The sequence below is a fragment of the Lycium barbarum genome, chromosome 12 (genome assembly GCF_019175385.1).
Source record: "Lycium barbarum isolate Lr01 chromosome 12, ASM1917538v2, whole genome shotgun sequence".
NCBI lineage: Eukaryota > Viridiplantae > Streptophyta > Magnoliopsida > Solanales > Solanaceae > Lycium > Lycium barbarum.
The window spans coordinates 12,636,876-12,708,964 of NC_083348.1; the positions used below are offsets into that span (position 1 = coordinate 12,636,876).

The window sequence follows — 72,089 nt, forward strand, 5'->3', positions numbered from 1 at the left end:
ACATTACATTTACCATATGGATTATTTGCCCATGTATTCGCATTAATCACAAAAGGGTGCTAACAATATAACTGGAGTAATATCAGGGGAAGAATCAGGATCCGGTCGTTCGACTAATGCCTGGATATGATGCTGGGATCCACTTGGACTGGGCGTTCTTCGGTCTCTACCACTGCTTACCCGCATCTGTGGCCCTGGCCTTGGAGAACGTGCCGATGATGAAGAGCCAGTCACCACTCCCGTAGTCCGAACCTCACCCTTACCACGTAACGATGGACAATTACACTTTAAATGGCTTGGCCGAGCACAGGCATAACAAACATCCGTGCCCCAGCGACACGGTCCCCAATGTAACCTGCGACACTGAGTACATCGCAGTACCGAGGATCTCTTCTAGCCAGAATCACTCCAAATCCGAGGACTAGAAACTTTGAGACTCTGGGGTGACCTTGAATAAGTAGGTCCATCAAATCCGGGTCTAGGAAACTGCAGAGGAACACCTCTAAACTCATGACCAGCCCCTAAAGAATTAGCTCCCTTTGTCCAACCTCTGTTATCGTAGTCCGCATCCTTCCGCTGAGCCTGAGCGGCTACCAACTGAGTTAATAAGAGAATAACCTGTCTCATCTCTTGGCCCACGGTACCCTGCGAAGGGACGGGGGGTGCTGGAGCTAAGGTCGAGGTTTCCCTCCAATCCTACAAAGTGGGCGAAGTATGGGAAAACCGAGGTGGGGCCTTATCCTGGGGTTCGCCCTCCTCCATATCTATAGACGGCTCTCGATCAAGCCCTTCTTCAACTGCCATCTTGCCCTTCCGGGCCGCTGCAGCTTTTCCTTTCATCAGCTTTGCTGAAATTATAACGCACCGTTAGGGGAGGAATAATCTTACAACACAGCTCTATCGCACGATCTATTAAGAAGAATGACGGTCATCTTTCCTAAATGCCCGGTAGCCTTTTGTTTATAGATGTGGAGCACAACACACCAATAAACAAGACTCTACTAGACACGGCTCGTAGACACTTCCTAGGACGAACTGCTCTGATACCACTTCTGTCACGAACCAGCTGGGGGCCGCGACGGGTACCCGGGGTTAACCACCGAACACCGTTCGTGCTATCATTTCCTTAACCCATTTAACAATCATTCATCGATTCCTTGTTCACTTAAAAAAAGGATCTGGTCTTCATTACAAAATATAATGCTCTAACACAAGAACATATTTCAATATACTCATACACATACATACTATCCACGTCATGGAACCACATAACCCACATCGAGTATCTACGAGCCTCTATTGGATGACATATACCAATATACACAAAAGGATCAACCGAATAGCACCTCCGGAATAGTGGAGTGCTCCTGTAAATCTGTAGATGGCTCCTACGGATCTGCAGCGTCTCCCTGTCTACCTGTGGGAGTTTACCATTCTTATCGCTTGCTCGCTTCCCTTATGATGCACTCGTATATACCTTCAAGAGAGTTCATGCCGTCGTTAGTTAAGCAATTATAAAAACGGGCTTCCATTTCTAGGGAAAATTGGGCAGCATCTCCTTTGTTTCTATTACGTTTCTCATATTCTATTTCAGTCCCCAAACATTCACTACAATAATCATAATATAGAAACCAAAAATCATTGCTTATACACATTTAGCAAAATCCACCAATTTCCTCCAATTTCTCCACATTTAGTGGTTTTAGCCTATCATCATATCTCCTCATACGTCACACTTGTCCCATGGTCTAAACGTTACTTATAATGTATTCATGGTCACAACATATCAACATTCATGATTTCCATCCAACTACCATTCAATTGTGACACTACTCATCCTTTTAAAAACTCATTTTCCATGCTTTTCTACAATCCAAGCATCTTAGCCTTCCAATACCTTAAGAAACATAGTAAAATCATGAAACATACCTTAGATGATGGTGGAACGAGCTTTGAATGGAATTATTCCTCTTGCACCAAAGTTTCACTTCGCCTCCTTAGGGTTTTCTTGAAGAAGATGAATCCTACTTGAGTTTCATATGCTTTGCTCCATGTATTTTATGTTATTGATCATCAATTTCCCTTGAATTTTTCTTATGGATGAATGTTAGATTATTCTCTAGAGGGTTCTTGAAGTGAAGAGTGGAAATGAAATGAAAATAAAATGGAAAGGGTCCCTTATATTTAAAATTGAAATATGGTCGAGGGACTTTATACGGATCAACATACGGTCCTTATAATTTTTACTGACCGTATGTTAGACCGTATGTTTGGTTCAGTGAGCTATATTGTGCTGGGCCAAATCCACGGTTGGACATACAGTCCGTGGATTTTATACGGCCAATATGTCTGGCCATATGTTTGCCCAGTTTTTCGAGACTTGTTCTCGTCGGCTCGTTTGATCTCCGATTCTTATGGAACCTTCTTAGTACTTTATTAACACCTCAATACCAATATTAGGGACGTTATAACATGTCTCTAACCATCATTATGCCATCACAGAATCGTTACCCATTATTTTCATCTGATACACAACATATGGTTTGATTTTCCTTACTAACTTTCTTTCCTCATCTCGGATGTCCTTGAGAATCTTAATTAGGGCCATTTACACCCTTATTGCTTTCCAAAACATCGCATATATTTATGTCCTTCACTCACCCACTCACTGTACATGTACGGAGGATTTCCAAGGTGTAACATCAATGAGCTTGCCCCAAAGCGAGGCACGGGCAAGCCATAGACCGCGCTCGGTGAGCCTGGGGGTCCAAAATGCCTCATGCTATAAATTCAACACTTAACTCAAAATTTCATTTATCAGACATTCCAACTACGTTCTAAAGCCCTAAGCATCCGTTTTCCTCCTCTCCTCATCTTCGTACGTCAAGGTAAGATCGCTCTAACGATTCCTAAGTAATTCTAACATTAATTCATGAATTGTAACATTATTCTTCAACCAAAACATAGGATTTCCAAGGTAAATCCTTCCCAAGCGATTCAAAGCTAGAGTTTTGGTATTCTTCTTCAGAGAAGCAGTTTAGTTTGTTGGATTTGAGCGTTTATAGGTATGTAAGGTTTCTATCTATGTGTGGGAACATCTTTGATCTTTCCCACACCACGTTGTTCCATGATTATGTAAGAGTTTACTAACTAGGGTTTTTAGACACGTTCATGATAACCCTTAGTTATCAAAAGTGTCAGGGGAGCTCGCTGAGCTCACCCCAAAGCGAGGCAAGGCCTCACCTTCGGCCGCACTCAGTGAGGTAGGGGTCCAAAAGTGGAAAAAATTCAAGAAAATTGTCTAAGTGTAAAGTGGACAAGGGAGCTCAATGAGCTTGCCCCAAAGTGAGACACGGGCAAGCCATAGACCGCGCTCGGTGAGCCTGGGGGTCCAAAATGCCCCATGCTATAAATTCAACACTTAACTCAAAGTTTCATTTATCAGACATTCCAACTTCGTTCTAAAGCCCTAAGCAGCTGTTTTCCTCCTCTCCTCATTTTCCCACGTCAAGGTAAGACCGCTCTAACGATTCTTAAGTAATTCTAACATTAATTCATGAATTGTAACATTATTCTTCAACCAAAACATAGGATTTCAAAGGTAAATCCTTCCCAAGCGATTCAAAGCTAGAGTTTTTGTATTCTTCTTCAGAGAAGCAGTTTAGTTCATTGGATTTAAGCGTTTATAGGTATGTAAGGTTTGTATCTACGTGTGGGAACATCTTTGATCTTTCCCACGCCACGTTCTTCCATGATTATGTAAGAGTTACTAACTAGGGTTTTTAGACACGTTCTAAATAACCCTAAGTTCATGAACCATGATTTACCATGTTTGAATTATAAATTATTCATGTTATTCCTAATCTTCCATTTTGATTATTGGGAATCCACCCGTAATTCATGAAAACCCATACTTTGTGCAAGTTATGAAAAATTATGTTTATTTTCATGGAAATTCTACGTTTCCCCATGTTTTCATGCAAGTTATATTATGTAATTATATTCATGTGATGTTATACTTACAATCCATGGTTACAAGTCATGTTTATGAAAAACCATGGGCTCAGATGCCACCTATATTCCTGTTCATGTTTTTGGGAGTTGCACAGATTATCGAGAAGGCTCAGATAGCCTGAAACTACGTTTGCCACCGTAGGATAAGGATCGCTCCACCCAGTTAGGACGATTCCTTTATGTTTTCCCTATTGAGGGATTTTGGATCCATTCATGTCATGATCATGTCTTATACCTCGGCAAGGTACAAGATAGCTTAGCTGATCGGGCAGAGATCAGATGTCACGTGTTAATGTGATGGTTACATGTCAGTTATACTAATACTCTCTCACAGATATTTTTACTCATGTTAATATATATATTCATGTCAGATACTCATGTTCAAGACCAAGTTTCAGTTTCAGTTTCAGCTTTTGTCATTGTTATTTCATGTGCCATGCTTATTCTTTCAGTTGCTTTACATACCAGTACATTCAATGTGCTGATGTCCCCTTTCTGTTGCCCAGAGGCCTGCATTTCATGATACAGGTACGGATTTACAGGACGACGCATTTGCTTAGTAGGACTTTACACTTATCAGCATGTTGATGGCCCCCATCTTTTTTGGGGTTTAGTAATTATTTACTTTATGTTAGTTAATCATTTATGTTTAGCAGTTCAGAATCATGTTAGAGGTTTCATAGACTAGTCAGTCAGTCATGTTAGGTTAGATAATCAGACTCGTTTAGCTATCTTTTGGCTCAGCATTTATGACGATCCACATTCATGTTTTAAACAAGTATTTTTATTTGATATTTTGAAATCTCATGTTTATTAAGGCTCATCATGTTTTATGTCATATTCCGCTCATGTTATGCCTCATGATGATTCAGCAAGGTATGTGATTCACTCAGTCACATGCAGTAAGGCACCGAGTGTCGTGTTATGCCCAGGCCATGATTCGGGGCGTGACAATAGTATTTTTATCTCCATCCTTAAACCAATTCATCATTTCCTTCTTCTTCCAGAATTCCTCATCTAAAAGTAGATATCTATTAAGATCAGCCTGAGCCTTATGAAGCCTTTCCCTGTTAGTAGGGGTAGGTTGTAATTCAAACTGAATTTCATGTACCTTAATCACCTCTTCTAAAGTCTTAATCTCCTGAAAAATGTTCCCAAAAGTGACTTTACTCCAAATTGCCAATGCAATCTTCATCTTCTTTAACTTGTGATGAAACAAATTGAAAGGGTTTGCCCTGAAGTCTACCTTCCAATGTTGTTTTACAGTATCAACAAATGTTTCATGCTTTGCCCAGAAATTGAGAAATTTGAAAGATCTTCTAAAACTTTCGACTTCTCCATTATAAGTGATTAATAAAGGGGAATGATTTGATCATAGTATAATCAGATGAGTCACTTCCAAACCAGCATACTTATCTTGAAGAGCTTGGTTACCCAAGCATCTGTCATTCCATTAAGTATACTTGCCTCCTTTAAAGCCCAAGTCAAATACAGAACAATTATGAATACAAGCATTCAAATCTTGTACTACATTCAAAGTCATTGGTAATCCACCATCCTTTTCCTCTTCAGAAGTGATGACATTAAAGTCCCCACGAATCATCCATGGCCCTTGATTTGTTGCAGCCTGATCTTCCAGAGCCTCCTATAACTCCATTCTCTCTGTCTGAGTGCATTTTGCATAAACTATTGAAATCAACATCTCTTCTGTCTATCCTTGAACTTTTAAGTTGAGTGTTAGTAGTTGAGGATGATCAACCACAATTGCTACTTTAAACATGTCATCTGCAAAGGCCCAAATCTTATTTGTACAATTCACAAAATCATGTTGCAAACCAATTCTTCTTCTATACTCCTCTATTCTGTGTGCATCCTGAAAAGATTTTAGTAAACCAGTAAAACCAAATTGATATTTGGATACATCTTGATTAGCCTTCTATAATCTTCCATTGTATTCACAGACCTGATATTCCAAATTATAGCATTTATAGTGCAAAATTAGGCTTCTGCACAGTTCTTCTAGTTTGAACTCCACCACTTGATGATACAATATGTTTTTTTTTTACCTCTCCCAATTGCTTTATCCACCTGCTTAGGAGAAAGATCTCCAGCTCTGGCCATTGCTTGCATGTTTTGCTCAATTGAGTGTTTATCAAGATCCTGCTCCCTTATCAATCCTGTTTTTGATTTTTCATGTTGAGTGTTTATCACCTTCAATGTTGTGCTTGTCTCCTTTTCCTTCCTTTTATTATTTGAACTAGTACTTGCCATGTTTGGAGTTTTATCCCCATCTTGTGTGCTATTTTCTGCTGCTTGTACAGGACTTTTATAATTGTCATGTACCTTATTCCCTATGCTCTTTGCTGAAGATTGACTCTTTGCTGACGATTGTAAAGGACTGTCTTGTACCTTATTCCCTGCTAATTGTTGATTCTCCATTTGTTCCTCATTGTTTAGACTATTATTGCTTACTTTCTCTGTTGTCCACTTTTGTTTAGGGTTTATACCAGCTGAACTGACTTCTTCTTCTTCCCCCATTATCTGAATCTTTGTATTGCTTTTACTTGATGATTATGTTGAATGATCATGCTTTTGTGATTTTGCACCGGCTCCTGGGCTTTTCTTCTTACTTGTTTCTTCATGTTTATTCTTATTGCTTTGTTTTTTCTCTAAACATCTTTCCTGCTGTTGAATCTCCAACTGATCATCAATCTTTTTTGTGACAAGTTCCTCACCTTTCTCTTCTTGCACTCCTTCCTCTTCAGTTGTCAGCAACTCAAGGCATTGTGAGTTTGTACCATATTATTGTCTTCTTGTGATTCTTCGCCCTCCTTTATTTCTCCAAAAATGACACCCCTAGAATCCTTGATGTATTTGTTTTTTCTTCTCTGCATCCACTCCTGCTTTGCCTGGTTGTATCCTCTTGTCTTCCCCCCATAATTATTTCTTCTTTTCTCTAGGACATTATTTTTTTCATTGTCTTCTTTTTTATTATCTTTCCTCAATGAATCCCTATATTTTTTTTCTAATTCTGGATGCAAAGCCCTGCACTCTATCTTAGAGTGACCTTGTAATTTACAATGCTTGCAATATTTAGGAATCTGGATGCAAAGCCCTGCACTCTATCTTAGAGTGACCTTGTAATTTACAATGCTTGCAATATTTAGGAAGAAAATCATAATTAATTGGTACCAATTTTTCCTCAATTTTTCCTGTCTCTTCATCCCTTTTGGAAATATGTATCCTATGTGGATGTGCTTCCATTAAATCAATCTCCACTTTAACCTTTGCACAACTTGGCCTTGTTTTATTAGCAGTAGCAAGATCAATTACTAATGGTTTTCCAACTGTAGATGCTAAGGAGAAGACTCTGTTCATAAGGTCCATGTAAGCATCTAGTGTGTTTGTCAATCCAAATGACATGACAAGAAATTCGAAGTGGCCATAATGGGTTCTGAAAGAAGTCTTCGGAATATCAACTTCCTTAACTTGTAACTGATGGTATCCTGATTTGAGTTCAATCTTGAACTAACACTGCGCACCCTAAAGTTGGTCAAACAAATCATCTATTCTGGGAAGAGGGCATCTGTTCTTAACGGTGACTTTGTTAAACTAGTAGTAGTCAATACACATGCATAAGGAGCCATCTTTCTTTCGAACAAATAAGACCGGCGCACCCCAAGGTGAGACACTAGGCCTAATAAATCCCTTGTCAAGGAAAGATCTTTCAACTGGGCTTTTAGCTCTTTTAACTCTACTGGAGCCATTCTGAATGGCGGAATAGATATCAGCTCAGTGCGGGGAAGTAGGTCACTTCCAAAGTCTATCTCCTTATCGGGAGGAACTTCGGGAAGATCTTCTGGAAAGACTTCTGAAAACTAATTAACGACTTGTACGGACTGAATAGTTGGGTCTGGGTATCTATATCCCTGACTCGAACTAAGTGGTAGATATACCCCTTGGAAACCATCTTTCTGTCTTTAAGGTATGAAATAAATCTACTCCTGGGTACTACTGAATTACCCTTCCATTCTATGAATGGTTCATTAGGAAATTCAAATCTTACAATTTTGGTTCTATGACCCACTGTGGCATAACATGAAGCTAAGCAATCCATACTCATGATTAAATCAAAGTCTACCATCCCTAATTCTGCTAAGTCGGCTATGGTTTTGCGGTGACAGATTGAAATTGGGAAACCCCTATAAATACGTCTAGTTATAACTGACTCCCCAACTGGTGTGGAACTTCAAAGGGTTCATGTAATTTTTTTGATTCTATCCCAAATTTCTTAACAATAAATGGGATTACATAAGATAAGGTGGATCCTAAGTCAATAAGGGCATAAATGCTGTAAGTGTGCCTATGACAATGTCTACATATGCCTCTGTATCCTGACGACCTGCTAAAGCATACAAACGGTTTCGACCTCCGCCTGCATTACCAAACTTAGTTGCACCATGCCCTAACTGGGCTTGAGAATTCTGAGGAGCTGCTGAATTTGTGGAGCTAGCCAAATTACCTCTGGTACTTTGTCTCACCGAAGGACAGTCTCTTTGAAAATGGCCCCGCAGACCACACCCATAGCATATATCCATACCTATACGACACTCCCCCAGGTGCCTCTTACCACACTTGCCGCAAACCGGGTTATCATAAGTCTACTGAGCCCACACTAGCCTCAGAATAGAAGTAAGTTGGCCTGAAATTCTGTCTGTTCTAATCATTCCTGAACTTTGGGACTGGGACACTGGCTGCAGATGGAGCAGGTCCTAATGATCTGTTCTTGAAGAATTTTCTGCCTCCACCTCCCTCATGACTGAAATTACCTATAGACTTAGCTCTTTTATTAAATTCCCTATCCTTCTCTATCTGAAGAGCTTCTTTTTCCTTCATTCGGTCCTCAAGGCCCTAAACAAAAGCAGCTATCTTAGTGATAGTCATCATCCAATTCTGAGCAGTAATATTTGCATCACCATACAAGTCGGGTATAAGACCCAACACAAATCTCATGAATATGGCCCTCATGTCAGGAAGCATATACTGAGAAAACTTAGACAAGGAGACAAACTTGAGATAGTACTCATTCACACTCATACCATTCTGTCCGAGTCTTTTAAATTAGTGGGCCTTTACCTCTCTAACCTCAATCGACTAGAACTGGTCAATGAAAGCATCAAAAAAATCATCTCAAGTTTCTGGAGATGCATCTTCCCTACGAGACTGCTCCCATGTCTCATACCAAATATGAGTAACATCCTGCGGCTGATAAGCTTCCAACTCTGCTACCTCTGTCTTAGTAGCATGCATAACACGAAAGACTTTCTGAAGACTGTCGATGAAGTTCTGGGGATCTTCTCCCTTAATAGACCCTGTGAACATTGGAGGCTTCATGTTCAGAAACTTCTTGGTCCTAGAACTATCCTGCCCTTGACTAGCACCTATGCTAGGATCCGTTTCCTGACGTTGTGCCTGATTAGAAACAATTTGGGTGAGCAGCAGGATAGCTCCCCTAACATCCATGTCAGAACCATCGGGCTGCAGAGTAGCGATGGAACGGACCTCTATAGGCCTCTCTCTAGCTGGGGGTTCAGTATCTGATCCAACTCTCTAAGTCTGAGGCTCCACTTTTGGAGTAATGTTAGCGATAGACCTTTGGCTGGTAGCTATAGTCCTCTTGGTATACTTTTGTTTTCGCTGGCATTGTATGAAATACGTAATACGCACGAGTTAGGAGAATTCCTGAAAGCATAGCCCTGACTGCACGATTTAGAGTATGAAAGAAGTGAGAAAATCCTAGATGTCTTGGTGGTCGACTATTTATATGTGTGGCGCGCACACACATATAAAATAGACCCCACTGGACATGATTTCATAGACTCCCTAAGACACTTGAACCTAGAGCTCTGATACCAAGCTTTATCACAATCCGAACCATGTCCTGAACGTAACACGACACTCGGTGCCTTGCTGCATATGACCGAATGAACCACATGGCTTGCTACTTCAACATAGAGCATGTGCTGATGCGGAATACAATGTCAAACATAGATAGTATGAATAAAACATGATACCTCATAGTAATACAGAAAATACTATTTAGACATGATGCGGAAATAGTCTAAAAATATAATAATAAATACTGTGCCAATGCTGGCTATACGACTCTGAACATCTAACATAACATAACTGAATAGTCTATCAAACCTCTGACATGACTCTGACTACTAAGCTGTTTATCGGGACAAGGCCCCTGACATACCTTTACTGCATGACTGAAATAAACATAAATAGAGATAACACCTAGAATAGAATGGGGCTCACCCAAAAGCTGATATGCGCTAGTCCTAACGTACTGATCTGTCCTCCTATAAATCTGCATCGTGAAATGCAGGTCCCCGAGCAAATAAATGGATGTCAGTACACTTCAATTGTGCTGGTATGTAAAGCAATATGTATGTGTGTGTATATATATAACATGGGTAAGATATTTTAAGTGGGAGAGCCTTAGTATAACCGACATGTAACCACCATGTAATTACGTGACATCTGATCTCTGCCTGACCAGCTAAGCCATCATGTACCTTATCGGGGTACAAGACATGAACATGAACATGCGTGGATTCAATAATCTGCAATGAGTAAACATGAAGGTATCGTCCTAACTGGGCGAAGCGATCTTTATCTTATGCTGACAAACGTAGTTTCGGGCTATCTAAGCCTTTTCGGTAATTTGTACTACTCCCAAAACACGAACATGGATACAGTTGGCTTAGAAGCACATGAATTTCATAAACATGACTTGTAACATGGTTTATAATTATAGTTTAACATGAACATAGAAACATAATATAACTTGCCTGAAAATATGTAGACATGTAGGATTTTCATGAAAATAAGCATAATTGTTCATATCTTGCATGTAAGAACCCATGGAATGCAATGCATGTGTTTTCATGGATTACAGACAGATTCTCAATTACCAAAATGGAATATCAAGAATACAATAACGAATTATTAATACAAACATGGTATATCAGGGTACATGAGCTTAGGGTTATCATAAACATGTCTAGAACCCTATTTTGGATGACCTTCGTATAATTATGAAAGAATATGGCGTGCGGAAGAACAATGATATTCCCAGATGTTGATAGAAACCCTACATACCTGTAACGCTCTAAAACTTGTTAAAAGGTCTGAACTTGAAGGAGAAATCCAAAAGCTTTAGCATTGAATCCTTTATATGGGTTTTCTTGAAAACCCTAGGTTAGGAATGATGAACTCTTATTTAATATTCATGAATATATGTTAGAATTCACTTGAGCTGCTTAGAATAGGCTTATCTTGATGTATTCTAATGGTGGGAAGAGAAGAACATTGTGCTAGGGCTTAGGAATGTGAAAAGTGAAAATAAAAACTGAAGTCCGAATTTATACTTTTTACTGAAGCGGGAGCCTTGGCGTAACTGGTAAAGTTGCTGTCATGTGACCAGGAGGTCACGGGTTCGAGCCGTGGAAACAGCCTCTTGCAGAAATGCAAGGTAAGGCTGCGTACAATAGACCTTTGTGGTCCGGCCCTTCGCCGGACCCCGCGCATAGCGGGAGCTTAGTGCACCGGGCACTGAAGCGGGAAAAGTATGGGCATAAAGTACGGCCCGTACATTGTGGGGGTACCTCATTATGCCAATTTCTAGAAAACAAGATTTTTGGCATGAAAGTACGGGGCAAAAGTACGACCCGTACATCTTACCCATACCTGAAATTGTCAAATTCCAGTGACTTTTGATTTTTCCTTGCAATGTAGGACCTAAAAGTACGACCCGTACAATTGACGTAATATGTACATTGTTCCAAGCAAATTTCCAATTCCAACACTTACCGTCTTTATTTCTAAGTCTCATTTACCTTCTTGCTTAGTTTCTCAAGGAGCCTGGTTTTTTTAGAACATAGGAAATAGCCCAATCCTAACAATTGCTAATTCAGTTGTTTCTAACTTCCTTTAGTAGAACTGATTCTTCATACTTGATGCATTTTTCTAGATCTCCTTTCCTTCTTGTGGTTGTTTTCAGATTTATGACTTATCTTCTTTTCCTTCTTTGTGCACGTGATTTGTCTGTCTAATTGATTTCTTTCCTTTCTTCGACTTCCTGGATATTTGTTTCCTTCCTTTGGATCTATGATTGAGATCTTCTTCCTTTCATTGACTTCATTGATGTGAGGAGTCGACCTTCGTTATTTATCTTCTTTGATGGGTTGTAGTATGTTTTTTCCTTCTTAAAAGATAACCGAGCTGACTGTCCTTTGTGTTGGTGATCTATTTTTCGTGTAAAATATACACAGTTAGATAAAACCCTAACATCACTTGTGAAAAATTAAACCTCAGGATATTATGCTAGAGTTTCGTATATACGGAGTTTTCAAGTTCCAATACATTGTTTTGGAGTCTTTCCATGTTTAACTAGGGGTATTTTTTTGTCTAAATTTTATTTTTGCATTAAAAATGATTATTTTTCAGTTGCTTTTCAAATGACGTCTAACCTTTAAATATCGGTTTAAAAGGTCAATTCAACTTTTACAAATATTGTCAGCAAGCTTAACAAAATTTAACAATTAATGCCTCCTAAAAGCCCCAATACAGGAACATTTGGGAATTGTGTTCTAAATGATTACTTCTCCATTTCAATTTGTTTGTCTGATTTTGACATGACACAAAATTTAAGAAAGTAAAGAAGACTTTTGAATATTTTATCTTAAACTAAAGATATGTGAAATCTACCAAAATGTCCTTTAATCTTGTGGTCTTAAACATGCCATGTGGAAAGTTGGAATTAAAGAATTACCAAAAAATGAAAAAAAACATTCTTTTTTAAACGGGTCAAAAAGAAAAGTAAGACAAATAAATTGAAACGGAGGGAGTATTTTTCTTCACCACGTATGCTTGCTGATCAATGAAAAAATTCTCACGAGAAAGTTGAAGGAAGATGAAGTTGTTGAGGTTGAAAAACATGCCTAGCCTTAAAGAGTCCACTCAGATTGTTTTGACAACCCAATGTTACGGGCCTAATTTCACTGGGCAACATAGGACAAATTTGATAGCCTTTATACAACTCAAAGGCTTCAGTCCTTAACGCACACAACAACACAATGAGTGCTCAAGATTGGCTTAGAAAGCAAGTAAATAGGGAACACAAGATGTTGGAGGCAAAAGCCCTTTTCTATATTTCTCAAAGTGCTAGATTACAAGATAGATCTGCCCAAGGGGCTTATGTTCGAAATATATACTAGCCTTCACAACTAAAGGCTGAAATATACAAGGGAAGGGCTTTCAAAGCGCCTAGACTAAAGGAGAAAGGCCAGTCAACTATTTCCCGAAACGGCAGGATAGTTTTCAGCCCCTTGTGGGCTGTCGCTTTCATTTGGCAGAAAATCAACACACCATGCACCAACTGCTTCCCATGCCCTTCAAGATGCATTAAATGATCTCCATGCTTGTCTAAGACTCTATCCAAAGGTGGCAGCTTATTGGGACCAAATACTTGGCTTGTAGATGCTTGATTTGAACTTTCCCCTTGATCTAAAGGTGGTAAAATCAATAGAGACGAGGGCTGGTCACTACAGCCTCCCCTAACTGATTTGTCGACAACTGCGGCACCACACAACTGCAAATACTCGTGAACTTGATCCCTGAACTGACCTAAATCTTCACATTTCTCCGATGATGCCTCCTCCGGTGACTGTCCCTGCTAATGGACAATGAATTGGACACTTCAATTGCCCCAACATTTACCTCAGATCATTTGATGATCAATAATGGACTCAATTTTCTTTTCCATAGTTGAAGGTGTCAAAAAATCCTCGCACGGTTAGATTGACCCCGTTTCACATCTTCCTTGTCCTTATAAAATGACTTCTATTGACTTGCATGAAAGACTGGATAAATCCTCACGTGATGAGGCATATCCAGCCGATTGGAGATCTTGTCTACCTTGATAAAAATTTCAAAAGGACCCTCATATCACTAAATCAAATTTTAACTGACACTCTTTTATGACTTGAACTACCGAGAATTGAGCTTGACCATGACCTTGTCTTAAATTCTATAATTGATTGGACGACATTTTTGATCAACAAATTTCTTTATCTTATGGTCAGCCTTGTCAAGAAATGATTTGACCATATCAACTTGTTCCTTCAAAGCCTTTGCCATATGATAGGCTCGGGAATTCCTCATTCCGCAAGAACAGGCAAAGATTGTAGCGTGTTGGGTTGCTGCCTAATTACTAACTGAAAGAGAATCTTCGCTATTGCCTTGCTCCATTGTAAATTATAAGAGAATTAGGCTGAATCAAGCAGCTTAGCTCATTCCTTTTGATTCGCACTAACAAAGTGCTGCAAGTAGCTCTCGAGTAGTGCATTGATCCTCTTCGTTTGGCCATCGGTTTGAGAATGAAAGCTCGTTAAGAAATGTAATTCTGACCCCAACAAGCTAAATAGCTCTTTCCAAAATGCACTGGTACATCGACGATCTCGATCATTAATAATGTGCCTCGGCACACTCCAATGCTTCACGTCCCTTAGAAATAAATGTGCTGCCTCCTTGGCTTTATAACTAGTCGTTGTGGCTATAAAAGTTGCATACTTTGAAAACCTATCAACAACTATCATGATGGTGCCAAAGCCTTCTAAATTAGGCAAGCAAGTAATGAAGTCCACAGTGACGTTGTCCCGGGTCTCTCCGCCACGAGTAAAGGCTCAAGCAAGACTTCGGAGTGCCTCATTCTCTACCTTGTCTTGTTGACAAACAAGGCAGGTACTAACATACACTTCAATATCATCCCGTAAACGAGGCCAATAATATGATTATTCCATCAATGCCAACCTATAGTTCTGCCCTAGATGACCCAACCAAGCAGTGTTATGCCCCCCTTTGATCAATGTGCGCCTAAGGTTCCCCTATTTTGGCACATATACACGTCTGCTGGTAGTGTAGAAAACACCATCATCTGCTCAAAACTTATTCATCTTTCCTTGACTGGCCAAGACAAGAAAATGATTGGCCACCGGGTCATGTTGCATGCCTTATTTGGTTGCATCAATAGCACCAGTGCTCGTCGTGCTAACGGTAGTCACCAACATTGCATTGCCACTCAAAACATCATCCACGACATTGGCCTTCCCCAGTTTGTACTCCAAGGTGTAATCAATTCAGCCAAGAAGTCATGTCACCGAGATTTCTTAGATGACAACTTCTTTTGGAAATGAAAATAGCTTGTCGCCACGTTATCCGCCTTAACAATGAAATGAGCCCCAAGAAAATAACGAGGCCATGTCCTTAGACAATGGACCACGACCGTCATCTCTACCACAACCGTCATCTCTTTCTCTTGGACAGTGTATCAACGCTCCACGTCATTTAACTTTCGGCTTTCAAAAGATATGAGGTGGCCCTCTTACATTAGGACGTCACCTAAAGCAAAATCATAGGCGTCAGTGTGAACCTCAAAGACTTTGGTGAAGTCGGGGAGAGCCAAAATAGGCTCATTTGTGATTGCCTCCTTAAGACCCCCGAACGCCTCTTGGCATAAAGCTGTCCACTCCCAATCGCAACTCATTTTCAACAAGTCGGTGAGTGGAGCAGCAAAAGAGAAATAGCGAAGAATGAAACGCCGGTAATAGTTGGTAAGGACAAGAAACGACCAAAGTTCGGTTACTTTTGTTGGAGCCTTCTAATCCAAATAGCTACTATCTTGTCATTATCCGTACATATCTTTCCTTAGTTGATTGTATGAACAACGAACTTTATTTGTGGCTGGGCAAAAATATACTTATCCCTCTTGACACATAACTTGTCTCCCTAAACACTTGAAACACTTGACGAAAGTGCTCCATATGCTCCTCTAAATAGTTGCTATAAACCACAATGTTGTCAAGATAAATGACCAAAAACTGATCCAAAAATAGATAAAACAGTTTGTTCATCAATGTACAAAAGGTTGCGGGAGCGTTGGTTAAGCAGAACGGCATCACCAACCATTCAAATGCTCCATAGCATGTCACATAAGTTGTCTTTGATTTGTTGCCCTCGGCTAAGCAGACTTGATATTAACCCTTACTCAAATCAGTTTTGGTAAACACATTGTCCTGCCCTAAATGATCAAACACATCAGCAATCAAAGGGATGTGATATTTGCTCTTCACCATGACTTTGTTGAGAGCCCAGTAATCAATACACAAATGCAGTGTCCCGTTCCTTTTTTCGGAACAAAACAGGGGCTTCAAATAGTGCTTTAGACGGACAAATATTCCTGATTCAAGAAGCTTCTTGAGCCGCTTCCTTAACTCGTCTAGCCTTGGGAGTGCCAAGAGATAAAGAGACATGGCAGGATGATTTTCCCTCGGGACTAACTCAATCTGATGGTCAACTTCCCTACGCAGAGACAACCGCTTGGGAAGCTCTTTCAGCATCACGCCCTATTCTCTTCAAGACTCATTGAGTACATGGGGCAATGTAACACCTCAAACCTTTAACTTAAGCTGACCATGATTCTAGACTTAGAAAATTAGATAAAAATGTGGGAATTGAAAATTTCTCTTCCGCTGGCAGATGGGAATTTATGCCCCAGAATACGGACTGTATTTCAATATACGACCCATAGTTTGAAGTCATAATTTGGCGTCAAGAAAAACCACTATGCATTCTGGAATTTGTCTTGTGAATTTTTATATTGTTAAATACGAACCGTATTTTGGAATACGGCCCGCAAATTGTGATCGTATTTAAGGAGGAAAATAAAGCAGTGGTTCGGTTTGAAATATGTTAAATTACGGTCCAGGTTTATGGATCGTCATTTAAAATATGGACTGTATTTTGGTCTGTATTTCCCAACTCACACCAAAACCTATAAATACCAGCCTTCAGTTATTTTATTTCAATTTTCATAATTCAAAGCCCTAGAAACGAAGTGTTCTTTTCCCAACAAACCAAAACAACAAGGTAATTCATTCCAAGCTCTTCCAAATCGATTCTATCATGTATTCTCTTAATCTAATCATGAAACCATGTTCTTAACATAGGGTTTTCAAGAAAACCCAATTAAAGAGCATAAAGAGCAAAACCTTGGAATTCTTTTTCGAAGACCAGATTATTATTCATGTTTGGGAGAAATTCCAGGTATGTTAAGCATAGTATTTACATAAGGAACATTGTTTAATCATCCTCATACCTCAATAATCATAATTCCCAGTAATCCAGCAAGTTCATGATTTTGCCCTAGTTCTTGATTTTCATAACTTAGGGTTAGAACTCAGTTTTTTTATTATGTTCATACTTGTTTATGCATGCTATGGACCCTGGCTTAATCTAAAAGACTTGTAATTCAATCTACGAGTCTCAGAATGCAGTCTAAGTCATCAGTCATGATAAAGAGTTAGTAGTCAGTTTTACACTTGTTGCTTCATGTTTGATTGGGCCCCAGACTGTAGTTATGATTCTTATGCATATGTAATTATTTTGGGCCCAAGGCCATAGCTTTGAGATCTCATTATTTATTGGGCCCGAGGCCATAGTTACATGATATTTTGCATAGGTGGTTTCTATATAGATAGACTCATGATATGAGTATTCAGTTTCATTAAGATTTATTATTCACATATCCCTTATCATTGCTTTAGTTGCTTATCAAACTTGTACAATTCAACTGTACTAACGTCCTTATGCATGGGCCTGCACTTCACGGTGCAGAGTCTGACTTTCAGGAGGATACAACAACCGCTTAGCTTCCAGCACTTTGAGTACATCAGCTAGTTGGTGAGCCCCTCTCATTCAAGGCTTCCCGTCTATTTCCAGGTTTCGAGTATTGGTTAGTTCATTAGTATTTGAGGCATGTCAGGGTCTTGTCATGACTTATTTATTCTTATAGTATTTTGATCATAGAGGTTTCATAGACACAGTCTTTAGTCAATTAGGTTGGTTTTGCCTCACAACATTTATTTATGCATCCTCTGTTATATTTGAGTTAGAGTATTCTCTTGGTTCATTTTATATCTTGCATGCTTTCATGATACAACTGTTAGACTCAGCAGTCATGGGTTCGCTCGGTCATATACAGTCAGGCACCGAGTGCCATGTCACGCCCAGGCCATGGTTTGGGGCGTGACAAGCAAGGCTTCCATCTCTTGGGAGCCTTTGTTTTCAACAATCTCCATAACTATCGCATAAAAGGTAGGATCTTCTTTCTTGAAGCCTTTTATCAACTGCATTACTGACAAATGCATACCCGTTTGGGGTACACGAATAAATGTCACATCACAAGAGCCACATGGATCACGAATAATAAATTGGTTGAGATGTGGCGAAATAAACGCGTTGATCATATACCAAAGTCTAGCCTCAAAACAATATCAAACATGTCTATTGGGGCGACGGTGAAATCTATGAACCCTTGCCCAGCTCCTAAGGAAGGATGCACCTTAGAAGCAAAGCCATTCACATTGGTAGGGAGATAATTGACGATCATCAACAAAGTGTTTTTAGGAATATAAGCAAGGCTGAGTTCCTTAGTTGTTTCTTCCGTAACAAAACTGTGGGTCGCATCAGTGTCCACCATGATGCATACTGGTTTTCCTTTCAATTCCTTCTCCACAAACGGTGAATCTCGTGGCCTCACTTACGACGGTTGGGCCAAAACAGCAGCATCGGTCATGTGATTGAACAAGCCTACTATTTTGTTCTTACCTTGCTCAGCTTTATCCGATTTTGTGCCTATTTGCTCACCGATTTGAACACCAGCTTGTGTGCCTGCTTTTGTTGGTAGCAAACGTTGCCCATAAAATTCTCAATGAAGGGCAATTTCAATAGCTGTGATTTGTCTCTTCGCAAAGATAGCAGTCGTTATTATGTGTGAATGTCTTCTTCTTATATTTGTAGTTCTTACGAAATTGAGAAGTAGAACTCCGGTTGTGATCTTGATCTCCTTTGAACTCACGACTTTTGGCAGGAACAAACTTGCCTCTGTCCTATCTCTACAATCTACCTTGGAAGAAACCTATTTCCCTATGTTGCCCTTTGCCTTGGCATTGTTAGTACGAAAATTACTCAAGGACTCAACCACCACAATAGCCTCGCCCACATCTTTGACTTGACGTTGCTGCAGCTCTTGTTTGTCCCAATTTTGGAGACCATCAAATAAATAAAATAGCAAGTCCTCACTGGTCAAATTTTGGATCTGAAGAGTGAGCTTTGTTAACTCTTTCACATATTCATGGGTGGAGAATGTTTGTTTGAGCTCCCTCAATATTCGACGAGTCTCATGAACAACATTTTCAGGGTAAAACTCCCACTTTAACTCCTCTTTGAACTGCTCCCAATCAGTGATGGAACACGTTCCCTTCTCCATATCCACCTTCTTTCTACACTACACAACATGGCAACATCACCTATTTATATGGTTGTCGTCCGGATCTTGGTAGATTCGTCAACAATGTTGACATGCTCGAAGTAAGCATCTATTTTCCTAATGAAATTCTCCACATCTTAAGCGTTCCTTCAAACACTGAACTCTTTAGGTTTGGGAATCTCAATGCCAGTCTCTTGTACGTAGATTGGACCAGTACCGCCAGTGAGATTGGCCACCTCCGCCTGTTGCTTTAAGAAATAAAACCCCCCGTGCAAAGAGGACAGCGTCTCCGTGAGCTTGAGTTCAAGGTTGGTCATCGACTCCTTGCTCTCCTCACTCAGCTCATTGATGTTTTCGTTAACATTATCTAGCCCTTTAAGGGCCACGTTCTCAAGATAACTAAAGTTGTCTTCCATTAGTTCAAAACATTGACTCAAAGCCACCAAACCAGCCTCTGTGTGGATGACCCTCTAAAGCTGGCTCAAGGCAGAACCTTCGCTAACATCACCCAAGAGATGTGGCTAGAACGGAAACCCATCAATTGGAATAGCGGGTTTACCTCTCACCTTGATTTTGTTACAAGTTTTCCTCTATATCATCTTCTTTAGGGGAACCATCTCCTCCATGGTGCTCACCATGAACAACTTCTTTTTCGTGGTTTGCCATGATGGTCGCCTTGCTCTGATACTGCTTGTCACGGGTCTAATTTCACTACGCAACGTGGCACAATCTTGATAGCCTTTATGCTACTCAAAGGCTTCGGTCCTAAACGCACGCAACAACACAAAAAGTGCTCAATCTTAACTCACTCATGAAAATAAGAAGCAAGTAAATAGGAGAAATAAGATCTTAGAGGCAAGAGCCCTTTTCTGTATTTTTCAAAGTGTAAGATTACAAGATAGATATCCCCAAGGGGCTATGTACGAAATATATACTAGCATGTACAACTAAAGGCAGAAATATACAACGAAAAGGGCTTACAAGGTGCCTATACTAAAGGGAAAGGCTTCCGGGCAAGACTGGTCAAATATTGCCTGAAATGGCAAGACAGTTTTCGGCACCTTGTGGGCTGTCGCTTTCAATTGGCAGCAAATCAACAAACCATGCGCCCAACTGCTTCCTATGCCTTCCAAGGTGCGTTGAATGCTCTCTAAGCTTGTCTAAGACTCTATCCAAAGGTGGCAGCTCGTTGGGACCAAGTGCTGGGCTTGTAGATGCTTTATTTGAACCTCTCCCTTGATCCAAAGGCGGGATAATCAATAGGGACGAGGGCTGGTCACTACACAAAGTCCCATTGGACTAGGATCAAGGGAGTTGGGAGTGAAGCTTCTTGGTAATCTCTGTTTCACTCATATTCAAACTTCTCAGCTATAATCTGACTTCCAAAAACAATTTATAGCTTATTTGGAGTGTTGTTACCTATTGTCTCGTCACGTGTCGTATTGTATGATATTGTATTGTGCTGTATTGTTTTGAAGAACACAACTTTTGGATAGATTGTATCGTTTCTCGTTGTTGTATTATTTCGCGTTGTTACATGATTTTGCAAATCAACAATGTGAAGAATAAAATTACAATATTGTAAAGAAAATTAGGGAGGTAAAGTTAATATACAAATGGGAGGGAAAACGATACCCCCCCCCCCCCCCTCTCTCCCCTTCCGGTCCCAATGTAAGTCTTACTTTCCATTTAGGTCTATCCCTAAAAGAGTACTTTTTTCTATTTTTAGTAAGTTGACAAGCCAAACATCCGACATAACAAGTTTAGTAGGCATTTGGCCATAAGAATTATTCACTTTATTCCGGAATTTTTTTTCACTTTTTTCACTTTTTAGCGTTTTGCCATAAGAATTCCGAATACAACTTGAAGTTGTATTCCGGAATACCAAAAACTCCAAAAACTTATTTTTTAAAAAAATTCACTTTTTTACAACAACATTTCACCAAAAACTACAATTTCAAAAACTATGGTCAAACACAACTCCAACTCCAAAATTCCAAAAAAAGTGAATTTTTTTTTGGTATCTCTGGACAAACGGGGCCTTAATCTCGCAAGATTCAATGGATATTTTAGTACATTACATGCATCTTTAATTTAGGAGCACAAGATTCAAAAGTTTCATTTTATTCCTTAAACTATGTGCATAGTCAAACTAAGTGTAACGCCTCGTACCTTAAACTAAGCCATATTTATGATTCAGGACATAGGAAACCAAGGCGGGGAGTGTTAGGATTAAATTTCGTTTCAATTCAACGAACCCAATTTTATGTCAGGTCTTACGGACCATAAATTATTTACAGCCCGTAAAACAGATCGTAGATGAACCCCAGGAAACCCAACCCACTGTAATTGATTTACGGTAAGGTTTTACGGTCCATATAATTTTTACATACCGTACTTTTTTACCATAAATATGGAGGAGAATTTCCAAGTTTCTATGATCGACTTACAGTCACGTTTCACGGACCGTAAATCTTTTACGGACCATACTTTTGTACCGTAAATATGGAGGAGAATTTTCAAGATTTAAAGCTTTTGGAATTCTTCTTCAAGTTTAGACCTTTTCTACAAGTTTTGGAGCATTAATAGGTATGCAGGGTCCCTATCTACGTGTGAAAACATCTTTGTTCTTCCCACATCACGTTCCTCCATGATTATACAAGAGTTCACCAAAATTAGGGCTTTAGACATGTTCATGATAACCCGAAGTTCATGTACCATGATATACCATGTTTGTATGATTACATCATTATTGTGTTCTTAATATTCCCTTTTGGTTATTGAGAATCTAATCGTAATCCATGAAAACCCATACTGTGCATTCCATGAGTTCTTACATGCAAGATATGAACTATTATGCTTATTTTCATGAAAATCCTTCATGTTTTCGATGTCTCCATACAAGTTCAATTATATATTATCTTCATGTGGTAATATAAGCCAGAATCATATTTACAAGCAAGTTATATAATTTATGGGCCACTAATCCAACTATATCCATGTACATGTTTTAGGAGTTGCACAGATTACCCAGAAGGCTCAGATAGCTTGAATCTATGCATGTCAGCGCAGGATAAAGATCGCTACGCCCAGTTAGGATGATATCTTCATGTTTACCCATTGTGGTTGTTGGATCCATTCATGTTCAGGTTCATGTTCATGTTCATGTCTTGTATCCCGGCAAGGTACAAGATGGCTTAGCTGGTCGGGCAGAGATCAGACGCCACGTTGGCTTAGCTGGTCGGGCAGAGATCAGATGCCACATTTTTACGTCGTGGTTACATGTCGGTTATACTAATTCTCTCCCATAGATATCTTTACAAACCTTCAAATATTTTAGTCATGTTATTCATACATATTCATGTCAAATGATATTCATGTTCATGTTCAGTTTACAGCTTCAATTTCAATTCTATTGCTTCATGTGCCATGCTTTACTTCATTCAGTTGTTGTACATACCAGTACAATTCAAGTGTACTGATATCCCCTTTATTTGCCTGCATTTCATGATGCAGATTAAAAGGACGATGGATCAGCACGTTAGAACTCAGCACATATCAGCTTTTATGTCAGATTCATGTCAGAGGTTTTATAGACTAGTTACTTATGTTATGTCAGATATTCAAAGTAGTCTACCCATTTTGGCTCATTATTATGATGTTTATTTAGACTATTCCGCATTATGATATTATGATATTTTCAAACTTATGATTTATGGTCCCATGCTTTACTTAAATTATGCATGTTCATAGTTATTTCACATCAGTTCATACCCATGTTGAGTCAGCAAGCTATGTGATTCGCTTGATCACATGCAGCCAGGCATCGAGTGCTGTGTTACGCCCAGACCATGGTTCGGGGTATGACAAAGCTTGTTATCAGAGCCTAGGTTCAAGTGTCTTAAGGAGTCTATGAACTCGTGGCCAGTGGGGTCCTTTTTTTATGTGTGTGGCGCCTGCACATATAAACAGTTGACCACCAAGACATCTAGGATTGTCTCATTTCTTTCATACACTAGATCGTGCAGTTAGAATTATGCTTTCAGGAATCTTTCTAACTAGTGCGTATTACGTATTTCAGACAATGCCTATGAAAAAAAAAGTACACAAAGAGGACATCGACCACTAGCTAGAGGGCTACTGCTGAGGACTCTCAGACTCAGGAAGTTCACACCGAGACACAGGGGCATCGGGTTCAGTGTCCCAGACTGTACCCTCAGCTACAGAAAGGCTTGCGGAGGTCCGTCCTACAGTTACTCCGCAGCCTAGTGCTATAGATATGAATGTTAAGGGAGCTATCCAACTGCTCACCCAGATAGTTGCTAACCAAGCCCAACTCTAAGAAAGGGCTCCTAATGTTAGTGCTAGTGGTGGACCGGACAGTTTAAGGACTAAGAAACTCTTAAACCTAAAACCTCCAGTGTTCACGAGGTCTAACAAGGAGGAGGATCCGCAGAACTTCATTGATGGACTCCAGAAAGTGTTTCGAGTTATGCTTGCTACCGAGATAGAAGTAGCAGAGTTGGGAGTGTATCAATTGCAAGATGTCGCTCATATTTGGTATGAGATGTGGGAACAGTCCCGCGGGGAAGATGCGCCTCCAGCAACTTGGGATGAATTTTTAAATGCTTTCATTGACCACTTTCAACCACTTGAGGCTAGAGAGGCAAAGGCTTTTGAATCTGAGAGGCTTAGACATAGTGTCAACAAATATTATCTAATGTTTGTTTTATTGGCCAGGCATTCTCTTCACATGGTTCCCGATATGAGGGCCAGAGTTAGACAGTTTGTGTTGGGCCTTATACCCGACTTATATGGTGATGCAATATTGCTGCTTAGAATAGGGAAATGACTATCACCAAGATGGTTACTTTTGTTCAGGGTAATGAGGACCGAATGAAGGAAGAAGAAACACTGTAGAAAGAAAAGGATAGAGAATTCAATAAAAGAGCTAAGTCTACAGGTAACTTCGATTATGGGGGAGGTGGAGGCAGAAAATTCTTTAAGAACAGGTTATCAGGACCCACTCCATCTGCAGCCAGTGTCTCAACCCCAAAGTTCAGGAATGATCAGAAAAGATAGAGTTTCAGGCCAGCAAGTTCCTACTCTCAGGCTAGTGTGGGTCAGCAGACTTATACTAATCCAGTCTGCAGCAAGTGTGGTAAGAGACACCCAGGGGAGTATCGCCTGGGTATGGATATTTGCTATGGGTGTGGCCAAAGGGGTCATTTCTGGAGAGATTGTCCATCAGCCAGACAGGGTGCTGGAGGTAATGTGGTCCAGTCCATAAAAATCCAGCAGCTCCTCGAAATTCTCAAGCCCAGTCAGGGAATGGTACAACTAAGTCTAGCAATGCGGGCAGAGGTTGAAACCGCTTGTACATTTTAACAGGACTTTAGGATACAAAGACCAGTGCAGATGTCGTCACCGGTACACTAACAATTCACTTTTGATGTTTATACCCTTATTGACCCAGGATCCGCCCTATGTTATGTAACTCCACTTATTGCTAAGAAATTTGGGATAGAACCAGAAAAGTTGCATGAACCCTTTGAAGTATCCACACCAGTTAGGGAGTCAGTTATAGCTAGACGTATTTATAGGGGTTGCCCATTTTTAGTCTATCACCGCAGAACCACAGCTGATTTAGCAAAATTAGAAATGGTAGACTTTGATGTAACCATGGTTATGGATTGGCTATCTTCATGTTTTTCTACCGTGGGTTGTAGAACCAAAATAGTGAGATTTGAGTTTTCTAACGAACCATTCATAGAGTGGAAGGGTAATTCAGTGGTACCCAGGGGTAGATTTATTTTCTATCTTAAAGCCAGAAAGATGATTACCAAGGGGTATATCTATTCACTTAGTTCGAGTTAGGGATTCGGATACCCAAACCCCAACTCTTCAGTTTGTATCAGTTGTTAATGAGTTTCAGAAAATCTTCCCGAAGTTCCTTCCGATAAGGAGATAGACTTTGGAATTGATCTACTTCTCAGCACTCAGCCGATATGTATTCCGCCATCCAGAATGGCTCTAGTAGAGTTGAAAGCGTTAAAAGCCCAGTTGAAAGATCTTTTTTACAATGGATTTATTCGGCCAAGCATCTCGCCTTGGGGCGCGCCAGTCTTATTTGTCTAAAAGAAAGATGGTTCCTTGCGCATGTGCATTGACTACCGACAGCTGAACAAAGTCACTATTAAGAACAGATACCCTCTTCCCAGAATAGATGATTTGTTTGACCAACTTCAGGGTGCCCAGTGTTCTTCCAAGATTGACCTCAGATCAGGATACCATCAGTTAAAGGTTAAGGAAGTTGACATTCCGAAGACCACTTTCAGAACCCGTTATGGTAACATTGAATTTCTTGTTATGTCTTTTGGGTTAACAAATGCGCCAGCTGCTTTCATAGACCTTATGAATAGAGTATTGAAACTTATCTTAATCTATTCGTTATTGAACTCACTGATGATGTTTTGGTCTATTCTCGTAGTGAGGCTGAACATGCAAAACATCTCAGAATAGTGTTGTAGACACTACAGTATCGTGAGCTTTATGCTAAATTCTCATAGTATGAATTTTGGATTAATTCAGTGGCATTTTTAGGCCGCGTAATTTTAGGTGAAGGTGTGAAGGTTGACTCTCAGAAAATAGATGTCAAAGAATTGTCCATGACCCACTTCAGTTTCTAATATAAGAAGTTTCTTGGGTCTGGGGGTTATTATAGATGCTTTGTGTAAGGATTTTCCTCTATTTCAGCTCCGTTGACTAAGTTGACTCAGAAAAAGGTTAAGTTTCAGTGGTCAGATGCATGCGAGCAAAGCTTTGAAGATTTGAAGAAGAGGTTGACTTCTGCTCCAGTTTTGACCTACCAGAAGGAACCGAAGGGGTCGTTGTATATTGTGATGCTTCGGGAATTAGTCTCGGATATGGCTTAATGCAGCATAGTAAGGTTGTAGCTTATGTGTCTCGTCAGCTTAAGACTCATGAAAGAATTATCTAACTCATGACTTAGAGTTGGCAACCGTGGTTTTTGCACTCAAGATATGGCATCATTATTTTTATAGAGTACATGTTGATATTTTCACCGATCATAAAAGCTTGCAGTATATCTTCAAGAAAATGGAGCTGAATCTTAGGTAAAGAAGATGGCTCGAATTGCTTAAGAACTATGATGTAGATATTCTCTATCACCCAGGAAAAACGAATGTGGTAGCCGATGCTCTTAGTCGGCGTTCCATGGGAAGCTTAGCTCACGTTGAGATAGATAAATGAACTATCACCAAGGAAGTTCATCGTTTAGCTAATCTAGGAGTTCAGCTCTTGGACTCCAAGGACGGTGGTGTTGTTGTTCAGAATAGGGCTTATAACTCTTTAGTGGCGAAGTGAAAGAGAAGCAATTTAATGATCTCTTTTTATTGTAACTGAAAGAGGGGATTCATAAGCATAAGACAACGACTTTTGAACAAGGGGTGATGATGGTACCTTGAGGTACTGAGGCAGATTATGTGTTCCAGATGTAGATGAGCTCAGAGAGCGAATCATGTCTGGAGCTCACAACTCCAGGTATTCCATTCACCCAGGTTCCACTAAGATGTATCATGATCTTAAAGAGATTTATTGGCGGAACGATATGAAAAAGAATATAGCAGATTTTGTGGCTAAGTATCCGAATTGTTAGCAAGTGAAACCCAAATACCAGAGGCCTGGTGAGTTGGCTCAGAATATTGATATTCCTGTTTGAAAATAGGAGATGAAAAATATGGACTTCCTAACAGGTCTACCTCGTTCATCCCGGAGACAAGATTTGATTTGGGTGATTGTGGACCGACTTGCTAAGTCAACGTACTTCTTGCCAGTTAAGACCACCGATTCAGCAGAAGATTATGCCAAATTTTACATTCGTGAGGTTGTCAGATTGCATGGGATCCTAGTGTCTATTATTTCAAATCATGGTGCTCAATTCACAGCGAACTAATGGAAATCCTTTCAGAAAGGATTGGATACCAAGGTAAACCTCAGCACAGCTTTTCATCTGCATATAGATGACCAGGCAGAGCGCACTATTCAGACGCTTGAGGACATGTTGAAAGCATGCGTCCTAGATTTCAAAGGTAATTGGAATGAACATTTTCCCCTCATTGAATTTGCCTATAATAATAGCTATCATGCTAGTATCAAGAAGGAACCGTTTCAAGATTTGTATTGGCGAAGGTGTAGATCACCTATTGGTTGGATTAAGGTTAGTGAAGTAAAGTTGTTGGGACTAGATTTGATCTACCAGGCTATGAATAAAGTTAAGTTGATTCACGAGGGATTGAGAATGGCTCAAAGTCGTCAGAAGTCCTATACAGATGTATGGTGCAGAGACTTAGAGTTCCAAGTTGATGATTGGGTATTCTTAAAGGTTGTCACGACCCAGCTAGAGGGCCATGACGGGTACCCGGAGCTAACCTACCGAGCACCACTCATCATACTCATCATCATATTCAACCTAGATCAGCACAATTCTCAAACAAAGCTTACCGTGAAATGGTCTTCAATCACTCCTCAAAATATACGTATATGTACAATGTATAAGCCCACGAGGATACAAAATGATATACAAGACATGCACTGCAGAATTCATAAAATGTTTACTACCCACATATGTATCTACGAGCCTTTAACTGGAGTACTAAAATCATAAGGACGGGACAGGAACCTGCCATACCCCAAATATGTGCACAAAAGAATATACCAATAAACGGAAACTCCGGAGAAGTGGAGTGCTCCTGTGTATCTGCTGATAATGCTCCTAGGGATCTGGACCGTCTCTCTATCTACCTGCGGGCATAAACGCAGCGTCCACAAAAGAAAAGACGTCAGTACAAATAATGTACCAAGTATGTAAGACATGTATAATGACATAATAAAGGAATAAGGAACATGAGATAAAGAGATAACCTGCACATATGATTGCCTCTTAAGGCAGATACCATGCATGCTAACTTTTACTTTTAAAGCCACATCATAACACATATATCTATAAGCAAGCTGTCTGAGTCATATATCATCACTAGCCTGTGTCCGGGTATCCTGTGTCCGGAATAGTCATCTCACGCCGACCACTAGTGGTGACTACTCGGCCAATTAGGCCCGGTGTAACTATCATTATCCATAACCCGCCCACTTACGCCCAGCATAGTGGTGTCTACCCGACCAACTAGGTCTGGTGTAATCATATATAAAAATAAGCATGCATGTGAGCCCAATCAAAGCTACAATCATATCGGAGTGACGTAAGGTCGGTGACCTCCGATTGTATTATGGAACATTCATCATCATTATGTCTCACCTTGAAGGAATTAATATCATGAGGTGAGACTACAACAACAAATAACATCAACGAATTCATGAAATAATATTGTCAAATCATAATAGCATCATTTCATAAGCTTCGGAGTCTCCGAAAGATAGGATCATCATCATCATCATTCTCATAGAACATAACTTATCTCTAGCTCATAAGGGACTCTTAATGATCTTAGACTTCCAACTTGGGAATGTAAGAAGGTCATGGAAGCATAGAAAAGAAATCATAATATAGAAGTCATGCCTTTGAAAGAAAGGGACTAGCCTTACATACCTTTGCATCTCCTTAACAACTGAACGTTCTCCTTCCAAGCTCACGACTCTACGTTCAAGAGAATTCGTACTAAATTAGATCATTTAAAACAGACTTAAGTCCAAATTAAAGCGACTAAGAGCTAATGAAAGTTGGGCAGCATTTCCTTTGTTTCAACAACTTTCTCTATATACTAAACAACTCCCCAGACATCAATAGCAACACCCATAATATCATAATCAATAGATTTCTTCAATTAAGCTTTGTTCAATTTTCAAGACTTCCTTTCAAAATCATCCATAATCATAGCTACAACACACATCATATTCCTTTTTCATATACACATCATATTCCCCTTTCTCATCATCATTAGTGTTACACCTCGGAAATTTTTCCGTACTTGTGTGATCAGTAGAACAATGAAGGGCTTGAGTGTATGATGTTTTACTAAGTCGGGAATGGCTAATTATGAATTTTTGGAAGTAAGGAAGTGGCGGAGAATTTTGAGCTCAGTGGTCGTAAAGGGCACTATACGGCCCGTAATCCTCCAGTTGTCCAAAAACTTCAAGTTCTGTCAAAGTGTTGAAATGGCTAAAAACGACTTGGAGGACAGCCCGTAAACTGGTTTACGGACCGTAAACTGGTTTACGGACCGTAAACTGGTTTACGGACCGTAAACCTCGATCGTAAACTGCCATGTCCCTTAGCCAAACTTTCTGTTTTTGAAATGCTTAAAAACGATCGCGGAGGACGGACCGTAAACCACAATACGGTCCGTAAACTGTGGTTTACGACCACTGTTCATCCCGACAATTTTTCATTAAAGATCAGTTTTGTGATTATTAAAAGGAACTTAGGCTTCATTTCATTTCATTTTTCTTTCATATAACTCAAGAATGCTCTAGAACTCTCCAAATATTTCCTCCATAAGAATTCAAGAGAATCAAAGGGAACATCAAGATCAACACCACTAAATTCATGAAAACAAGTGTAAGAACACATCAAAGGATCATCTAAGTCAAGAAATCCTTAAAAGGGTGGAACTAGGGTTTTGGCTAAGTGAAGTATTTCAACTCAAGGCCTGTTCAATCATCATTTAAGGTATGTTTCATGACTATACCACGCGATTCAAGGTATTGGAAGGCTTAGATACTTAAAATGTAGAAGAACATAGGAATGGGTCATTATTTAGTGAATAGTGACATAAATGAATGATAGTGGAATTGAATCATGAATGTTGAAGTGTTGAGAGTACAAATACGATATAAATGATGTTGATAACGTGAAACAAGTAGTAAATGCACGAAATCACTAAGGTGAGCTATAGGGAGAAATATGGGAAAATTGGAGGAAAATGGTGGATTTTGCTAATGGTGCATAAATGATGATTTTGATTGCGATATTGCGAATAGCATTGTGAATGTTGGGGGTAGATATAGAACATGGGAAAAGTAGTATAAACGAAGTAAGTACTGCCCAAATTTTCCTAGGACTAGCGATCCGTTCTTGTAGTTAATTAACTAATGAAGTACGAATTCTCTCATGAAGGTGACGACGTGGTATCGAAGGAGAATAAGTGGACAAAAACTTAGCTAAACGGCAAGGTATGTGAGGCTAGTCCTTTATTTCCAATGGCATGAATCTTATAGTCCGAATTACCATCTTTCCATGAGCTCCTACATTCCAAAAAGTTAAATGCCTATATGAGATAAGTTATACGATATGATGATGCTATGATGATGATGATGTTAGTCCTTGCCTACACTCACCTTATGTACTAGTCCTTTCAAGGTGAGGCAGAATGCCCGTAATTACTCCATAAAGTAATCGGGGGGTCATGACCTTCCGTCACCCCGATAGAGTAAAGTTGTTCTCAAACCTTACGCATGTGCTATGATAAGATAAGTATTTTACAATGAGTACATTATCATGATTATTTTATGATATGTATGGCATGAGCATTGCAAACCGGGCCTAGTTGGCCGGGCAGACACCACGACCTTCGGGCGTGGGCAGACATCACTAGTGGGCGGCATGAGATGGTACCCCAGACGCGGGAGGCCTGGACGCGGGCTTATATTATTGATTATCACACCGTTCCGACATGGGCGGGCAGCTTGCATATGATGCATACCTGTTACGATGATAAGTATGAGTAAGACAGCATGCATTATTCCATTTATGATTATCGGACAGATCCATATGCTTTATATTGATGCTCTCATTATATTATTGATGTCTTTCTTCATTGTTCATGCCTCTCATACTCAGTACAATATTCGTACTGACGTCCCTTCTTTGGACGCTGTGTTCATGCCCACAGGTAGACAGGGAGGCGAGCTTGATCCAGATACTTAGGAGCTGTCAGCGGTGGAGAGCACTCCATAGTTCGGAGGTGCTTATGATTTCTCTTTGGTATATATGTATATATATTTTGGGCACGACGGAGTCTTGTTCCGTCTATGTATTCATTATGACAGTAGAGGCTCGTAGATACGTAGTGTGGGTTAGGTGGTCTCAAAAGATGCTATTATTATGTATAAATTATTTTGATGGCCGAGAGGAATATGTATATAAAGTACTTATGTTTGATACAAATTATGTTTCCTATACTTTCATGCGTAAAACTGGCAAAAGATCATTAAATGAGTAAAATGAGTAGTAGAGTGAGCGGTGCTCGGTATCTAGCTCCGGGTACCCGTCGCGGCCCCTAGTTGGGTCATGACAATTAGTTTCATTTACAACAAGATTATACTTATGGCACATCAAGAACTATGACTCAAGTTAACTTACTACTCAAAATATCATTACTTCCATAGTTGAGCCCATATTCTACTTTCTTCTCTCATCCAAGTCATTCAATCACTCAAATACTTTAATAACATGGAATGGAAGTAAAAATCACCTTTGATCATATAGAAATGAACCTTAGATGAAGATACTTCACTTGAGGAAAACCCAACTTCAATACCAATGGAATTCTTGATTTCTACAAGGCCTAGTGAGTCTCCTTGCACTTGATTCTCTTAATTCTTGGTGTTCAATCCTTAATTTCTCATGGATTTGTGTTAGTATAATGTTTGGAATATTCTAGAGGTTTCAAGAGTTGTGGAGGAAATGAGAAATAAGAAATAAGAACTTGGGTCTTTTATTTATAGAAAGGAACTAAAGCTGCCCGTATGGATTATACGGACACTTATACGGTCCGTATAATTTTATACGGTCCGTATAAGTGACCGTATAATCTTCCCAGTGATGACCCTTCACTGTAACTGTTATAAGGACCGTATAAAGTTATACGGACCGTATAATTGGTCGTATAACTCACCCTCTTCCCGAAATTGCTCTCGTCGATTTGTTTGATCTCTAATCCTTATGAAACCTTCTTGGCACTTACATAATACTTCATTAACCATCCAAGGGGATTTATACCTCTTCCTCAAAGTGATTCTAAGCAAGGCTTAAATCAACGACGTGAAATCCTCCCAAACAAGACTCTACCTTAACTTTCTCTGACGATTTTTCTTCTTTCGCCTCAAATGTTTTTGGAATCTTAATTAGAGTTATTAAGTATCCTTTCCTACTTATAGGGACTTCATATACATTCTAGACTCACGTTAGTCCATCCACCGTACAACGACATGAAATGTCCGACGTGTAACAAAGGTTTCACCTATGAAAGGTGAGATGAGATTTGGCAAGAAAGGAAAGCTCAGTCCCAGATATATTGGACCTTATAGAATCCTGCGAAGGGTTGGTCAAGTAGCTTATGAGCTTGTGTTGCCACAAGAATTGGCTGCTGTCCATCCAGTTTTCCATGTGTCCATGTTGAGAAAGTGTGTGGGAGACCCGTCGTTGGTTATTCCTGCTGATACTATAATGGTTAAGGATGGACTAACCTATGAGGAGATCCATATGGCTATTCTTGATCATCAGGTTCGCGAATTGAGAACTAAGGAAGTAACCTCGGTAAAGGTCTTATGGAGGAGTTAGAAAGTCGAAAAGGATACATGGGAAGCCAAAGAAGACATGAAATCCAAGTACCCGTATTTGGTTGAAGAGCAAGCAAAAAACGTTCAAGGTAAATACCTTTTGAATCCATGTCACGTCCTTTACATATTCACACCTCAAGTTTCACGTTCACGTTCATGTATTCTCTATTCATGTTTCATGTTTCAGCGTTCATGATTACACGAAACCATGTCAAATCAGTTCAATCCCCAGGTTCCATGTCATGTTTCCTTCGTATATATGTATTCAAGCCATGTTTAGTCATTTTCTTAACCATGACCCATCATTCGAGGACGAATGATACCAAGGGGCAAGTGTTGTAACGGTTCGTACCTTAAACTAAGCCATGTTCATGATTTGGGACTTAGGAAACCAAGTTGGGGAGTGTTAGGATCAAATTTCATTTCATTTTGGCAATCCCAGTTTTATGTCAGGTCTTACGAACCATAAATTATTTACGGCCTGCAAAACAGACTGTAGATGAACCCCAGCTGTCACGACCCGACTAGGGGCCATGATGGGTACCCGGGGCTAACCACCAAGCACCACTCATTCTATTACCTATCACACTCATTTAGCATACATTCATTAATATACTACTCAAATTATAGGAAAACCATTTTTCATTTGGAAACATAATTACTTTTATACGCATAAGCCCTTCGGCTATCAAAATGATGTACATGTATATACAAAGAGGACATCATGACACCATACTACCCACACGTGTGTATCTATGAGCCTCTACCAGAGTACTAGACACATAGATGGGACAGGACCCCGTCGCATCCAAAATACATACATATATACACAAAAAAATAACCCAAATAGCACCTCCGAAATAATGGAGTGCCCCTGTCAATCTGCTGATAACCTCTACAAGTCTAGATCACCTCCCTGTCTACCTGTGGGCATGAACACAACGTCCAAAGAAAAACGGACGTCAGTACGAACATTGTACTGAGTATGTAAAGCATGAATGAAATGGACATGATAGAGAGATCATAAGTCATAGGGTGAAGATACAACCTGTGCAACTTTTACGGGTGGATACATTTCATACATACATCATATATATATATATATATATAATCATAGTACATGTGCCATCATAGCGCATACATCATCGTATCATATAAATCATCATCATCATTAACCCGCGTCCGGGTAACCATCATATGCCGCCCACTAGTGGTGATCATGTCCGGCCTTCTAGGCGCGGTGTAATCATAAGCATCCCGCCTTAGCGGTGACATGTCCGGCCATTTGGGCACGGTGGAATAAGAAGCAGCCCGCTTTAGCGGTGACATGCCCGCCGATTATGCACGGTGGAATCGTATCGTCATATAGTCGACATAAACTTATCATTATCATACATATCATAGTCTTATCATAACTTAACATTTTCATACATTGCATAGGTATATCATAAACTTACATTATTGTACATCTCATAGACATATCATGACTTAGCATCACTATACATTTATCATCAAAACATACATTAGAACTTGAAGGCAACTATGGCTATGTCGGGGTGACATAAGGTCGTGAACCCCCGATGGAGTAATCATCAACATCATATCTCACCTTGGACGAACTAACAAACTAAGGTGAGTGTACACAAGGAAAAGCATCAATGGAAATATACTTAGAATCTTTAGCTTAATGGACATCTTACTTTACTCTAGGATTCTTTATACTTAACTCATCATCACCATTATCTTGCTCGTCGTATCTCTTTTCTTTATCTCATATATATATATAGCTCATTACAGTCATGGACTCATAGTTCCTTTATTTAGGATGATTATGGAAAATTTAGAAGATTCATGTCATAGGAGTCATGCCATAGAAAGAAGGGACTAGCCTTACATACCTCTTTCGTGTAGCTACTCTATCGTTTGATCATTCTTCTTTATTGCTCACGTCTTTACCTTCAAGGGAGTTCATACTCATATTAGATAATCAATAACATAAGCGTGTTTGAACTAAGCTAGAAAAATTTGGGCAGCATCTCATTTATTTATACTACTTTCTCCATATCATACATCAACTCCCAAACGTTAATAACAACATTCAAAATATCATCATCAATAACTTTTATCAAATTCCTCATTGTCCAATCCCCACAATTTCCTCTCAAAGTCATCCATAATCATGATCATAGCACAACATTACATTCATTCTCATCTAACATTTCTCTCATGCTCTCAACATCATTCATAACATTTTTATAAGCACAACATATCAAAGATCATGACTCATCTCAAGCTACTACTCAAGATCTGATTATTTTCATCTTTGTAACCCATTTTCTATTTCCTTTCATAATCTAAGTCTTCCAACCTCTCAATACCTTAAACAACATGGAATGATCATGAAACTTACCTTATATATTGTGGGAATGAGCCTTGAGTGGAAATATTCACTTGAGTCAAAACCCTAGCTTCACTCCCAAGAGAATTCTTGACTTGGAGGAACCCTTGTGAGCTTCTTGCACTTGATTCACTTGAATTCTTGATATTTATCTTTGCTTCCCTTTGTATTCTTGTATATGAAGTGTGTGGAACCCTCTAGAAGCTTGGAGAGAAGTGGAAAGAATGAGAAAATAAAGTGGGAACATGTATTTATAGTTGCAACTTAATCAGTCCGTCGGGACTTATACGGACTACTTATACGGTCCGTATAACATTATACGGTCCGTATAAGTGTCTGTGGTTAACATTGTTGCTGTTGGGTTATACGGACCCTTATACGAACCGTATAAAGTTCCACGGTCCGTATAAGTGATCGTGGTTCACCATCAGGCAAAATACCACTTCTGTTGGGTGTTATACGGACCCTTATACGGTCCGTATAAAGTTCCACGGTCCGTATAAGGTGGTCGTGTAACTCATAGTTTTTCCAAAGTTGTCCTCGTCGTTTCGTTTGATCTCCAATCCATACACAACCTTCTTAGCCCTTGTTTAGTACTTCATCAATGATCTAAACATCCCTATAATTCGCCCTCAAGGCCTTACCAAACAATTCTTAACGCAATAATTTACGAAACCTTTCTTAAATCCCACTTATACTCCACTTATCCTTATTTCATCAATTCATATAACTTTAAAATCTTAACGTATGCATTCTATCTTAACGTATGCATTCTAAGACCACTAAATATCCGTCTTATATTCTTAAGAACTTCCTGTTCCCCTTAAGCTCGCATTGGTTCATTCACTACACGACGACATGAAATTTCCAAGGTGTAACACTCTTCCCCCCTTTTGGAACATTCGTCCTCGAATGTTAAACACTCGGGAATTCTATGAATATTTTGCCAGGGTTTCCCGTGTAATATGGCACTACCATCCTATCACAACAGCCCACAATAACATTGCCTCACAGGGCCACATCATAATAGCGATATAAATTGGTCACACACGACCAATATGCATAAAAAGAAAGTATACGTACCTCATAATCCTGATGTTTCATCGTGAATCTCTTCTGGGGGCTGAAACAAGTGCGGGTATGTGGATTGCATTTTCTCTTCCGCTTCCCAAGTCATTTCTTCTCGGTTGCTATTTCGCCACAAGACTTTGACTGAAGCTACTTCCTTATTTCGAAGTCTTCGTACTTGCCTATCTAAAATGGCAGTGGGCACTTCTTCATATGCTAGATTTTCTGTCACTTGAACATCATCTATTGGAACAATATTCATAGAATCTCCAACACACTTGCGGAGCATTGAGACATGAAAAACTGAATGGACCGATTCAAGTTCTGAAGGCAAGTCCAATTCGTAAGCTACTTGACCCACCTTGCGGATAATTTTATAGGGTCCAATGTATCGAGGACTTAACTTTCCTTTCTTGCCAAATCTCATCACCCCTTTCATTGGCGACACCTTCAAAAATATCTAGTCATCAATTTGAAATTCTAAGTCTCGTCGGCGGTTATCCGCATAAGCTTTTTGGCGACTTTGGGCTGTCAGTAACCGGTCTCGGATCACCTTGAATTTTTCTACTGCTTGCTGAATCAATTCAGGACCTATTAGCTGTACTTCTCCTATTTCAAACCATCCAATTGGGGATCTGCACTTCCTTCCATATAAAGCTTCATACGGAGCCATTTGGATATTGGAATGGTAGCTATTGTTGTATGCAAACTCAATAAGAGGTAAGTGGTCATCCCAACTACCACCAAAATCTAGTACACATGCCCGTAGCATATCTTCCAAGGTCTGAATAGTACGTTCGGCTTGTCCATCAGTCTGTGGATGAAATGATGTGCTAAGCTTCACTTGAGTACCTAGACCTTCTTGGAAGGATTTCCATAACTTGGCAGTAAATTGCGCTCCTCTATCCGTGATAATGGATATCGGAATACCATGGAGTCGCACAATTTCTTTGAGATACAACCTTGCATAATCTTCTGCCGAGTATGTGGTTCTGACTGGAAGAAAATGAGCTGCTTTCGTCAATCTGTCCACAATCACCCATATGGAATCATACTTGCCTCGGGAACGAGGTAACCCCACAATAAAATCCATGTTAATCACTTCCCATTTTCAAGTAGGGATTTCCATTGCTTGCAATAATCCTCCTGGCTTTTGATGTTCGATTTTCACTTGCTGGCAATTTGGACATTGAGCTACAAATTCCGCTATGTCTCTCTTCATGCCATCCCACCAATATATCAACTTGAGATCATGATACATCTTTGTTGCACCTGGGTGAATAGAATACCGAGAATAATAAGCTTCATCTAGGATCCGGCGGCGCAATTCTACAACATTCGAAACACCTAGTCTGCCTTGGTATCTAAGAATTCCATCCGTGGAGATTTCAAATGGAGACTTCTCTTTTTCATGAACTGTGTCTCTGTAATGGCTCAGATGAGAATCTTCATATTGTTGCTCTTTCACTTCCATATTCATGGACGAAACTGTGGGATTATTAATATCGATTTCTGCACCACCTGAATCAATTAAACGTACTCCAAGATTAGCTAGCTGGTGAAGCTCATGAATCATCTCTTTCTTTCCCGGAGGAACCTCACATAGGTTGCCCATTGATCGGCGGCTAAGCGCATAATCCAATCCCCACAATTTCCTCTCAAAGTCATCCATAATCATGATCATAGCACAACATTACATTCATTCTCATCTAACATTTCTCTCATGCTCTCAACATCATTCATAACATTTTTATAAGCACAACATATCAAAGATCATGACTCATCTCAAGCTACTACTCAAGAAATTCAAATTGCATGTCCAAACATGATTTCATCTCATAAGATGAAATCATGTCCAAACGGCTCCTCCATCTGTTTGGATGGTTGTTTCCCGTGGTTCATTAATGTACAGTATGGTATGGTACAATATGGTGTTGTATTTGTACTGTATTAATGAACACAATGTTTGGATAGACTGTATCATTTGTTGTGGTTTAATAACATTTGTATTATTTGGTTTGACTGTATGATACTGTATAATAACTTGTAAGTTTACTAAAATACCCTTAACTCTTAATTAGAAATTAGTTTATATATATTAATAAAACTTAGGTAGAGAATAAAATAGAAACTTTAAAAAGTAAGTAGGTAGTGAGTGGGGGTGGTAGAGGGGTGGGTGGGATGAGGGTGCAGGTAGTGGTGGTGAGGGGTAGTGGGTGGTTGTGGGATGAGGATGGGGATAGTGGGTGGTAGGGTGGGGTTGGGTGTTGGTGAGGGGTAGTGGGTGGTGGAGGCGTAGGTGGGGTGACATGGGTGGTTGTGGGATAAGGGTGGGGTAGGTGGTAGGGTTGGGGTGGGGTGGATGGTGGAGGGTGGGGTATAATGGGGAAATGAAATATGTAACCACGGAAAAACCACCAAATCCGTGGTTACAAAAATTGGGACTTTTCATGGTTATATAACCATGGGATGAACCACGAGTTTACAACACCATACCACATAATTTTAAGAACAATGAAAACAAACATGGTTTCATACAAAATCATATATTAATGAACCATGGGAAACCACCATCCAAACAGGGGGTAACGGAGATTCAGTACGAATTAATTACTGACATCACAAGTGCCACTAACGCAGTATCCTTTAGAATAGAATCTTTAGAGCATATTTCAAGTGTGCATAGAATAGCTTGTCATATCTATACATTGTGAGGCTCACTGTCCGTAATCTTGTTTGAACCACTTGATCTTGTAGTCAATGCCCCTACAGGGCTCTCAGAAAGTAGCATCAACAACTAAGAGCAGAATAAGATGCTTGATAGTCTAGCTATTTCCTGGCTGAATGATGAGGTACCCAGAAGTGAATCAGATCATAGAGCAGCAGATTAGACAGTAAAAGAAGATGGTAACAAATGAGATGCTATTAGGGGTTTCAAATATGGCCCAAAAGATGAGGGTCTTCCCAACCCGCCCAAAATTTTATGGGTTGAGCTCAAGATAATTCCATATTGGGCTGATTTCAGCCCAACCCAACATAGTCCATTTTAAAGTGATCTCCAACTTAGCTCAATTCTAGCCCATTTTTCAGATTTACTTAAATTTGAGTTTATTACTTGAGATTTACTTTATTTTTTTTCTATGTATTCACTTTTCTTGTATCTTGTATCTTATAAATTTGTGGTGTGTTTGATATGAAGGAAATTTTTTTCATGGGAAATGTTTTCCTCAAAAATATTTTCCATGAAAATCCGCGAAATTATTTTTCCTACAAAATATTTTTTGCGAAAATTGTATTTCTAGAAAAAAAATTCCACAATTTTTTTTTCTCTAGAAAATAGACCCTTCAAAAAAACTGGGTCAAGTTTGGCGGGTCATGACCCAACCCATTTTTAGCCCATTTCAGCCCAAGTAACTTTTGGACCAATACTAGGCCAACCCATTTATTGCGTCAGCCCATTTTGACTGGGCCAATTTCAGCCCAACCCGCCCATTTGACACTCCTAGATGCTATCATAACCAAACTCTGAAGTAGTAAAACTGAATACTCAAATGTGGATAGCCAGATGTTTGTGTTGGTTTTTTACAAAGAAATTTAGGAAAATAACAGAAAAGGCTGACAGAAAAATACCGGCAATGCAGTCTAAGGGAACTATTTTATTAATAACTCAGAGACATACATTTATCACTTCAATTCTTAACTTAAAAAATAGAAAAATATGCTATTGACTTATCTGAAAAAGAAATCTTTTAGAGATTATGCAGTTGTCTGTTTATTTCTGTAATATCCTGACACATACTATTATCAACAGTTTGAAACTGATTGATGCACATCTAAGAGACTTATGAAATACAACCTATCTAGTGCAAAGAGTAGTTATGTGGATTTACTGTATGGAATCTATTGTACTGATGAGGAATAATGATGTTTGCATTGCCCACATCTACAGATCCTAGCACTTTCTACTTACTGGAGCTTATAGTTCCTCTGCAAGCAGGAGAAAATTTTGATGATGGATTATCATATTGTCAAAGGCTTGACAGGAGTTATGTTATCATGACTCAGCATTGCTCAAGTTGGAGAACATAACTCATTCTTCTTAATATCCAGGTACATTCCTGGTACACGTAGTTTCTGCAAAACAAAAGATGCTTCTTTTAAGCTAATTATGAAAAGAGCACTTCATTCTTCCCCTTTCTTTGCAACCTGTTCACCTTAAGATTATGTATTTTAGAGATTTATGATTAGGATTCTTTCAAGCTAAAAGCAGGTCAAGTCATAGACAGTTATAGGAAGAAAGTAACAAGCCACTCATTTTGTATATTAGACACATCCGCCATATTGCACAAGAACTTCTGAGTATGTGCGATTAATTTACAGCTTCTTATAAATTTTTAGGTTACATAAGAATGATGAAGGAACATCAAAATGTTATTGACCAAGCATCATGGAGTATGTTTCAGGCATATATATCTTACAAGAAAACCAAGTAATATCATCTTTCAAGTAAGCCCTTAACATAAACCATGCCTTTTTCACTCAGTTGTAGCTCCTTCCGCATTTTCTCTACTTCTTGGTCATCACCTTGAACAACGATTTCTGACAAGCTTCCATCATCTGCTACTGTCATTTTCACCTTGATCTGCTCCTTTCTTGATGCTCGAGTCCAATAATATACACCCCTGCTCTCAATTTTTAAAAAATTGTTTCCAATCAACACCAATTCACAATCAAAGTTTGACAGATGATTTTTCTCTATTAGCAGTACTTACGCTAACGGACTTAAGGCAGTGATCCAGAACCAATTATTGCCTACATCTGGAACTGTTATGGTAAGAACAAGGGCAACACTTCCCAAGCTTATACAGGTGCAGAATGTTAACAATGCTGCTTGTCCTCTGCTTGGAACCATAAATCCCTCAAACCTACAGGACGCGAAAGTTAAATTAATATCAACGAGAGAGGAGGCTAAAACAATCACTGTAGGTATTTCTAATAGTTAAAAGTTTCCCTATTGATGCAGACGAACTCACAGGTCAAGGCATGACAAATATACTAATATGAATGAACTCCTCTTTGCTTGCTACGAAAAGCATTGTAGTGATTGAAAGCATTGCATTTTCTGGGAAAAGGGGGCTCCTACATGTGAACAGAACATGATATGGTGAAAACAACTACTAACAGTGTCATTCACCTACATGAAGATGCTCAAATAACTGTGGTGATGATGTACAGTTTTTCAGAACATCATCACCAAATTAAGGCTCAAAATTGGGGAAAGAAAGGAAAAAAAAGTTACAGTGTGAAACTCAGATGCAAAGATAGGAAAGTAATGACCACTTCTAGCTGAAAATAACATAAAAATAAACATGAGGAAAGACAAGTTTATGCAGCCAATGGCAGAGCTTGCAGCCATTTTAGGCCATAGACAGACACCAGTGTCACATCTATTCGCATCAATTACACTGAATTGAGCTGGGAAAAGCTAAAGAAATGAAAATGAAAAAAAAGAAGAGATGAAGGGTGTGTTCGGTAGGAAGGAAAACGGAAAATGTTTTCCAATTTTCTCATGTTCGTTTGGTCAAAAATTTTGGAAATCGTTTTCTTTAGGAAAACAGGTTGCTTAAAAATGGGGAAATGACTTCCCCAATCAAAGTAGGAAAACAAGTCCATAATTGACATTTCACTAACCACCCTACCACCACACAACCCACCCCCTAACCATCAAACCCTGACAACTCCCACAACCCCACGCACCTCCCCCAACCCACCACCCCCACCCTAAAAACTTTTTTATTTTTTTTATTTTCTACACCGCCCATCCCCCCTCCTCTCCCCTCCCTCCCCCCCACCCCAACACCACACCACCTCCCTCCAAAAAGGTTTTTTTTTTAAAAAAAAAAAAAGTTTTGAAAAGCTGTTTTTTTATTTTGATTTTCTACGACTCCCCCTCCCCCCCCAAAAAAAAGTAACTTTTTTTTTTAATTTGGTTTTCTACAACCCCCACCCCAGTCCAAAAAAATTATTAATTTTTTAAAGTTTTGAAAAAAAATTCTTTTTTGATTTTCTACAACCACCCCCCCCCCCCCCCCTCTTAGCCCCTCCCGAATTTTCTACTTCATAAATGATTTTACCTTTATAAAATTTTTATAAAAATGGAAAGTTTGTGTGGTTAAATTTGATGTGGGGTGGGTGGTGGTGAGGGATAGTGGGTGGTGGTGGGGTGGATAAGCAAAAAAATTCCATTTTTGTAAAAGTAAAATAAAATATATGAAATAGAAAATTTGGGAGGGGGTGCGTGGGTGGTGTAGGGGTGGGTGAAGATGAAGTGTGTTGGAAGGTGGTGGTTGGGTGGGGTGGGGTGCTTTGCGTAGGTGGTGGGGGTTGGTGTGGTAATGGGGGGGTGGGTTGGGGTGGGGTTGGTGGGGCATATATGGTATTTTTCGAAAAATGTTTTCTATCTACCAATCGAACATGAGAAAATAAGTAAGAAATTCACTTATTTTTCACTATCCAACCGAACATGAGAAATAAGTAGAAATTCACTTATTTTCCAAGAACACATTTTCTTCCATACCGAACACACCCAAAAAGTCCACATAAAACAATCCAGCCTTATGGAAAACAAATACAACAACTGGAGGATGCAATTGTGAAATCCACAAAGTGTTTTTTGGCAAATTTATACCACTACAAAGTGTGTCTAGCGGCCTTTAATAAAAATAAAAATACTCAACAGGGATAAGTACAGGCAATGAGCCTAGGCCTCAGCTTAGAAATCCACAAAGTGCCTAGGCCTCAGCTTAGAAATCCACAAAGTTTACTGGTACTTTTTCACATTTTCTTGTTTTATATTCAACTCCTTTGCACAGATAAAAGTTAAGGAATAAATATACTCAAGACAATTGGGACTATCACCCTAAAAGGATAAGGTACGAAGCTAAACAGATCTAAAAAACAATTGGCAGTACTGGATTGCTCACGTTATAGTCTCTCCTCTATCCAAGACAGCAAAATTATTCCGAGTGAAGAATGAAAGAATTTCACCAGCAACCTGGTTAGCCGCCTTCTTTCCCTCCTCTATCCCTTCCTTAACAAACGTCTTCTTCACAATCTGCATCCAAAAATTACACCACCCATTAATTAAGAAACCAAAAACAGGAGAAAGAATGTTTGATTTTGATTGAGAAAGTGGGATTACCTTGGATTTGACAGATCGTTTGATAAGTGACCAAAGACCAGGAACAGAGATGACAAAGAGACCCAAAGAAGTGTAGTAACTAGCCAATGAATAACCAGAATCTGCTGCTGCTGCAACTGAGAATAGAGAAGATGGGTTTTCTTGAAAAAGTGTAGTATTAGTAGCAGTGAAGAGGACATCATTAAATGTTGCTTGAACAGTGAAGCATTTGTGTGTTCTCGGTCTTGTTCGGAGACATAGAAGATGTTGCTTGTGAGAGTGTGGAGTGTGGAAACTGGAAGGAAGAGAAAGAGGAGAGAATAGAAGCTTTGCTGCCATGGAAGCTTTTTTGGTGGCAGTGAATGAAACACACAAATGTGCGGAGGGAGACCAGACAGTTTTGTAGAGAGAGTTCGTTACCAAAGTTATCACTTCCAACTTCTTGTAATTGCGCTTCTTATCCCTATTTTATTAGAGGACGATTGGGAGAACGGACCTTCTAAGCCTTGAATTAAAAAATGAGACCTTAATCAAATCAAACTTAATTTTAAAATGGTTTGGAGTATAATTATAATTATTAAAAAATTGAGAGTAAGGTTTAAAACTCCACTTTTCATTAAGGGTCTGTTTGAAAAGCCACCTCGTAATTGGAACTTGGGAAATTACTAGGGTGGTAATCACACAATATAGTAATAATGATTTTATGTTTTGTCGTAACGTAATTATAGTGCAATTAATAACTATCTATCTTCAACAAATGATTGATATTCTTTTAATTTTGCATAGTAATAATTTAGTATAATGAAAATAAATAAAATATATGATCACTAGTTTAGTTCCTAATATTGGGTTGTTTTAGTCATGTTTTTCCACATTCTAACTATATAGAAGCACCAGTTGGGGTGCTTTTTTGTCGTCTGTCTTCGTCGTCGTTGTGGGCCATTAAAAAAAAAATTAGGCCCCATATTAAACAGGCCCATAAAAAAAATATTATAAAAAAAATGTGGGCCCCATATATATTAAACAACAACTAATATAAAAAAAAATTATGGGCCCTTCTATATAATAGTAATATATCCGTTCCAATTTAATTAAAAAAAATTGTGGGCCCCATATATATTAAACAACAACTAATATTAAAAAAATTGTACAAATTAATAATTACAAAAAAAAAGTGTACCCCATATTAAAAAATCAAACAATATTCATGTAATTTCCAAAGTATCTCATTAAGTTAATAATGATGGATTCATTGCCACGTGCGTATTCGTAGCAAACACTAATATAATAAAATTTTAAATACGGAGCACAAACTATAATGTTATATTAATCGTGTTTTGAACATAATATCCCGTATTGACAAAATTAAGCAATATATATAAAAAAAAAAAAAAAGTGAATCACATATTAAAATAACAAACAATGTAAAAAAAAAGTGCAAAAAAAAAATTGTGGGCCCCATAATTCAAATATATATATATATATATATATTTCTACTATTTAGAAGCACCAGTTGGGTGCCTTTTCGTCGTCCGTCGTCGTCCCAAAAAAATAATATTGCGCCCCATATTAAACAGGCCCATAACAAAAAAAATTGTGGGCCCCTTATATATTAAACAACAACTAATATTAAAAAATAATTGTGTGCCCCATATTAAACACCAACCAGTATTAAAAAAAAAAATCGGTGGAACCCACCACATCCAAACTCACGGGAAAAAAAGGTGGACCCCATATTAACAAAATCGAGAAATATTAAAAAAAAAGTGAATCCCATATTAAAAAAAACAATGTTAAAAAAAAAATTGAACCAGTATTAAAAAAATAGGAGAAGGAAAAAAAGTGGAACCCACCACATCCAAACTCACGGGGAAAAAAAAAGTGAACCCCATATTAACAGAATCAAGCAAAAAAAATTGTGGGCCCCATATATATTAAACAACAACTAATATTTAAAAAAATATTGTGCGCCCCATATTAAACACCAACCAGTATTAAAAAAAAAGGAAGAAAAAAAGTGGAACCCACCACATCCAAACTCACGGGAAAACAAAAGTGGACCCCATATTAACAGAATCAAGCAATATTAAAAAAAAATACTATTAAATGGAGGTCAAATAATTAATAAGGTAAATTAGTGAAATTATAAATCTAATTGACGTTTCGTTAAAGAATCGTGTAAAAAACAACATGACAAGTAAAATGAGTTAAACAAAAAATTATTTATTAAAAATTAAAAAATTGTGGGCCCCATATTAAACACCAACCAGTATTAAAAAAAAGGAGAAGAAAAAAAAGTTGAACCCACCACATCCAAACTCACGGAAAACAAAAGTGAACCCCATATTAACAGAATCAAGCAAAAACAATTGTGGGCCCCGTATATATTAAACAACAACTAATATTAAAAAAATTGTAGGCCCCATATTAAATACCAACCAGTATTAAAAAAAAAAAAAAAAAAGTGGAACCCACCACATCCAAACTCACGGGGAAAAAAAGTAGACCCCATATTAACAAAATCAAGCAATATTAAAAAAATAGTGAATCCCATATTAAAAAAACAAACAATAAAAAAAAAGGTGAATCCCATATTAAAAAAACAAACAATAAAAAAAAAAGTGAATCCCATATTAATAAAACAAACAATGTTAAAAAAACAGTGAATCCCATATTAATAAAACAAACAATGTTAAAAAAATAAATGCGTAGAAAATCAAACAATTAAATCAATAATGATAGACTCATTGCCACATGCGTATTAACCCATTAGTGGGAGCAAATGAAATTATTTTACAGCAACATACTTAAAATATTTATATATTAAAATAAGATGGAATTTAATTACTTTGTGAAAAGAGATTAATGTCATAAAAGAAAAAATAATATTAAATGGAGATCAAATAATTAATAAGCTAAATTAGCGAAATTATAATTCTAATTGACGTTTGCTTAAAAAACCGTGTAAAAAACAACATGACAAGTAAAATGAGTTAAACAAAAAATATTTACTAAAATTAAAAAATAGAAGTTCTTCATGGCCCCATATTAAACACCAACCAGTATTAAAAAAAAAAAAAAGGAAAAGAAAAAAAAGTGGAACCCACCACATCCAAATTCACAGGAAAAAAAAGTCGACCCCATATTAACAAAATCAAACAATATTAATAAAAAAAATTGAATCCCATATTAAAAAAAACAAACAATGTTAAAAAAAAAGTGTTTAGAAAATCAAACAATTAAATCAATAATGATGGATTCATTGCTACATGCGTATCAACCCATTAGTGAGAGCAAATGAAATTATTGTGCAGCAACATACTTAAAATACTTATATATTAAAATAAGATAGAATTTAATTACTTTTTCATTTTTTCCTTACTCTAATAAATGTGAAAAGAGATTAATGTTATAAAATAAAAAATAATATTGAATGGAGATCAAATAATTAATAAAGTAAATTAGTGAAATTATAATTCTAATTGACGTTTCCTTAAAAAAATCGTGTAAAAAACAACATGACAGGTAAAATGAGTTAAATAAAAAATATTTACTAAAAATCCTTTGTGGTCCCACCCACTTTTTTATTTAAGGGTAAAAAAATGACGTTTTATACTTTATATTACCAACTCTTCTAAAAAGTAGATAGAAATATTTTATTATATTTCTATTTTTCTACTATATAGAAGCATCGGTTTACCCATGCTTCGTCGACAGTCACTCTTAAAAAAAAAAAAAAAACTGGACCCCACCCTCCCCAAACTCATGAAAAAAAAAGTTGACTCCACCCTCTCCAAACTCATAAAAAAAAAAAAGATGGACCCAATATTAAAAAAAAAAAACAAAACGTGCACCCCATATACTAAAAAATCAAACAATATGCATGTAATTCCCAAAGTATCCCCATGGCCCCACATCCAAACTCACGAGAAAAAAAGTGGAACCCACCACATCTAAACTCACGGGAAAAAAAAACGTGGACCTCATGTTAACAAAATCAAGCAATATTAATAAAAAAAATGAATTCCATATTAAAAAAACAAAGAATGTTAAAAAAAAAGTGCTTAGAAAATCAAACAATTAAATCAATAATGAAGGATTCATTGCCACATGCGTATCAACCCATTAGTGGGAGCAAATGAAATTATTGTACAACAACATACTTAAAATACTCATATATTAAAATAAGATAGAATTTAATTACTTTTTCATTTTTTCCTTACTCTAATAAATGTGAAAAAAGATTAATGTCATAAAAGAAAAAATAATATTAGTTTTCTTTTAAATAAGTCTTCTCTTTTAAAAAAACATTAATAAATTTCTGTAGCAAACACGAATAAAATAAAGTTTTAGATACGGAGCACAAACTACAATGTTATATTAATCGTATTTTGAACATAGTATATATATATATATATATATTATCACTATCTAAACACAACTACATATACATAAATACACTATAATCCAAAGTGTTGGGCCCGTGCGCAGCACGGGCATAAGCCATCTAGTAAAGTTAAAAACATAAAGAATATATACCAAAAATAATATTTGTATATCTTAAAAATAAATAATACTCTTATGTAACTTCAAATAGGGTAAATTTCAGAAATATACAAGTTGATCACTGAAATTACAAAAAAATAGTCCAAAACTTACATTACAAAAAATAGCCCAAAGTATACAGACATATACAGACACTTATATCACCATATACCAACATACACAAACATATACAAAGGCAGAGAGAGACAGAGAAAGAGAGAGAAATTTGGGTCATTTTTTGTAAGAATTAAAAAAATGAGTCAATTTTGATAGCATTGTTGCCCCAACTAACATACAGTGTAATTTTCTCCTTCAAAAAATAAATCACCTATCGTTTGATATATTGACAGGGGATAAAGTGCGAGGCACGTTCATAAAGACTAATCTATATTATTTTAAAAGCATGAATATAAATATTGGTTGACGAAAATATCCTTCAAATATTGAACGACTTTTATAACCTTCAACAATTCAAGTTAATTCATACAAGACTCATAAAGGACGTGATCGTCTAAAATTATGCCAATACTACATGGGATACCTTTTAACAATATCCAAATTAATTCATACAAGGACTCATAAAAATAGGACAGGGCCTTACGTCTAATTAAAACTAATCCTATTGGAATTACAAGACCACATCTATTAAAATAATAAAGGGATAAGCATTGAGATCATCCATGTTCAGAGAAAGGAAAACTGCTTGGCTGATTATTTCACTAACCTGGTTTTTGATTTTGCAGGTACAATATAATTTCATCATTTTCAAGAAGTTCCATCATCAGGAAGAAGGCTAATCAATCTGGAAAAGGATCTAACTCCTAACTTTAGATTCAGTTCACAGGCAAGGCAAATAATATAATACCTTCAGTGCTGGAAAAGGATAAAACTGAATATAGCTTCGCATTCAGTGTGTGGTATTAACTTGATTGTTCAATCTGCTGAAGGCACTGCTATGTTTGATGCGAAGTTCACATTGTTTGTTACTGAATACAACAGCAAATACAAGGCTAGAGGAATGCTTATTGAGGATTCACATGATCAGAACCTGTCTTACAAGTGCACTGCTTCACATTCTGCATGATGCAGTATTATCAGTGGTTCATATGATCTGGTTTATTTCTATACATGCTAGGTGATTCTAGATCCTAACAGACACTGCATGAGGAGATTATCATAACCAAGAATGCCTAAAGAATTCTTCAAGAGACTTTGATCCATTCCACCTGTGACACTTGAAGGTGTGAAAAATGGATATAAGTCAAGGCCCTTGGAAAGTAGTTTTTCTCTTACAGTGTTATTAGGATTTTGCTAATCTTAGCATTAGTTTCACTTTCTGTCTTTTCTTTTTCCCTTTCTTTTGTGTTTGATTGTACAGATTGCTTTTTTTATTAACAAAGTACCACCAGCTTGAGTGGTTTTGAGCAAAAAGAAAAAAAAAATGATTGTGAGATCATATGACTTTGAATCCATGAATTAATGTTAGATTTCCATATAAATGGATGATCAGTTTGGAGAAGTCACAGAGACGTAAGGAATTTAACTTTTATTCTTTAAGAATCTGTTAAATTAATATTTCTAAAACTAATTAATTAAAAGAGTTTAGGATTGAAAGGGGCAACTTAATTAGTCAAACTGTAATTTTTTATATTATTAATAAATAAGTTAACAGAACTGTTACAAGTAAATTAAAACTAGTGAGGTAAGCGTAATATCATAAACCATAAGAGAAATTTGTATTATGAAGCAAACCTAAATATTACTTTTGCAATAAAATACAGAAAAATAAATGATAAAGGGCCTATAGGTACATGCCTAAAATCCTAAACACCGTTAATGCTAAAGTTATGAACAAAATCAAAATTTAAGATTATATTGTAATGAGTCGATCCTGATACAGATGTGGAACTGCACGTTTATAGAAACTAGTTATTATAAAAGCATGAATATAAATGTTGGTTGATTAAAATATCCTTTAAATATTGAATATTTTGGGTGCTTATACACAACTTACGGGCTATGTGACGTAAATATTTTAAAAAATAGACATAGAGTGTAATTTTCCCATAATAATTACACAATTTGATTCCTTCTCAAAGAGCACTAACTTCATTATTCCATAGGGCTAGAAATTTTGAGCATGAATTCTAATTACAATCAAGTTTCAATATATTCTATATTATGTCTTCCATATTCTTTAAGTTCCAAATTATATCAATCCCATATAGTTTTACGTTACACTGAATTTTTTAATAATAGGTTTTCAACCATTGCTGCAGCATTGAGCTTTCTAGAGGTAATTAATTTCCTTCATTATATAAATTTTCGCTCAAATTTTATTCTTGAATTTCCAAACTATAGCAATTCCACATATTTTTAAAACTATTTCTCCATTTTAAAAGAAAATATTGTACAAATATTTTGGCAGCAGACCCATGACCTAAAGTTTAAGGGTTCTGGACTTTCTTTTGTTAGTTATCGGTATCTAAATTGATAATTTGTATATATTTTATTATTTTAAAGATAAATACAGGGTCTGAATCAAAACTATTAGGTTCAGCTGAATTCATAATCGACACTCTAGCTCCTCTTTTATATTCAGCACTTTTACCTAATACTTAAAATTTGAAATAAAATATTTTGCCACTTGAATTATATAAAAAGCTAAAGCCGTTTGAATGAAGGGAAATATAAAACATGATTTTTTTTTTTAATGATTCACATCTTATTCTATTTTTTCTTAGTATAGTATGCACCCTAACTTTTATTTCCTTATAAAATCATAAAAACGTGTTTTGTTTAATTATTTACAAGTGTAAACTAGAAAAGGCATAATTAAAATTTGCCTAAAACTAATTACTATATCTACATAATATTGAATTGGTACTCCATCTTCACCCACATGTGCGCGTGAATTAGGTGAGGGCCCAAGCGCAAACGTACAGTAGAACATTGTAAACAATTACTCCATCCGTTTCAATTTATGTGAACCCTTTTGAATGAGCATGAAGTTTAAGAATGAAGAGAAGACTTTTAAGCTTGTGATTCTAAATGAGTCACATATATTTTGTGTGGCTATAAATCATTGCATAAAGGTAAAGTGTTTCTAAATATAGAAAGAGATCATTCTTTTTGGCACGTACTAATAAGGAAATAGGTTCACATAAATTGAAACAGAGAGAGTAATAAAGATATACAGTTAAACCTCTCTATAACAATATTATTGGTACAAAATATTTGAACTGTTATCGCGAATGGCTATTATATATCTATAACAGCATTGACATTGTGTGAATGGACTTTTTTTTTTCCCATTCGAGGCCATAACATGAAAAAAATCTTGTGTTGGCGTCACCTTCTCTCAATCAGTGTTGTTTAGCTCTCTGCTTCTGATAGATATTTTGTTGTTCAAGTGCCTGTAAGTACGCCTCTTTAGTTGAATTAAATAACTGCATATGAGTAACACTCCGTAAATCTAGATTAGGTGAGAATGTGCTAAATGAGTATTAATATGATGTTTTAACCATATGAAGTCCTATCGGGAGAGTTTGGGCGGAAATAGTTGTTTTAAGATCAGGATGAATAGTGAGGTGCATAAGATCAGATAAAATTGATTAAGTTTACGATATGTCTGACTTTCAGCCAGTATACGTAAATATTCATTGGGAATTTGAGAAAACTTAAAACATGAAAGTTGTAGCCCTTTGAAATAACTTTCCAACCATATATTGATCAGGTCAATAGGAGTTTGGTGCTATGAGTTATGCACATTTTGTTGCATCATCGGTTCAGTGAAAATTAAGGGGTGCACGTCTCGGGTTGCAACGCGCCAGGCCAAATTTCCAGGTCGAAGAAATCTTGACCCAGTCGAAAATATACCGTGTGAAATGCAGACAACGTCTCGGGCCACACCGCGCTAGGCCTTTTTATGCCTGGTGCGATTTTTCTGAATCATATAAAATCCTAACTTCGTTAACTTTTTCCCACTTCGTTTTGGCCAACTTTTTGGAGGAAAAGTGTTATATCCCGTATTTTGTACGTTTGGATATTTCAAGGTAGTCGTGGTAAGTTAAGGGAATGACCATCTTCCAAAATTATTTTAATGTACAAGTTGGTTATGAATATTATTTATGAACATTATTAGTATGGAAATATTGAGAAAGGTTAAGGGTAAAAAGGGAAATTCACAAAATGGCTCATGGTAAAATTGCGGAAGGCCAGGGGTAAAATGGGAATTTCACAAAATAATTCTCTTCTAGCAATTCAACCAATTTGAAGGGCCTAATTAACATGGAGTGATTGTTGGAGCAAGCAAAGCATTTGTTGTGCAAGTTGGAAACCTTAGCCAAGCCAAGAAGTTGAGTGAGAAAGGTATGTGTTCAATCCTCTTTCACATGTGTTAGGAGTGATTTGTGCATGTTATAGTATTGAGAAATGGATGAAATTCATGAAATATATGCATGTTGGTTGTAGCCGTGTGGGTGGTTGTCTTGTGTAGAAGTGATGAATTAATTTTACTTGGTATTTTAGTTGTTGTTGTTGAGGGTTCTATGATGCAAATGAAGGTTTAATGGTTTAAGTTGGCATTGCAATTGTTTGTAGGTTGTGGCCGAATATAGGGCTATGTTGGTAAGGTGTAATGAATTGATTTTATTTAGTAGTTTGATTGTTGTGTTGTGGATTCCATGGTGTAAAATGAGGATTTAATGGCTTGAAATGAAGTTGTAATCGTTGTGGAAGTTAATGTGACATTAGCATGAATTCTTATATTTGTATGAATGAAGTTGTTAATGTAAAATGTTGGTGGAATTCATGAATTTGGAAATGAGACATTTGTTTGGAAGATTGTAAGTTGGGTTGTTGTGATTGAATTTGAAAGAAGGAAATAGGTTGTTATTGTCCTTGTTGGAATTGGAAGGTTTCGGGTGAAGTAGTATGTTGATTGAGTCGTTTTGAATGGTATGTGAATTGAATTGAATATAAATGAAATGTCGTTAAATTGTATGACAAAGGTTGTTAATGTTAGAATGCGACTTGAATTGATTGTTGATGTTGTTGGTATGATTGTTGGTATTGTTGTTGATCATTTGGCCGAGTTGAATTCTCGGATTGTTGTTGATAGATTGGCCGGGTTAGATTCTCGGGGATGGTGTATTTACAGGGGAGATGCTGCCGAAATTTCGGCAGATTATAAATGAATTCATTTGAAGGATTAAGACAAGTATATGGTGATGAATCTAATGATTGCGTCAATCTTCTTGAATGTAGACTAGCGATAACGAGCTTGGACAATTAAGCGTAGCGAATAGGCCGTGGAACAGGTATGTTAATGCTTGTCCCTTTCTTTCAAAGGCATGATCCCGATGTTATGATTTCATAATTGTTTCCATATCTTACTTGTTTTTCAAAAGTTAGATGTTTATGATTCCAAGGCATGATTCTCTTCCCGATAACTCGTAAATGTTTTTTTCCAAAGTGCCCGTACTCTATCAAAACAAAGGTTTTATGATTTTGTAAGTTTTTACGACCATAATGATGGATATGTTTCACGATGACAATGATGATTTCAAAGATGAGAATATTTCTATGATGACTATGATAAGAATGATTTTCCAAAAATGACTTCTGAAATGTTCGTAAAAGGTTCTGTACTTCAAACGCTCATAACTCTCTTACACTAAATCGGATTGACCTGAAACTTGTTTCTGAGCCTTCAGGTGTCGGTTTATGTATGCTGTTATTTGTTGTTCGTCTCATCTTATAATAATTGTTCCTTCAAGGTGAGACAAAGCGGCCATGGTTATTCCATAATGTAATCGGAGGTTACCGACCTTACGTCACTCCGATGGATACATGACTTTCTTTGGGCTCTCATGCATGCTGCTTATATGATATATGTATATGATATATGTATATATATATGGGGGATATGGGGAAAAGGGCCATATGTTGCGCTATAGACGCATTGCCACCTGGTCAGTTAGCGTAATATCATCCCGGACGCGGGATGCCCGGACGCGGGATGCCCGGACGCGGGACATATGTGGGGGAGCCGACGTATTCGGCGCTATGATATGATATGTTCTATTTTCTATATATGAACAAGAAATGTTTTTCAAAGAGCTAAGCATGCATGGCATCCGCCCTAAGAGGCACTCAGATGTATAGGTTACTCTTTTATCTCGTGATATGCTCTATGTTCCCATTCTGTATGGTTTATAATTACATCCCTTACTATGTTACTATTCATGCCTTACATACTCAGTACATTGCTCGTACTGACCCTTTTTCTTCGGGGGCTGCGTTTCATGCCGCGCAGGTACACCCAGATGAGTAGAAGCTATTATAGAGGATGTTCCAGCGGAGTTGGCAAGCTCCATTTGCTCTGGAGTGTTGCCGAGTCAGAGTACTATGCTATGACGTCTTGTTTGAAGTTAGAGACTTTGCAGACAGAGTTGTGGGTGTAGTATGTCAGTCTTGAAAGCGGCTTCACCAGCCGATGTGTCCTTATATTTTATGTTACAGACTCCACATAACCACAGATTTTGTTTGACTTGAGAACGACGAAAGAAAGATTCTGGAGGCTTAACTATGTTTTTCATTTCTTATTGATGTAAGAATCTACAGAGATTAAATATGCAATAAGAGTCAGCGGGTTCGCTCAGCTTCGAATATGGGGTCGGGTGCCCATCACACCCTAGTAAGGTCGGGGTGTGACAAAAAGAACCCTAAGGATCTCTCTCTCTCTCTTACTCTAAGGTAAGTTCTTGCTTAATCCCTATGATTATTACATCAAATCCAACCTTGTTTAACACTAGTTAATGATGCAAGAAAATAAAGACAAGATAGAAAGAAGACATTATTGATAAACAATTGGACAATAACTAGAAGAACTAGTCCTAGTTACCTTCCAAAAGGATCAAAGGCACCTATCTTATGCAACAATCCTCAAGAGAATAACAATCTCTTGCAAATTGAATGAGCAAAACAAGGTTGTACAATTTGGAGTCCACCAAATCACAACAAGTCTCAACTAGAGAGAAAAGTTCAATATTCATATATTTCAAGATAGGTTCCCAATGAGAAATAGTTCTAAGTGTAGCTTATATAGGTAAAGTCAACAGGGACTTTAAAATAATAGCCACAAGTTGGCCTTTAAAATATGGCCTCAAAGGGCTCCAAATCATTAACCACACGCATAGGACTCCAAAGTGGGTCCATGGCTATCATAAACTGATCGGGGGCTTCTCTCCTGGGCTCGAAAGTGTCCACGACTCTTGAAATGAAGACTCCATCTCCAAAGCATAGATGGATGTCATGTAAAATCCTAGCCGGACTGCTGGAATGTATGATGGCCTGTTTGGCTTGCATCATCCTCCTTGTCACAACCTGACTAGGGGCCGTGACGGGTACCCGGGGCTAACCACCGAGCATCACTCACTCTACTGCTCATCATACTCATTAAGCGTTCCTTTATCAAATTCATACTCAAATCATAATAAAATCATTTTTCATTTGAGAACATAGATACTTTTATATACATAAGCCTTTTGGCTATCAAAATGATATTATATATATATATATATATATATATATATATATATATATATATATATATATACAGTAGTAACATCGTGAGACCATATAACCCACACCTGCGTATCTACGAGCCTCTACTAGAGTGCTAGACATAGGGACGGGACAGGACCCTGTCGTGCCCAAAATATACATATAGACACAAAAGAATGATCAAGGCACCTCCGAAACAATGGAGTGCTCTCAAATCAGCTACTAGCTCCTACGAGTCTGGATCAAGATTACCTCCCTGTCTACCCGTGGGCATGAACACAGCGTCCAAAGAAAACGGACGTCAGTACGAACATTGTACTGAGTATGAGAGGCATAAGTAATAATAATACATCAATGATATATAGGAATCATCAATAAGGAGCAACTGTATCTAATTGTCACTTATAAAAGAAATAATGCATGCTGGATTACTTCATAATCATCATCATATCATGTATGCATAAATGTATAAGCTGTCCGTCCATATAGGTACGGTGTGATAATCATTAGCCTGCGTCCAGGCCTCCTGCGTCCGGGGTACCATCTTATGCCGCCCACTAGTGGTGTCTACCAATGCCATCTAGACATTGTGTATACGCTGGCCGCCTTAGCGGTGTCTGCCCGGCCATATAGGCGCGGTGTAATATCATCAACATGTACTCATCACAATGCATGCATAATAACTCAAAGATAGCTATACTTTATCTAGGTGACATAAGGTCGTGAACCCCCGATTCCATTATGGAACATTTATAAGCAATCTGCCTCACCTTGAAGGAAATAACATATAAGGTGAGTGTATTCAATAAACGACATCATTAGCTTTATAGGAACATCATATCATGAACTCTAGAATCTTTAGACTTAAGCTCATCATCATCATTATTGGGCTCGTACTGTATCTCTTATCTCATATGGTTATTCATGCACATAGACTCTTAGCTTTCCGGGATATAGAGGATTCATGGAGAAGAAGGAAAAATCATGCCATAGGATTCATGCCTTAGAAAGAAAGGACTAGCCTCACATACCTTTTTCGTTTAACTAATCTATCGCTTGCTTGTTCTCCTTTGATGCCCACGTCTCTACCTTCAAGAGAATTCGCGTTAACATTAGCTAATCGATTACTTAAACGTGCTTACTAAAGCTAAAGAAAATTGGGCAGCGTTTCCTTTGTTTATACTACTTTCCCCATATTCTATATCAACTCCCAAACATTCATAACAACATTCACAATATCGCAAACAACAATCATCATTCATCTACATTACCCATATTTCACCATTTCACTCCAATTTCTCCATAATCATGGTCATAGTTCATTATTGCATTTTCTCACATATAATACTTATTCCATGTTCTAAATGTCATTCATAACATATTTACTATCACAACATATCGATAATCATGACTCAATCCAATCATTTACCCAACAATGTCACTATTCCCACATTCATGACCCGTTTCCTATATCTTTCTACAATCCAAGAGTTTTTGACTTTCAACACCTTAAACAACAAGGAATGATCATAAAACTCACCTTAGATGATGGAAGATTAAGCCTTGAGTGGAAATTCTCTTCTTGCACAAAAACCCTAACTCACTTCCTTTGGGATTTCTTGGCTTAGATGAACTTTGATAGGTTTTCTACACTTGATTTTGTGGACTTGATGAAGTCGATCATGGATTTCTCTTAGTTTCTTGTGGATGAATAATGGAGAGAGTTCTAGAGGTTTCTTGAAGTGTGGAGAAGTGAGATGAAATGGAATAAAATGAGAGAGAGGTCCTTATATTAATTTGAAACCTGTCCCGACCAGAACATACGGACCAACATACGGTCCGTATAATTTATATTGACCGTATGTCTGGCCGTAGATCTGGTCCAGTGAGATGTGTCATTCTGGACTGATTATACGGCTAGACATACGGCCAGTATAATTTATACGGCCAGTATGTTGGGCCGTATAATGCCCAGTTGTCCGAACTCATTCTCGTTGACTCGTTTGATCTCCAATCCTTATGGAACCTTCTTGGCACTTGATTAACACCTCAATACCAATCTAAGGGACATTATCACTCTTCCCCGAAACATATTTAAGCCATCATTAACTTATCTCTCATAATTCTTACCGACACGCAACATATCCTTTGCTTTCCTTGACAACCTTCTTCCCTTACGTCAAATGTCTTTGAATCTCGATTAGGATCATCAAATGCTATTTATCACTTATCAAAACATCGTATACGTCGTGCCCTTCGCTAGCCTATTCATTGTACGTTAATGGGGAATTTTCCAAGGTGTAACACTCCCCTTCTTAGAAGGATTTCGTCCTCGAAATCAATGCATCATCATCCTCGACCGCATTATGGCACGCACGGATCATCATCAACATGGCTCAATGGAACATCATCATCATGGCTATCTATGTGGACTACATCATCCTCCCTCTCTTGGAAATAATTCATCCCCGAATTCGATTCCTGCAACACATGGGCGAGAATGAGTATATATAGCTTCCAAATATCATCGAGGCAATAGCTAAGTAGCCTCACAAGAACATAACCATTATATAGTGCCAGAGTGCTACGAAACTGCCCAAAGGTGGTAGAGATTACCGTCATGGCTTTAGACAGTCCAAGAAGAAGCATAAGCCAAGAAAACATACCGTCCTCATGGAGTTTGCATGTCGTCGTCTCATACCACAGTAATGTCCAAGGAGGATCTGTCCAATCGCTCTCCCTCTACTTCACTTTAAAACACACCAAATTTTTTTGAAGGCTAAGTACAAAACAAATAGAATAGCTCAAGCCCCAATACCGAAGTAATGTACTAGCCCACCCCAAAGTCATTAATTCAAACAAGTTACTCACTTGATCAATTCCGGGGTCAAAAACAAGAATGGTCAACACATCAATCTTAACACACATCTCTAGCATATAAACAAGTAACTCAAACAACAACACCAAACTAGAGTGAAGACAATGTAACCAATTACTAAAAGAGTACTCTAGAGAAGCATGAATCATGAGATACACGTACGTACCATCCTTGATCCTAGGAAGAGAAAAAGGATCAAACCATATGCCACAACCAGAATTTTCTATTCCCTCACATCCTTTCTCTTGACAAGAACGCAAATCGTAGTCAAATATACAATCAAACTCATCAAAAGGAAGGAATTTACCTCTAGGCCTAAGACTACTACCCCAAAGTTCAAATGCATCTTTTCCACCTTTTAAGCTATGGAATTGGGTATTATAGCCTAACTCAAATGTATAATCTATCTCGAGTGCGTGCTCCATGTAAGGGTCAGAGTAAGTGAAGTAATAGACACTAGGACTAGTATCCACCATTCTACCTTCCTTTTCCACTCTTAGCCTACTCACACCTAGAGATTCCCACTTAAATTCTTCCCCTAGTGATGAGAAATCAGCCCCAAATTCTGCTTTACTATCAAAGAGCCGCTCACTAGCTCTTAAATCCTCACCAAGGACATGTTGTACATCTCTAGCACACTCAAGATCACAAATTATGCCCTCAGCTCTACATAAGGTATCAACACAATCATAATCCTCATCATATGTAAACAAGTAATAGAGAAAAGTGCTACTTAAGTTCACATCATCCATGAGTTTCACATGATCAAGTTCATCACGAAAGTTAATTTTATTATCATGTTAGGACTCAACATTAGGAAAACTCAAAGATGAATTCATACTTTCACTGCCCGGGTCAAACAACGGATGACCTAAGACCACTCCTCGTACACCATGACCACTTAAAGATTTGTCAAATACCTTGAAGTCTTGACTCACAAATGGTGTACAATTAGGGGTATGAGCATGCACACTACTAAAATTATATCCACAACTTATTTCATCGATACTAGGTTGATGCTCACAAAACACAAGGCTCATATTACCAACCAACTCACATTTTCCCTCAACTAGTGGCTCAATTTCACATGCATTAGAATCAGAATTCACATCACAAGACAAAGAAGATTTTAGCTTCACACAAGATATGTCATTACTCATACTCACACCCTCAACATTCTCATCATTAGCTTCTAGAGTAAGGAGTTTAATCGACTTACCTTTAGGCTTACAAGATTGATCTTCTTTACCTTCAAGTCCATCTTTTGGACAATTCTGCTCTTCCGGAATTATTGCATCCTTTTCATGAGTTTCCATTGTATGAGGCTTATTCTCAAGATTGTTTCCAATGGTACCTACAAAAGAATTCAAACAACTAGAGGAAAAAGAAACATTGTGAGTGTTAAAGTGAAGAACTTTATCTCCCTCATTATTTTTCTTTTCCCTCATGTTCTTTTCAATTCCATTCTCTTATTTCTTTTGTGGCAGTCCTCTCACTCCATTCATCCCAAACATCCCATTTTGCATGGCATTACACTCCCATATAGGCATAGAGACATATGCACTATTGGGATTTTCTTTCCTAAGTGGGAAAGGAAAGAGAGGCCATCCTTCCTCGTCCATGACATATCTTATCCAATCTCGTACATTTGGTATCTCGTGTTTTTGAAACCAGGGTTGTCCAAAGCATAAGTGACTTATTTTTAGGGGAAACACATCACATCGGACCGTTTCAAGATAATCTCCATGAGATATTACCACCTTGACCATCCACTTAACTTGATACCCATTATATTCATATGGAAATCTCTTTTTAACCTATGTCAAATTCAACCAATCAGCCGCATAAGGAGAAATGAATGTGGAGTCACACAAATCGTCAAGCTCCAGAACAAAGCCATTATACCCACAAACATTCACCTTCAATTTTTGAAACCTTGGATTAGGCAATATCTCTCCTTTTCTTGGAAATAGTGGTCCTCTCCTTTGTGTAAGCCATCTAGTTCTTACTTCCGATTGAACGGGATTAGTTCTCATTGCACCTTGGTCTATTGTACCTGCATAACAAAGCTCAAAGAAAAGGTTATGAGTTAGAAATGACCTTACTCACTCCCTTACTTTATTTAGGTGGCGCTCGGTTCATTCAATGATACAATAGGTTTGGTTCACTCCATCTTGTAGTATTTGGCTTCCTTGGAATTGACCAACTCCTATTCAATCTCCCAAATTATACAAAAGATGATACCTCTTCGGGATTAGAGTGAGATTATGGGACTCTATAGTCGGAAGACTCTTTTAATTGTGGAGCAATTGAGTCAAACAATTCACGACGAGTTAAAACGAGAAAAGCCTGAAAGAATTAGCACGAAAAAAAGTTATAGTTGAAGAACTAGTAAAATTTGAGTAGATAATTACTCAATGTGTACTAGCTAGAAGTTATGTCGTAAAGAAAGGATTAAGAAGATCCCAAACCCCCTTAAAACGCGCTAGGCAGCCCCCTAAGTCTCACTAATTAATCTCCTTTGACCAACTTGTCTTGGAATTTAGAATTTAATTACTACAAGTTTCAATGATAGCTTCTCGTCTTCCCAAAAGATAACTAGGGACTTGCACACTTGACTTCTTGTTTTCTCAAGAGGTGATTAGGAACTTGGACACTCTTTTCTCAAGGTGACTGTTAGTCTTCCCAAGAATTGACTTGGGAACTTGTGTCGATTAATGGTTTGACTATTTGTTTGCCTCTACACCTTTTCACACACCCCAAACTGATTTTTTACTTCTCCTAATGAGTGCAGTCCCCTTCTCCACGTTTTGGAGGGGTTCAATGCACCAACTCCTTGGGAATTAACTCTTGACTAGTCCCTTTGACTTCCCAAACAGCTTTCACACTCCCTAACACCTTGAAAGCTTAACTTATCACCAAAATTAGATTAAACAAAGTTAGTAAATATGAAATTATCAAGAACACACATGAACACTCACAAAATATTTATGAACACTCAAGAACACAAGCAAAACATTTCAAATGATATACCAAAATGACCATCTTGATGTCTAGTTTCCAAATATCACCATGGATCACCCAAGATACCTAAACTAATGGCATGACTGGAGACTTTAAAATAATAGTTCATGAACTTTTTCTTGAACATATGAACATCCAAGAACACAAGTCTTCAAACACAAAAATCAGATTCACCAATAGATCAAGAACACCCAAATACTCCAAGTAACACGAATTTCATCCAAAACAACAACTATCAAGAAGTTTAACCCTAAGAAACACTAAGAAATTTGTCCAAAACAGAATTAATTTTTTTTAAAAAATAAAGTTTGATACAAAACAAGGACTAGATTTGTAGGGACAAATCTATGACTGGCTCTGATACCAAATGATGCAAGAAAATAAAGACAAGATAGAAAGAAGACACAATTGGTAAACAATTGGACATTAACTAGAAGAACTAGTCCTAGTTACCTTCCAAAAGGATCAAAGGCACCTATCTTATGCAATAATCCTCAAGAGAATAACAATCTCTTGCAAATTGAATGATCAAAACAAGGTTGCACAATTTGGAGTCCACCAAATCACAACAAGTCTCAACTAGAGAGAAAAGTTCAATATTCATATATTTCAAGATAGGTTCCCAATGAGAAATAATTCTAAGTGTAGCTTATATAAGTAAAGTCTACAGGGACTTTAAAATAATAGCCACAAGTTGGCCTTTAAAATATGGCCTCATAGGGATCCAAATCATTAACCACATGCATGGGACTCCAAAGTGGGTCCATGGCTATCATAAACTGATCGGGGTATTCTCTCCTGGGTTCGGAAGTGTCCACGACTCCTGAAATGAAGACTCCATCTCCAAAGCATAGATGGATGTTATGTAAAATTCTGGCCGGACTGCTGGAATGTATGATGGCCAGTTTGTCTTGCATCAGTTAATCTTCCAAAACTCTATATTCTTAAAACTCAAGAAATAGAAGAAGGAGGGACGTTTGGAACGTTTGGGATTCCTTAAAAAAGGTATGACCTTTTATTTATTTTTAATTGAAGGGGTTTAGACATGTGTAGAGTATCCTATGATATTAGAACCCATGAACAATCCATAAAGGGTTCAGGAACACATTTTAGGGGCTTGAAAAAGCCCTAGTTTTCGCATTAGGGAGAAAACCCTTAGAACTAAATAAGGTTCTAAACTTTATGATTAAAATTGATTGTAGAACAATTGTTGAACGAGGAGGATTACGTTTGCTAGCTTTTAGTGAGTATTGAGGTATGTCTAGATTTCAAAAAATCTTTTTTCAATGTCTGTCTACATTTTCAAGCGTTTTGATGTGTGTGTGTGTGTGTGTATGTATACACACTTGAATAATTATCGGAAACATGTCTAATTTTAAGAATGTTTTGAACGCATGATTCGTTATCAGAACTCTCTTTGATTGTTTGTGCAACTTGAACCCTAGTTTTGTCGTCGTTCTTCATTGGATTCATTTTCGAATTAAAGATGACATTTTGAAAAGGGTTTTGCGCGTGTAGGTTCAAGCCCGCATCGAATCTTAAATGATTATACAACTTTTAAAACGTGTATTGTCTATCATGGAGGATTGTGTTTGTTTTCAAATGATTGAAACTTTACACATGTTTTTGCTCTTCAAATGGATTTTCTTGAACTTGTAGTTAAAAACTTAAATTATATATGTTGTAAATCGATTGATTTGGAATACCTCTATTATGAGAAGACGATATGATTGATTATTTGTTTAACTTTTCATGCTTTCTGATTTGTTGTGTTTGACCTAATTATTCGGGAGGATGAATAACCGCCGTGGGTCGCTTTGCGGTGTATAAGTCGTATTTATGCGCAAGCCTAGTTATTTGGGAGGATAAGTAACTCATGAGTTGTACTACGGTGTAAGCCGCACTGGTGCACAATGACTAGTTATTTGGAGGATGAATAACCGCAGTGAGTCGCGCTCTGGTGCATTTGCCGCATTCGTGCGCAAACCTAGTTATTCAGGAGGATGAATAACTGCCGTGTGTTGTACTCCGGTGCATAAGCCGCATTTATGCGCAGACCCTAATGATCAGTTGTCACGTCCTAAAACCCACTCCAGACGTGACCGACATCCAATGTCATGAACAACATCGGAAGAACCTTATAATATATGGAAATGTTTAATACTTTCAAATCAGCCATTTTCTAATAAGCAAGAGACACAGCCTTAGCATATATCAAAGAAAAAGTTATGCTCATTAAAACAAAACAACGGCAGTCTAAATCCATACTTAAATAATACGTGGAAACATGCCCTAACGATCATGGAAAATCATCCATAACATTACCCATAGTTCAACAACCACCTAAGGAGCTTCTACGAAATAAAGAGTGTCTAAAGTCTCGGGACTGTTATATCCCGTATTTTCGCATAACGGGAAATCAAGAAATAAATAAGACTTGTGTGTGTTGAGGAGATATTTTGATTCAAGTTGCTATGCTCATGTTGATTATGAAATCATTGATGTCGAGACCTCGGGGAAGGCCGAGGGTAAATTTGGAATTTTGGAAATTAGTTCGGGAATTACAAAACGGGACTTTTAATGAATTGGGCCAAGATTGGACAACAAGAATTGAGGCCCAAGTCTTTGGGGGTGGCCGGCCTTTAGGGTGGCCCAAACCCATGTTTTAAATGTCATGTGCTATGCACATGACTCTCTTTAATGGATATATATCAAAGTAGCCTTTGAATTATCTAGAAAGCCAAAGCAAAACAAAAAAAAATATGAAGAACACTCCATAAGGAGCTCTCGGCCGAAGGGTATAGAGAGAAAGGAAAAAAATTTTGCTAGCCTTTGTTTCAATCCAAAAATCTTGATTTTCGCATAGTTTGGAAGTACTCAAGACCCTCTTCAACTGGGTACAATTAGTTTGGCGTAAGGTGCGCGTTTGCGGCAAATCGGAATTTCAAGAAAGAGGTAAGAAATCTATGTTTTTATGTTATGAAATGGATATATATGTGTTAGTGATTGGATTAGTGTGAAGATTGTGGGATGAGGTTGTGTTTGTGCATGGTGTGTGTGTATATAGAAGGGTGTGTTTGGCCGTGAGTCCCATGTAGTGCAAGGCATAAGAATTTTATTTTGTTTAGTTTGAATAATGCGTTGTTGTGATCTTTATGTCGTAAAGGATTGATTAAAGAATTGAGTTGGCGCTAGAAAATGATTTCGGATATTATCGGAAAGTGTATACCTTCGGTATCATGGTGTATATCATTGTATATTTATGATACTAAGGACTTTAAATATGAGTTATAATTGATGTTGATGGATTTGGAATGAAACGACGCAAATTAGAATATTCGTCGTAACTTTTGGTGTTTTGAATGAAATAGGGAAAGTAATGGATTTTGAGAAACTTTGTATATGGTTTGGAACTTGTTTGTTATGTAATGGAAGAATCTTGAATGAATGAATACAATAATGTGGATATGAGTTGAAATTTCGAAGTTTGGAAATAGGATTACCAACTTATGAAATAAGGTGCAATTGTGAAGTCAATGTGTTTGATTGTGATTCGTATTGTGTAATGATGTTTGGGTTGTTGTTGTTGTTGTATTTTGAGCCGAGCCAAGTCTCGGGGATGTTAGGTTTATAGGGGAAATGCTGCCGAAATTTCGGTAGCCAAGTATAGCCCCAAAGATGAAAATGCTAACTCTCATGAATAGTAACTGGTAAAAGTGACCATTTGCAGTTTCTGGACGAAACGGGAATCGCGATTTGACGAGCGTAAGGCGCCAACCAGGTATGTAAAGCCTACCTCTCATTCTTTTGGCATGTCCTAGACCCACTAGGTAAATTTCGGAATCTCGGGAATAACCCTGCTCTTGGAAATCGAAGTTCAAGTTCGAGCACTATTCACTCAGCGCGATTGAACCCCTTTTTGTCACTTTTGGTTAAAAGAATGTTCGTACCTCCATAACTTGTGTTGTTGTGTCCGAAACCCTTCGAAACTTTCGTAGATGGCTCTATGGAGCCGAAAGTCTGTGATTTGTGTCCGCCGCCTCAATTTGACCCGAGGTGGGCCCGCGAGCCCCGAGGCTCCCCTTATTCGGTTTGTTTGATTCGCTTGTGTCTGTTATGATTCGCAATCTTCTATTTATGACTCAAGGATGTGTTTGAAACTTCCTATGCCATTAATGCATGTTCTGTACTTTGGGATGATGTGAGAATTCCGGAAAAATGACTTATGAACAGTTTTCTTACGAATTTGACAGTTTGGAACTTCGTAACCTTTATATGCCTACTTTTATCAATTCGATTCCTACTCCGAGCCTTCTGGCGTCCGTATCTACCTATACGTAAACTATATGTTGAGTCCGACAAATTATTTTTGATATGCATATGGTTTCTGCACTACTCTGTTCGTGCTGTCTGCTATGTCTTCGTTCGTCGGTACCCGGGCCGACTTTGTGATCGTGCGCGCTATAATATATTCGGGAGTTATGATGTGTTACGGTTTCCGAGGCCTCGCCATAGGGCCGGTTACCGTTTATGGAGTTATGATGTGATATGGCATTTGATATGTTCTGATGATATGATGTGTGTGTGATATGATGTGTCTGGAGACTGTACGGAGATTTGAAAACTTCTGGAGTTATGATGTGTTGTGGCACCAGCGTCGGGGGGTGACCACGTTCCTAAACCCTATACATGATTTGATTTGCATTTGTACGTTCGCCTCCCGCACAGGTTTGCTTTGTTTGCGATGTTGGTGTGTTTGTTCTTCTGACCCCAGCTGTGTTTGTGATTTCTGTACCTTCTGCTTTACATACTCAGTACTTCTCCCGTACTGACCCCCGTTTCTTCGGGGGCTGTGTTTCATGCCCGCAGGTACAGAAGCTCGTTTGGGTGGTCCTCCAGTTTAGGCTACTCATTCTGCTGTGTTGGAGAGCTCCCCTTTGATCCGGAGTCTACTTTGGTACATGTCTTTTGTTGTGTCTGTATTCTGTACATTTGTGGATGTGTGGGTACGGCGGGGCCCTGTCCCGTCATATGTTCATATGTTCTGTTTTGTCTAGAGGCCTGTAGTCAGATTTGTGGGTCGTGGGTCCGGTGTGTTTGCATGTGAGTCTGTTTTACGATCTTAAGTGGCCCGTACGCTACTATGGCCAAGTCGGCCTCTGAGTTTGTATGTATGTGTATGCATTTGGGGGCGATGTGCATTCCGCCACCCTTCTGATGTGTGTGTGTGAAATTTGGCGATGTATATTCCGCCTCCTTTCTGATTTGCGATTTGTTTGATTTGTACGGGCGACTGCTTAGGATAAGTGTTCGGTAGTTGTCTGATTGCGATGTTGAGTTTGGTCGAGTCTGATTACGATGATTTGGGTGTGAGTTCGTTTGGGGTGTCCCGGAAGGGCACCAGTCGCGGCCCACGGGGCTGGGTCGTGACAAAAGTGGTATCAGAGCGGTTTGTCCTCGGAATGTCTACAGGCCGTGTCTAGTAGAGTCTTGTTTATCGATGTGTTGTGCACCACATCTATAAACAGGAAGCTACAGGACATCTAGGATGTTGTGTTGCCCTTTCTTTGGAATCTTAGATCGTGCGATAGAGCTGTGTTATTAGGATTATTCTGATCTGACCCGTTGTTGTGTTTGCAGTAATGCCTCCGAAGAAGGCAACGGCGGCCCAGAAGGGCAAGGCGAAGGTGGGAGAGACCAGTCAGGCACAACGAGCTACTCGGGCTCGTGTCTATGATTTGCCTGAGGTTGCACCTCATTCTGAGGGGTCTGCTACACCCCCATTAGTACAGCCTGGAGCGGGACCTTCAGCAGCTCCAGAGGTCCGTGTACCCGCTCCTGAGACTCCAGCTCCTCAGCCAGGGGCGGAGGATAGGACCCTGCGGGAGGCTGTACAGTTGTTGACCACGATTGTAGCCGGACAGGCTCGCAGGCGCGGGCGGAGGGACGATGATGATGAAGACAGGCGGGAAAGCCTGAGAGTTCGGGAGTTCTTGTTATGCGGCCCTCCAGAGTTTTTCGGGTCTAAGCCCGACGAGGACCCCCATGACTTCATTCGGGGGATGCGGCGTGCATTAGACTTGGTCAGGGCGTCAGAGACCGAGTCGGTTGAGCTAGCTTCGCATAGACTTCGGGATGTTGCCGCGCATTGGTATGAGACTTGGGAGCTATCCCGGGGTGAGGGTGCTCCTCCAGCTATGTGGGATCAGTTTGTGACTGCTTTCACCCGCCACTTTCTGCCCCCAGAGTTACGACGGGAGCGAGCTGATCGGTTTTTGCATCTGCAGCAGAGGGGTCGGAGCGTCCGTGAATATAATTTGGAGTTTGATTCCCTGGCCCGGTATGCCCCTGCCGTGGTGGCAGATATGACAGATCGGATGCATAGATATGTTATGGGGTTGGATCGTTATCTGATTGACGGCTGTATGGCGGTGTCATTGCAGACAGATATGGATATTGCCCGTCTACAGGCCTACGCCCAGGGGATGGAGAACCGGCACCGAGCAGATCGGCCCAGCAGAGAGTACGATGGGAGACGGCCCAAGAGGGCCAGATCAGCGGGGCATTTTGGAGATTCTCGGGGCGGGCAGCCTCAGTATCAGTCCAGCGGGTATTTTCCTCCGTCAGGCCGGGACACGCAGTCTGCTAGTAAGAGATTTGATGGCGCAGGACCGTCCAGGGCAGACCAGAGTTCCAGAGCCCCAGGTCCTCAGGCGAGCAGGGGTCCCAGTCAGATTAGGCCACCTATGCCCCCGTGTTCATATTGTGGAAGATCGCACCCAGGTGAGTGCTTCAGGGTCACAGGGGCCTGTTTTGCTTGTGGTCGCCAGGGCCATATCATGCGGGATTGTCCGTGGGCAGGCGGTTCCGGTAGCGCAGCACCACCGATGAGATCCGTTGCTGGTTCGTCATCTACCCCTTCGGCCACGCGCTCTACAGGGCGAGGTATGCCAGCACCAGCGGGCCGCAGTAGAGGCCGTGTTGGGGGTTCAGATTCTAGCGGTCCCTCGAACCGCATCTACGCTTTGACTGGTCGTCGGGACCCAGAGGCACCCCCAGATACAGACCCAGGTATATTACTAACCCTTTTCTGAATAAATATGTGCAATGATAGGTTTGTACCTCAGTATTATGCGATATTCTTTTTGTGTGTGTCAGTAAAGGTAGGGTAAGAATCCGAATTAATAAAAATATCCGAGGCAGTTATCTGTACATGTGGGAGGAAAATATATGGGATTTGGAAGGCTAGAACGATAGACCACACCGCCAGAAAAGCAACCGACCTCTTTGGGTCAGAGTGGGACCCGCTACGAAAAATTTCCGAAAAATTTGCTAAGACCCCGTTTGGCCTAAAATTACGTGGCAAAGGTCGTGCGAGGCAGTTGGCGAAATTATATCAGCCCTAACGCGTCAAAATGTGTAAAAGCTTCGGGGTTAAGCGTGCTCAAGCCAGAGCAATTCTGGGATGGGTGACCCCCTGGGAAGTAATGCAAAGTTTTTCATAAGTGTAAGTATGATTAACGTAAATGGGAATTTGGGGTAACCAAAGGTGAATAGAATGTGTGGAGAATAATTAGTGCCCTTTCGAGAGTCGCGCGGAACGAGGCGGACTAAATGGGCGAAAAGGAAAGGATACAACACCTCTTGGGAAATTGAACGAATTTGAATAACAGCCAGAGATGTTCGCTGGTAAGGTATGAGTAAACGTGTGTAGGTGTATATGTATGTGTATGTGTGTGTATGATTTTCATTTGGTGCCTAGGAGGGCTAAGAGCTGAGCCCGGCGACTAATGTTGTGATAAATAAAAGATAAGCAGTGTGAGTAATTGGAAATTTGAAGGAATCGATACGTAAGACACCAGGTAAATTGTGTGACGGCTTGGTGAGTGAGTTTGCAAATCAAGGGGAATTCTCATGAATTATTGGAGCCTTAATATGAATGATTTGATTCTAAATTGACATTCTATCCATAGTGCTTCTGCACTTCCGATGCCGATGAGGCTCTACCTTGTACGCCTCTATATTTTTAAGTTCGACTACGTTCCTGTTCGATGAACCTTTTGTGCGTTTGATTCTGAATCCGTTTCTGTCTGGCACACCTCCGTGGGTCTGACTCTGGACATAAATCCGTCTGATATGCTTCGGTGCGTTTGATTTTGACCGCGTGTGTGTTCGATACACTTCGGTTTGACTGGTCACGACTTTGTATGAAACAATCCTGTATACTTGATTCTGATTTCGGATCTGTCCGATATGAGTCCGTACGTCTGACTTTGATTGTGAATCTGTTTGGTATACCTTCGTGTGTTTGATTCTGCTTACGAATTCGTCTGATACGCCTTTGTATGTCTGACCCTGATCTCAGATTGGGTTGACCCACTTTTGTACCTCTGACTTCGACTACGAATCCATCCGCCATAGTTGAGTATGTCTGCCTCCGATTACGAATCCGTTCGGTTTTAGTTCTGAATCTGTTGGGCATGAAGTGTCTGATATGAAGTAAAGTGAGATTACGACGATGTGGTAAGGAAACTCAGGAGTGTGAAAAGAAGATGATATTGACGATGATGTCTGGAAAGTGTCCGTCCCTTACAGGAATATAGTGCAGAGTTTGGTGGTTACGTAGAGTATGAGAAAATGTATTATGAAGGTATTTGAGTCAGTGATGTGAAAAATCTACCCTAGTATTGGTAAAGAAGACATGTCGGAGAAATCAATAAAGGACAACCATCAAGAGAACCCTCCCGGAGTAGTACGACACCCATGAGTTCGATTCAACATTCGAGGACGAATGTTCTTAAGGGGGGGAGAATGTTATATCCCGTATTTTCGCATAACGGGAAATCAAGAAATAAATAAGACTTGTGTGTGTTGAGGAGATATTTTGATTCAAGTTGCTATGCTCATGTTGATTATGAAATCATTGATGTCGAGACCTCGGGGAAGGCCGAGGGTAAATTTGGAATTTTGGAAATTAGTTCGGGAATTACAAAACGGGACTTTTAATGAATTGGGCCAAGATTGGACAACAAGAATTGAGGCCCAAGTCTTTGGGGGTGGCCGGCCTTTAGGGTGGCCCAAACCCATGTTTTAAATGTCATGTGCTATGCACATGACTCTCTTTAATGGATATATATCAAAGTAGCCTTTGAATTATCTAGAAAGCCAAAGCAAAACAAAAAAAAATATGAAGAACACTCCATAAGGAGCTCTCGGCCGAAGGGTATAGAGAGAAAGGAAAAAAATTTTGCTAGCCTTTGTTTCAATCCAAAAATCTTGATTTTCGCATAGTTTGGAAGTACTCAAGACCCTCTTCAACGGGGTACAATTAGTTTGGCGTAAGGTGCGCGTTTGCGGCAAATCGGAATTTCAAGAAAGAGGTAAGAAATCTATGTTTTTATGTTATGAAATGGATATATATGTGTTAGTGATTGGATTAGTGTGAAGATTGTGGGATGAGGTTGTGTTTGTGCATGGTGTGTGTGTATATAGAAGGGTGTGTTTGGCCGTGAGTCCCATGTAGTGCAAGGCATAAGAATTTTATTTTGTTTAGTTTGAATAATGCGTTGTTGTGATCTTTATGTCGTAAAGGATTGATTAAAGAATTGCGTTGGCGCTAGAAAATGATTTCGGATATTATCGGAAAGTGTATACCTTCGGTATCATGGTGTATATCATTGTATATTTATGATACTAAGGACTTTAAATATGAGTTATAATTGATGTTGATGGATTTGGAATGAAACGACGCAAATTAGAATATTCGTCGTAACTTTTGGTGTTTTGAATGAAATAGGGAAAGTAATGGATTTTGAGAAACTTTGTATATGGTTTGGAACTTGTTTGTTATGTAATGGAAGAATCTTGAATGAATGAATACAATAATGTGGATATGAGTTGAAATTTCGAAGTTTGGAAATAGGATTACCAACTTATGAAATAAGGTGCAATTGTGAAGTCAATGTGTTTGATTGTGATTCGTATTGTGTAATGATGTTTGGGTTGTTGTTGTTGTTGTATTTTGAGCCGAGCCAAGTCTCGGGGATGTTAGGTTTATAGGGGAAATGCTGCCGAAATTTCGGTAGCCAAGTATAGCCCCAAAGATGAAAATGCTAACTCTCATGAATAGTAACTGGTAAAAGTGACCATTTGCAGTTTCTGGACGAAACGGGAATCGCGATTTGACGAGCGTAAGGCGCCAACCAGGTATGTAAAGCCTACCTCTCATTCTTTTGGCATGTCCTAGACCCACTAGGTAAATTTCGGAATCTCGGGAATAACCCTGCTCTTGGAAATCGAAGTTCAAGTTCGAGCACTATTCACTCAGCGCGATTGAACCCCTTTTTGTCACTTTTGGTTAAAAGAATGTTCGTACCTCCATAACTTGTGTTGTTGTGTCCGAAACCCTTCGAAACTTTCG

General features: G+C 38.6%; 1 protein-coding gene across 1 annotated transcript; it reads right to left on the reverse strand.

Annotated features, from left to right (window-relative positions):
• Window positions 1-40,812: 40,812 nt before the first annotated feature.
• LOC132623212 (protein COFACTOR ASSEMBLY OF COMPLEX C SUBUNIT B CCB1, chloroplastic) lies at window positions 40,813-44,110 on the reverse strand. The gene is made up of 4 exons (XM_060337947.1): window positions 43,675-44,110; window positions 43,457-43,587; window positions 41,246-41,398; window positions 40,813-41,155 (listed from the first exon to the last, which is right to left on the reverse strand). Exons 1-4 carry the CDS (start codon window positions 43,990-43,992, stop codon window positions 40,969-40,971), a joined length of 789 nt encoding a protein of 262 aa, XP_060193930.1. The 5' UTR covers window positions 43,993-44,110; the 3' UTR covers window positions 40,813-40,968.
• Between the last annotated feature and the right edge of the window lie 27,979 nt (window positions 44,111-72,089).

Coding starts and splice junctions, on each gene's coding strand:
- LOC132623212 (XM_060337947.1), bottom strand. CDS start 43,992: ATGGCAGCAAAGCTTCTATTCTCTCCTCTTTCTCTTCCTTCCAGTTTC. Junction 43,588..43,674: donor AACGATCTGTCAAATCCAAG/GTAATCCCACTT, acceptor TTTTGGATGCAG/ATTGTGAAGAAGACGTTTGT. Junction 41,399..43,456: donor GATAGAGGAGAGACTATAAC/GTGAGCAATCCA, acceptor CGCGTCCTGTAG/GTTTGAGGGATTTATGGTTC.